Source organism: Apodemus sylvaticus, chromosome 19 (assembly GCF_947179515.1).
Source record: "Apodemus sylvaticus chromosome 19, mApoSyl1.1, whole genome shotgun sequence".
NCBI classification, from domain to species: Eukaryota; Metazoa; Chordata; class Mammalia; order Rodentia; family Muridae; genus Apodemus; species Apodemus sylvaticus.
This window is the reverse complement of record NC_067490.1, coordinates 8,558,766-8,610,473: the sequence shown is the minus strand read 5'-3', so window position 1 is coordinate 8,610,473 and position 51,708 is coordinate 8,558,766. Positions and strand designations below refer to the sequence as shown.

General features: G+C 49.7%; 2 protein-coding genes across 4 annotated transcripts; one reads left to right on the top strand and one right to left on the bottom strand.

The window, feature by feature from the left end:
- Positions 1 to 15,969: 15,969 nt before the first annotated feature.
- On the bottom strand, positions 15,970 to 28,082 carry Ndufv3 (NADH:ubiquinone oxidoreductase subunit V3). Of its 2 annotated transcripts, XM_052163643.1 has the most exons (4): positions 27,909 to 28,082; positions 26,367 to 26,490; positions 18,640 to 19,761; positions 15,970 to 16,185 (listed from the first exon to the last, which is right to left on the bottom strand). In XM_052163643.1, the coding sequence occupies exons 1-4, from the start codon at positions 27,954 to 27,956 to the stop codon at positions 16,043 to 16,045; spliced, it is 1,437 nt and encodes a 478-aa protein (XP_052019603.1). In that variant the 5' UTR covers positions 27,957 to 28,082; the 3' UTR covers positions 15,970 to 16,042. The 2 variants fall into 2 exon arrangements, with proteins under 2 accessions (XP_052019603.1, XP_052019604.1); XM_052163644.1 differs by lacking the exon at positions 18,640 to 19,761 and having other exon boundaries at positions 27,909 to 28,069.
- Positions 28,083 to 35,847: 7,765 nt separating this feature from the next.
- Positions 35,848 to 50,792, top strand: Wdr4 (WD repeat domain 4). Of its 2 annotated transcripts, XM_052163645.1 has the most exons (11): positions 35,848 to 35,995; positions 37,776 to 37,844; positions 38,680 to 38,823; positions 43,856 to 44,012; positions 44,619 to 44,731; positions 46,158 to 46,218; positions 46,693 to 46,791; positions 47,555 to 47,619; positions 48,234 to 48,417; positions 48,839 to 48,908; positions 49,991 to 50,792. In XM_052163645.1, exons 1-11 carry the CDS (start codon positions 35,907 to 35,909, stop codon positions 50,179 to 50,181), a joined length of 1,242 nt encoding a protein of 413 aa, XP_052019605.1. In that variant the 5' UTR covers positions 35,848 to 35,906; the 3' UTR covers positions 50,182 to 50,792. The 2 variants fall into 2 exon arrangements, with proteins under 2 accessions (XP_052019605.1, XP_052019606.1); XM_052163646.1 differs by lacking the exons at positions 35,848 to 35,995; positions 37,776 to 37,844 and having other exon boundaries at positions 38,683 to 38,771.
- Positions 50,793 to 51,708: the final 916 nt, after the last annotated feature.

The following is a 51,708-nucleotide window of genomic DNA, read 5'->3' as shown; positions in this document are numbered from 1 at the left end:
AGTCAGTGCTCTTAACCTCTGAGCCATCTCTCCAGCCTGGGAGATAAGTTCTAATCCAAACCATCCTCTGGTGCTACCAGGCTGCCCTCTGAGAGGAAAGAAGGGCTGCACACTGTGTTGGGTCAGGTGATCCAGTCTTTCTCATTGTGGACAGATCGCCATCAATCAAAACTGCTGGTCACAGATGAGATTCCCAGTGAGTGGCTACATTTTTATAGTGACCTGGTCATTCCATCCTGCTACCACTCTGGACCCACCATAGCATCCTGGAGCCTGGTTTTCTCTCCGTTTGGCTACACAGTACCGAGTCTCAGGCCATTTTCCTTGGGATACTATGGGGTTCCTAAGCTAAGGATGAGCTAGCCCTTTTCCTGACTGGCCACTTTGGCTTTTATCTTAAAGCAGGTGTTTGTTTTATTTTTTGCTTTGTTGTGACAGGGTTTCTCTGTGTAGCCCTGGCTTTCTTGAACTGACTTTGTAGTTTTGTTTTTGAAAAGCTTAGAACCTCCCTCAGAACCAAAGTTGCCCAACCTTCCCTAACAAGCAGAAGCCTTCCCAGGTTCCTTTGTCTACCTGATAGGTTCCCAAGAGAAGTAGGAGGCCTCCTGAAAACTTCAATAGGCAGAAGTGCCTGAGTCCACATCCGGGAAGAAAACCTGAATGAACTCTGTCAACACACCTGGGCAGGCTCTGCTGCCACACACCACTGACTTCTAGTTCAGTCCCAGAGAGAATCATTTACAAACCATTGTCTGTTCTGTGTGACCTCATTTCAGTCAGTGCATGTTCTCCGAACATATTGTATGTCCCTTAACTCACATGCTGTCCCCGTCATAACCCATATCCTTCCCTCCCCGCCTCCATGGAAAAGGGAAATGTGTTCCTGAGGCATGCTGGATCCCATGACTGGCAGTAGGGTCTCAGGGACCCTGGGCAGCCTCATCCTGTTGCCTCAGAGACTGTCTCAAAGTGTAGTGCTGACACACTTCCCTCTGAGTCTCTGCACTTATACTGACAATAATAGTGTGTTCCTGTGGTCCCAGAAAACAGGGGATGACCCCAACTTTCAAACATTATATTTGTGTGTGTGTGTGTGTGTGTGTTGTGATGGTTTGTATTTGCTTGGCCCAGGAGTGGCACTATTTATTTGGAGGTGGGGCCTTGTTGGAGTGGGTGTGGCCTCATTGGAGTAGGTGTGTCACTGTGGGTATGGGCTTTAAGACCCTACTCCTAACTGCCTGGAGGTCAGTCTTCTGCTAGCAGCCTTCAGATGAAGATGTAGAACTCTCAGCTCCTCCTGCACCATGCCTGCCTGGACACTGCCATGCTCCTGCCTTGATGATAATGAAGTGAACCTCTGAACCTGTAAGTCAGCTCCAATGTAAGAGTTGCCTTGGTCATAGTGTCTGTTCACAGCAGTAAAACCCTAAGTAAGGCATAAGTGTGTGTGTGTGTGTGTGTGTGTGTATGTATATATCCCCATATGTCTATATATATACATATATATGTATATATATTCCCACATATATGTGTGTGTATATATCCCCATATATATTTATATACATCCCCACACATACACACATATATATGTACACATACACATACATGTATATGTATATATGGGTAATCCATATATATATACATATATGTTCGTGTATGTGTGTGTGCATGTGTGTCTGGATCATCCATGTGCACTTGTGACAAAGACAGACCCAGACCCTCCCACTTGATGCTCTTCTTCTCATGGACACTTAGTGAGACGCTGTCCCCTGTCAACAGTAGGGGGGACATGCCTGGAGACACATCCATGTAGGAGGCTGAAGCAGGAGATCACATGAATCCAAGAGTTTAAGACCCTGAAACCAAACAAAAACAGACAAAAAGAATTGTCTGTCCCCTTGAAGCTGGTGAGATCTAGAGAAAATTGTTTCTGATTAGCTGACAGGCCCAGCCTCTGACTATAAGACAGTCATGACTCTAAAGTACCCTCTGTCCAGTTCCTCTACCCTATCCAGGCCCAGGCCTACGGGAGTTGCCTCTAAGCCGCTCTAAGGCTTGTAGAGCCTTACCCTGTCGCTAAACTACTGGTAACTGATGGTCTCTATGGCAATTCCTAACAACCACCTGTAATTCCAGCTGCAGGGCGTCTGACATGATAGCCTGTTTTGGCCATATATATATATGTGTGTGTGTGTGTGTGTGTGTGTGTGTGTATGTGTGTGTGTCCAAAACAATATCCTTAGCTAGCATGATGGTGTACATCTTTAATCCCAGAATTCAGGAGGCAGAGGCAGATGAATCTCTTTTATGCTTACACTATATAGAGACTTCCATACTAGCCAGGGCCACATAGAGAGACCCTGTCTCAAACACACCCCTCCCAAAAATAAGGAAGAAAGAAAAAAGCCTTTATCAACAAAACAGCCTGAATTGAGTCAGGTGAGCAGCCTGCAGCTGAGACTCCCCTTTGGAAAGCAGAGTGACACAGCCTTCCTGGCCCGCTGGCCAGCCTTTAGCAGTTTGTCACTGTTGCCTCTGCTGACAGTGAACGATCCTCTCGATGGGAATATCACAAGAACCTCTGTCACTGCCAGACGCCTTTGGTACAAAAGTCCTCTGACTGGAGGCCAGCACCGTTAGCTGAGGAGGAACAGCTGCAAGGGCTACACATCTGTGAGTCATTTGAACATTTTATGACTAACGAAAAGTATCCATTACCCAGACTTATGCATTATATATGAGCCCGGTGCCTCCACTGTTTATAATGCCAACAGGCCCTTTTGTTGTAGGCCCCCCTTTTTCCCCCTAATGACACACTAACTCCAGCAATAAATCCAAAAATCAAAAACTTTTAGTCTCCCGGCAACACTACATAAAATTCCCTATTCCGCTGTGGAATTCTCAACAACCCACAACAGCAACAATAAGGACATAGAGGCATGGAGACCCCTGGAAGGCCAAGAGTTTATGCATTTTACAGAAAATAACTGCAAGATTAATGCAATACAGAGAGTATTGCTCGATGCCAAAAATAAGCCTTAAATACACCGGGGTGGGGGGTGGGGCTGGGTGGGGCATCTCCCTAGGATACCTTCTGCACACAGATGACCCTGGTTTACTAGAGGGTTTCTGGCTAAACAATGAAGATCTTTTAAAGGGTCCAGTACAACAGTGGAAAGGGAGAAAAAGTGGAAACTGAGGCAGGAGTAGCCCGCTACCTGGAGGGTCTGCAGCTGAACAAGGGCTTGCGTGGCAGTCCAGTGTTCCCTGTCTAGTGAGAGCAACTCTGGACAGCTAACCTGCGCAGCCCCTCCCCACCCCCAGGTATCCCAGACAACCTCACATCCCTGGGAGCAGCTTCTCCTCCATCCCTCCCTCCCTCCCCCTACCTTTCCTTTGTCTTTCCCTTCCTTCCCTCCCCACGAACAGTTTAGTTTAAATATCCTCCTCCTGGAAATAGCTTTGATGGCATGAGGCTTTGTTCCAGGTGTGGGAATGAAGTTCTGAAGGTGGTGGCGGTGGTAGAGATGGCAGAGACACTTGGTGCCTTTTAGGGAAGCCGGCACCTTCTCCTTGCTAGCTCGGAGCTAAGGATAGGTGTGGGAAACTCTGGCATTTTGAACTAATGCCCAGGTTGTGGGAAGCCGTATGGCAGAGTGCTGGGGTAATGGGCCCAGCCTTGGCACACACACTTGCACCTTGGGTGCTCGAATACACACACACACACACATACACACACACACACACACACTCATGCACACACTTACGCACAACACCTCTCAAAAACAAACAAAGCAATGAGTCTGATGACAGACTCCTGCAATCCAAGCACTTGGGGAAATCAGCTGGACTGCAGGTTGGAGAGCGAGCTCACAACCTTGGCTACAGAGTGATACATTTAAACTAAAGGGAAATAAAGCTTAGGGCTGGCCCAAAGCTCTGGCGAATAGTCTCAGACATTGCCTGCTCCTCCTGCTGGACTCCCAGTCTTTTGTGTTTCCTGATTTCAAAGCTGAGGCTTGAGACTAGAAGGATAGCAAGTGCAGGATGTGTGTGTCTCAGAGCATCCGACCCACCAGCTGGGACCAGGCTGTCACCATATGGAGGCTGCTCTGAGGCTCCGGGAGGCCACTGCTAGGGATGGCTCCTTATTCTAGTCTTGACCAACCCATAGTGCACTAAGAGAGCCCCAGGTCCAGAGAACTGCTTTCCATGTTGCTCATTTGCATATCGTACAGGACATTTACTTTGGACTCAGTGACACTGGGACATGATTGAGCAGTCAGTTCAAACTTCGGGAATCTGACCCTGAATGCTTTATTTGAGATGTATTTAAGCACAGCATAATTTGGTGAACGTTAACTCTTGTGATGAGTAACTCGATTCCTCATGCCCAACAAAGCATAAATCTTCTTGAGTAACAGGGCAAGCTAAATATAAATCAGACATGACTACACTGAAACTCAAATCCAGCCGGGCAGTGGTGGCACATGCCTTTAATCCCAGCAGTTGGGAGGCAGAGGCAGGTGAATTTTTGAGTTTGAGGCCAGCCGGGTCTACAGAGTGAGTTCCAGGACAGCCGGGGCTACACAGAGAAACCCTGTCTCAAAAAACCCAAATCCAAAAAACCAAAAAAAAAAAAAAAAAAAACCACCATGACCAAAAGCAACTTGCAGGGGTGCAGGGAGTGTTTATTTTTAACTTAGAGGTTAACAGTCCATCACTGAGGGAAGCCCTGGAGGGAACTCAAGGCAGGAAGCTGGAGACAGAAACTAAGATGACGCAGAGGCCAGGGCTCGCATGGCACACAGTGAACTAGGTTCTCCACCAACATTAGCCAAGACAATCCCCTGCCCTTACCTAGGGGCAATCTGAGGAGGCATTTTTCTCACATTAGGTTCCTGCCCCGCCCCCCATTTGACTTATCTAAGATTATACCACCTTGAGAAAAAACAGTCCAGCATACGGGTCAACTTGCTGGTGACCCCACCACTGAGGAGGGAATATGGCCACCCCTCAGCCACCATTAACTGCTGGTAGCTTCACAGGGAGGTGTGGGGCCACACGAGCCCCTCCCCCACCCATGGTCCGGATTTGATTGGCTCAGTCTAGTGTGAGTAAGCACTACTGCTGTGGTGAGCTCACAGGTACAGTCTAGGTGACAGTATTTCACAGCCCTCTTCCCTCTTCACCGCCTGGCTCCCACATCCTTCCCACCCCACCCCTCCCCCTTCTTCCGAGATAATCTGTGAGATCTGGAGGGGATGATATAGCTGTCCCATTTAGAGTTGAGCATCCAACAGTGACTGAACTTCTTCTCTGCACTCTAACCAGTCTGAGTCTCTTCATTAACTGTCATCCACTGGGAAGGGAATCAAGCCAGAGAGTAGCAGCACTGTGTCCGAATCTCACCTGTCCTCTTGTCTGTCCTAATCAGACTTCTTTGTTTGTTTGTTTGTTTTTCGAGACAGGGTTTCTCTGTATAGCCCTGGCTGTCCTGGAACTCACTCACTCTGTACACCAGGCTGGCCTCGAACTCAGAAATCCACCTGCCTCTGCCTCCCAAGTGCTAGGATTAAAGGCGTGTACCACCACTGCTCAGCCTAATCAGACTTGTTATTAAACTGCTTCAATGTGTACCAAATTAACGGAAATGGAAATCAACAAGAATTTTGAGAACTCACCATACTAGCCCAGATAACATCTACGACTCCCTGGACTCAGGCAGCTTGAAGAGAACATACCCATTTTTCAGATTTTTGGCTTCAAATTAGCAGCTTCTCAGGCTGGAGAGGTGGCTCAGTGGTTAAGGGCACCAACTGCTCTTCCAGAGGACCCAGGCTCAATTCCCAGCACCCACAGGGCTGCTCACAATGGTCTGTAACTCCAGTTCCAGAGGATCCGACACCTTCACACAGACATACATGCAGGCATAATGCCAATGTACATGAAATCTTTAAAAAGTTAGATTTAATTTAAAAAGATTAACAACTTCTCACACCCAAGCCCATGTGTGTGGCAATCCCTTGGGGGATGTGAAGCCTTGGGTGAAAAGGAATATATAAATCATATCTCTCCCTTCCCCACTCCTTCTGTGTGTGTGTGTGTGTGTGTGTGTGTGTGTGTGTGTGTGCACGGATCACAGCACACACGTGGAGATCAGAGGACAGCCTACAGGAGATGACTTTCCCCTTCCACTGTGTGGGTCCAGGGGACAGAACTCAGGTTACTGGGCGTGGCAGCTCCTACCCTCTGAGCCGTCTCTCTAGCCCCAAGAGTAAGTCCGTTCTGATCCGAACAGGAAGTATGAGGCTTGGACCATTCTAGCCTTGGAACTAGTCCCTCTGGGCTATCTCAGCCTTCTTGGCAGCTGGCTCGCTGCTCTGAAGGGCTGAAGGACCAGGACCAGCAGCCCCAGGCATGGTTGCCACTGGTGCTGGCTCCCCGGGTCCTCCATCAGGTAGTGATGCACTGGGTCCCCTCAGGGTCCGTTTTCTCATTTTCTCGGGGGAGGTCTGTTGTTTTCTGTGCTCTCTGAAAGACAATGCCAGAGCATCCGTGTGACTCGAACTTACTTGTGCTTTGAGTCATTGCCTTAGGATGGTTTTCCAGATTCTGACCCCAGTCGCGTACTATGAGTTCCACTGCTTTGCCCTGGCTGAATTTTGAAATCAATTTGATGATGGTTTCTATTTTTCTGTCACCAGTACTTGGGCATCTTTTTTAGTTGTTGCTACACCCATGGACTAGAGCAGGTCGTATAAAGTCACCCTAGCCCTTAAAGGGCAGGAGCCTGATGGGCAGTGAGGGTGGTACATGCATGCCTTTAATCCCAGCACTCCAGAGGCAAAGGCATATGGAAATCTGAGTTCAAGGCCAGCCTGGTCTACAAAGTGAGTTCCAGGATAGGCAGGGCTACACAGCCTATTTTTTTAAAATTATTTATTATATGTAAGTACACTGTGGTTGTCTTCAGACACACCAGAAGAGGGCATGAGATCTCATTATGGATGGTTGCGAGCCACCAAGTGGTTGCTGGGATTTGAACTCAGGACCTTCTGAAGAGCAGTCCGTGCTCTTAACTGCTGACATCTTGAAAGCCAGTCCAAGTCATGGTCTTTCCAACCTCATACCCATGCTGACATGGGAGTGCCCGTCCCTCCCATGTGTTGTCTGATGGGCACCTCTGCCCTGGGCGCATCGGGATGAAAGCTCTGCAGCCTGGACCCTGAGGGCAAGCTGCTTGGCTGATTGCTGTGTATCTTAGTTAGGGTCTTACTGCTGTGAACAGACCCCATGACCAAGTCTCATAAGGACAACATTTGATTGCGGCTGGCTTACAGGTTCAGAGGTTCAGTCCATTATCATCAAGGCAGGAGCATGGCAGCATCCAGGCAGGCATGGTGTAGGAGGAGCTGCGAGTTCTACATCTTCATCTGAAGGCTGCTAGCAGAATACTAATACTGGCTTCCAGGCAGTTAGGATGAGGGTCTTATAGCTCACATTTACAGTGACACACCTGCTCCAGCAGGATCACTCCCATGCCAACAGGGCCACACCTACTCCAACAGGGCCAACCTTCTAATAGTGCCACTCCCTGGGCCGAGCATAGACAAACACTATGGTCTCAAATATCATTCTACATGTCCTTTGAGTGAGTGTCTATGGCCTGGTGTCTTGTGACATAGCTCTACATATATGGTCTTTATTTCCCCACCTAGACACACATCAGTTTGTAAACCTTCTTTTCTATTACCGAATCACCGCCTCTGTGCCGGGTACATATCACTTACAGTGAAAGACAGGGTCATCCCCAGAGTCCCCTCACAGATAGAATTTACACCAAACAGTCACAGAAGTCAGGCCATATGGAGCCAAAGACCCGGAGGAGAAGGAGGACAGGATGCCAGGTCAGAGCACCACCCACCTTCCAGAACAGGCGAGTCATGGTCACAACTGGGTACCCAGCACTAAAGGAAATGAGATAAACAGAAGCCAACGGGTGAGGGCCAGCGAGATGACTCAGTGAGCAGAGAGGCACTTGCGGCTAAGCCTGATGATGTGAGTTCAAAGCCAGGGCCCACGTAGGAAAGAACTGACTCCCACACGTTAGCTAGTTACCCTCTTACTTCAATTTGTGTGCCTTGGCATGTACATATCCACACATGTATATACACACCCATGCACATGCATACTAAATAAGCATCACAGAAATAAATAAAGGTGAAAAACAGCTGACTAAGTCACCCCATTTCAACTTTGGGCCTCTACACAGGTGTAAATACCTATACTGACAATTACATATGACACATACCACAAAATACATCAACAAAATCCGGGGGCGGATGGCACTGGGAAAAGGCAGAGCCTTTGGGAGGCTCAGACCATGACAATTCCTAAAGGGAAGCCAGAGAGTTCCCTTCCCTGCCGCTGTGTGGAGACGCAGCCAAGCAGACACCATTTAACCCGGTATTAGATCACTTTGAAATGACTCCAAACACCATTGGCTACCTGAGCGCTCTGTGCTTCGCTGGGACACGAATTTGGAGGAAAGTTCACCTTTCCAGAGAGAATCACGTCATACCAAACACCTGTCTCAACTATTAGATCCCACACCTCAGTCTCAGTTTGATAACAGCCAAGGGCTTGGCTGACACTCAGAGCTCAGTGGGGACAGGAGCTGACCTCTGAGCTGATCTCTAAAGCCTCTTTTTCATAAGCCTCACTGCCCAGTGTAAACAGTCATGTGCCCACTTGGAGTACACTCACACACCCAGCGGGAGGACTCACACACCCAGCAGGAACACTCACACACCCAGTGGGAGCAACTCACACATCCAGCAGGAGCACTCACACATCCAGCGAGAGCATTCCTGTGCCCTGTGTGAGCCAGCACACATTCGCCCAGTGGGAATGCCCACATGCCCACTGGGAGCACTCACGTCCTGTGGGAGCACTCCCATGCCCAGCGTGAGCATTCACATGTCTACAACACCCATCCCAGAGAGCCTCCTGACTTTAGTCAGGCTTGACATCCCTCAGGCTTGACTAGGCAGAGCTACCAGCCGTGTCCAGGGCCAAGGTTTCTCTTCCCTCACACTTCGTTAGGCACTGTGAACAAAAGGAAGTGGCCTTCTCTGTGCTCTGTCAGTCATATGATCCACGAACTCAGGCCTGCATCATTTTCTTAACTTTACAAAACAACCAGGAAAATGGCCCTTGCCGGCTCCCCGGTTTTGGCCTCCCCAGCATTAGAATGGCGGCGAGGAATAAGCCTGCTGTTTCATGGGCCACACCACTAATGGCATTTTGTAGCAGCAGCCCATACGGGCTGACAGAGACAGCTCGGCTCGCTCCCCTTGGCAGGTTCCCAGCCAGCGGCTGCTCCCACACAGCCGAGGGGGAACACGGCAGAGAGCCGAGTGGAAAAGCCGCTCCCATTGTGTGTGTGCTGGAAATGTCTTCTGCACGTTGGACAGCTTGGCTCTGTGAATTTCCTGACTGGGGCCCTGCACCTCCCCCATGGGCTTCTCAGAAGTCCGCCTCTGGCTGGTCCAAGAGCAACAGCAACATCAAGTGCGCTGCTTCCATGGAAAGGCTCAGCCCTTCCTCTCTACATCCGGCCGGGGCATGTGGGATACGGTTAAGGGACAGTGTTGAGGAAAGTGTGTGTGAAAAAAACATGTCCCCCTAGCCTATTATCCCCCTTCCCCTCCTCTCCCATTCCTCCCTCCTGTCCTCCCCTACCTCCCCTCCCCTTCCCCTTTCCTTCTCTCCCTCTCCCCTCTCCCTTCCTCTCCTCCCCCTCCCATCCTGTCCCCTCTCTGCCCCTCCCCCTCCTCTCCTCCCTTCCCCTCCTATTCCTCCCTCCTCTCTTCTCCTCCCCCTCCTCTCCCTTCTTCTCCCCCTCCCACTAGCCCCCTTTGTCCCCTAGACAGTTTGATCCTGTTTTCATCAGTACATACATGCTCTTATGAGTCTGTACAAAATCTAGGATCCACAAATGAGAGAAAACACGGGATTTTTGGTCTTTCTGAGTCCACCTTGATTCACTCAATACAATTCCCTCCAGTTGTGTGAACGTGGCCTCATGCGATCCAGTGCAATGAAATAAGATGCTCCAGTTGTGTGAACGTGGCCTCATGCGATCCAGTGCAATGAAATAAGATGATAAAATAATGAAATAAAGTAAAACGAGAAATGTGGGCATGCAGTGCTCATTTACCTTTGGCAAAATGATAATAATGATGATGGTGATGATGCTGATGATGATAATCAGCAAATCAACGAATAGTCCCTGAGAGTTGGAAAAAAATACAAAGCACTATCACTAACATCTGCTCTTTTGTTGTTGTTTGTTTCTTTGTTTTAAGACAGGGCTTCTCCATGTGGTCCTGGCTGTCCTAGAATTTGGGGTTAGAACTGGGGTTAAAGGTCTGTGCCACCACCACTGTCCAGCCCCTAACATCTGCTTTTTACTTAAAGGTACCACATGGATGAGCAGGAGGTAAGGACACATCTGTTCTTGTCTCCTTAAAACGCTGTGGATTCTGTTATGACAGCCGTTAACAAGCTCCTGTAGCTCCCTCCATAGTCCCCCTCAGCACACCAGCGCTGGCGATTCCAGGTCTACACTAGCCGGTGTCTATGAGCTGTCTGGGCTTTGCCAAGGCTGAATGCAAGGCTGGTGACCTGCATCCACCTGCAGTCTTCAGACTTCCTCTTCCCAACTCAATGGGAAGTGGGCGAGGCACAGATAGATTGGCCACAGTCCTCAATCCCTGCTCCTTTACAGCATGCATTCCTGAAAACATCACACCCCAACACAGGTCGTGTGGGACACCACCACCAGTCACCACAATTGTCCTTAAACATGTATGTAAGGCCAGGAAAACATGGCCACCAGTATTCACTGTGGCTTGGTGAAAGGCTTCATTGTGCTTCAGCCGTGTCCTTGCTGTGTGTTCTAGAAAGTGCCAGGTAAGCTGGACTAGGGAGCTTGTGACAAGGCAGTGGCTAGGACAAAGCACTGACTAGCTGTGCTTTCACATTTTCCAGACTGCCTCCTGTGACTGTGTGCATCCTCCGAAGACACATGTCAGAATCCTGAATTATACAGAACAGCAGTGTTGGGAGATGGTGCCTGGCAGGAGGGTCTTGGGCCAGCAAGAGAGAGTTCCAGAAATGGACTGGTCTATTTGTGCTGGTGATAGATCAGCTAATCAGGGTGTTTAGCCCTCTTTTTCATATATGTATGCGTATGTGTATATGCATGTGTATATGAATATGTATGTATATGTGTGTATATGAATGTGTATGTATATGCATGTATATGCATGCACACATATATGTACATATGTATGTGTGTATATTATATAAATATGAATATGTGTATGTATATATCACCAGTCTTGGGTCTTTTGCCCAGGGGGCAGCAGTGGATTTGCCTTTCAGGGACTGCTGTCCTAGAGAGCTCTGTTGCACAGGATTATCTTCTGAGCCAGACAGATCCCACCTTCATGAGTTCAGCTGTGCCTGCTTGCAAAAGATCATCATCACAGCTAGGCATGTTGACTGGTGACCTTCCCTCATAGGAGGAGGGGGCAGGAGTGTCCAGACATTCCCTGCAACCAGTTGTATGTAATTTTCCATCTACACAGCCACGGGAGTGTTATCATCCGTGCTGGGTACAGACCTTCCCGTGTGGCTACTTTAAGGTCACTCTTACTTTTACTCATGCTCCCCCATCACACAGGTGACAGCGTGACCTATATGCCTGTTGCCAGTGCAACAGCCACCATGTACCCAGAGTCCATTGGGCTCACCTTTACCTGCGACCACATCACCATCTATATATATAGGAGTAGCGCCTCTCTTTCTCTCTCTTCCCCTCTTCTCTTTCCACTACCACCTCTGCCCTTCCCTCAATAAACCCCACGTGGAACTGTTTGGCCTGGTGTGGTCTCTCTGCTGCTGCTGCAGCCGTTTGATGCCCCTGCCGCAGTAGTGCCCTCCCTCCACCTCAGTGGCCTGCCTGTCCTAACAGAGACTCTCCCAGGAAGAAACTTCTCAAAACAAGAACTGAGGACACTTGATCTCTTGTTCTTTTGTTCTTCCCTTCTTGCTCCTGCTCTGTTCCCTCCCCCTTTCCCCCTCTCTCCATGTGCTCATGGCCGGCCTCTCTCTACTCCTCTACTTCTTTACTCTCTCTCTTCCTCTGCCTCTACTACCTTCTTAACTCTTCTCCTCATGCCCCAAATAAACTCTATTCTATACTAAAAAACAAAACAAATCAACCCCCCCACACACACACACAGAACACCTACTGTTGACACAACCTAATACTCTGATTCTGGGACACAAATAGGAAACTGAATACCATCCTCAGTTCCTGTGTGTAGAGGGCAGAGAAATGGATGCCCCGGAAAGTGGATCTCTGGTGTGCCAGTTACCAAGCCAGGGATAGCGATGTGAATCTGCGATCCCAAGACTCAGGAGGCTGGGGAAGGAGTTCCAGGCAAATCTGGGCTTCACAGCAAGACCCTGTCTCAAAAAACAAAACAATATAAAAACTTTATATCAGTCCAGGTGAGGTGGTCTGCACCTTTAATCCCAGCAGTACTTGAGAGGCAGAGGCAGACTGATCTGCTGTGACTTCAAGGTCACCCTAGTTTCTTTCTCTTTTCTTTCTTTTCTTTTTTCTTTCTTTCTTTCTTTCTTTCTTTCTTTCCTTTCTTTCCTTCCCCTCTCTCTTTCTTTCTCTTTCTATCTTTCAAGAATTTATTTTATGTATATGACCATACTGTCTTTGACACACAAGCGAGAAGAGGGTATCAGATTCCATTACAGATGGCTGTGAGACACCTTCGGAAGACTGCCAGTGCTCTTAACTGCTGAGCCATCTCTCCAGCCCCTCCAGCCTGGTTTCATAAGGAGTTCCTTCCTAGCACACCAGAAATACATACATAGTGAGCTGCTGGTTTGTTTGTTTATTTTGTTTAATAAACAAATGAAACCTTTGTATCCAAAGTGGTTGGAATTATCTTGTTTCTAGTCCTGAATCCTGAACCCAGCAATGACTGTAGCCCTGGCTGTCCTGGAACTCACTCTGTAGACCAGGCTGGCCTCAAACTCAGAAATCCGCCTGCCTCTGTCTCCCAAGTGCTGGGATCAAAGGTCTGCGCCACCAACACCCAGCATAAATAAATAAATCTTAAAAAACAAAACAAAACAAAACAGCCAGGCACGGTGGTACACGCCTGTAATCCCAGTGCTCTAGAAGGCAGAAGCAAGCAGATTTCTGAGTTCGAGGCCAGCCTGGTCTACAGAGTGAGTTTCAGGACAGCCAGGGCTACACAGAGAAACCCTGTTGAGAGAAAAAAAAAAGAGATTTATTTATTTAATATATTTTCTGAGTATACTGTAGCTGTCTTCAGACACACATCAGAAGAGAGAATCAGATCCTTTTTTTAAAAATCTCTTTTCATGTATGAGTTTTGTGCTGCATATATACGTGCAGGCCAGAAGAGGGGACCAGACCCTCTTATAGATGGTTGTGAGCCACCATGTGGTTGCTGTGAATTGAACTCATGACCTCTAGAAGAACAGCTAGTGCTCTTAACCACTGAGACATCTCTCCAGCCCAGGGAAGGCATCAGATCCTATTACAGATGGCTGTGAGCTACCATGTGGTAGCCGGGAATTGAACTCAGGACCTCTTGAAGAGCAGTCGCTGCTCTTAATCACTGAGCCATCTCTCTAGCCCCAGTCATGGTGTTTTATCATAGCAATAGTAACTAAGACACCTCTGCACTGGGGAGTAAACTCAACACATGCTCACATCAGAAACTAGTAGCCAGACAGTGGTGGCGCACGCCTATAGTCCCTGTACTTGGGAGGCAAAGGCAGGTGGATTTCTGGTTTCGAGGCCAGCCTGGTCTACAGAGTGAGTTCCAGGACAGCCAGGGCTACACAGAGAAACCCTGTTTGGGTGGGGGTGGGGGTGAAGAAACTCTAGTAGTTAAATGAAGTGGGCCATGCACACAACAAAGACATCCAAGTGGGATGGAGGTAGAGAAGAGGGTCAGTGGGAGTGGGGAGAGGAACAGGAGTGGGTAATGATGTAATCAAAAGTACAGTCATTAAATGTGTATGACTGGAAGGCTGAGTATCACAAAGTGATTGGACGTCTCTTAGTAAGTTGCCAAGCCTCATGGTGTCCACAAACCCAACAGGGGATCACAGTATCATTGGGTGAGTTTTCCACTTGAACCGATGCTGAGAAAGAACCCTGACTGTGGGATCATGGAAGTCAGTGCCGGATGCTCTGACCCGGATGGGTGCCAGCCAGGTCGCTCGGAGGCTAAGCACCAGGACACAAAGCAAACACGTGAAAGGAGACCACGGACACCTTGGCTAACTGTGCTCGTCACCCAGGGCCCCACATGTGGCCTTGAGAGCTGCTCTTGGCCGTCACTGTCCCCACACTGTGCTTAGTGCTGAGAAGCAGGATATGCAATGGCAGCTCTCTGTCCCCGAATGAGTGATGTCCATGAGTGATGCATTTCTCGGCCAACAGAGCTCTAAGCAGTTACAGCAGCTCGGAGTTTGTGTGGCCACCAGGGGCTCTGCTGTTCTGGAGGGCACACAGCTAATCCTCGAGGGCGTGGTAGAACCCAGAAATGGGGAAACTGAGTGGGAGGGTTGGGCACAATTACAGTTAAAATCAGTGTAAATTACACATACTTAATTTTTTTAATGGAGTAGTTCAAATCAGTGTGAAGGACCCTAGTGGCTTTTGCCAGCCTTACGTCCACCTGCCTCAGGTCGAGGCTAGGTGGAGTTCTATTCTCAGCCCACAGAACATTCTTGAGTGAAAAATTCTCAGAATGTACTGACAGTCACCTGACCCTCTGGAAAGTCCTGGGTAGAGTTCAGATGCGTGTCATGCTTGCTAGACAATACATTTTAAAGGTCAATATGCTTAGACAATAAGTTTGAACTGTAACCTTGCTGATGTAACCTGTGCCCCTACAAAGTATAAAAACTGCTTGTAACAGCCATTCGAGGTTGCCTGATTGAGGGTTGACCCCAACACACCGGAAAATAAAACCTCTCACTTTTGCATTGATCTGCATCTTGGTGTCTCACTCAAGGAGCATCTCAAAGTAAGTACCACTGACCGAGGGTTGGGGGTCTTACAAGTGTGCCTCCTATGCTCAGTTTCTCTCTCTCCACTTGTTTTTTTTTAAACAAAATCTCAATTGTTCGATTTTAGAAATAAAGACTCAGGAGCCAGATGCTGGGGTGAAAGACTGCTAGCTCAGAGGCAGAGAAAGCACCCAGCTGTCCTTCCTCCTTGTTCCAGAAGTCATGTCCCTTTCCCACACCAACTCAAAAAACCTTTCACATGGAATGTCCCTCCTTTTGACTTCCTGTGTATCCATCTGACTTTCTGACTCCCTCTTACTCTCTATGGCTTTTTAAATAAATCTCATATTTACTTCCTATCAGCTGGCTGCTTTCTCCACCTACGGTGGACTTAATTTAATCCCGCTTCCAATATTCAAGCAGAAAGCTCTGAGATTAAAGGTGTGTGTGTGTTAAGGCTGAGGCACACCACAACTGAAAACAGGTTTTCCCAGTAAATCTCATGGGCCACAGTGTGATCAAATATCCTACAGCACACACACTAATTTTTGTGTAGTGTAGTAGATCAGTGTAACGCCTTTCCCTGGTTCGCTCGGGCTGTCCCTAAGCATGCTCCACAGTAGATGAGTCCCTCAGGTCTTGTTGGGAATGATGCACTTTAACATCTCAAGGAGCTGCAGATTCTAGTCTGAGAGAATCTGTGAACACTTCCCGTGACCCCCTGGAGTAGGCCACCGAATCACATAGACTCTCCAAGTAATCGGGTGTCACTGACTCATTCTCTGGGGGGGTGCGAGGGGAAGCAACCATAGACTGAGCTTGGTGACTCTCACTTTTATTCTCAGAGGCGAGGATTCATGGGACCGACGTGGGGGTCTGCCTCGAGCTGAGCTCAGTGCCGAGGCGACTCTCGTCCCGAGGACGGCTGTGGCAGCCTGAACTTGGAGAGCTCCAGGTTCAGGTCTAGGAAGGTGTATGGGTTGTAGTTGTGATGCTGCAGGTTCTTGTAGGTGGTGGTGTCGGTCGGCTCCGGCTCTGTGGAGAAAGGCGACAGGACAGCTGTCAGACGTGTGTCTGTCTGGGTGCTTGGGAAGCACAAGTCTCCACACCACCAGCTTATAGCGCATGCGCACTCCAACTAGAAGACAGGAGACCTTGAGAGCCCTGTATCTTCAAGAAAAATCACGAGTCATCTGAAAATTTATGCTGAAGCTTACGGTCTATCTTACCAGCTGAGTGTGATCACAACGCACGTGGAGACAGTGCTGTCACCGTAAAAACTCTAATCTTGCCACAGAAACCTTCCCCGAGATTGCAGCACAGGCCTGCCAGGAGACAGACCACTCTCTGCTTTGTTTTTTGATAATAAAATGGCAGAGTCTAACATCTCCAAGAGGGGGCAGGACAAAGCTGCTTGTTTCTTTACCGGATCACGGCACCTTACCCTTCCTTCGTGTATTTCTAGGCCCTGGGCTCACGCTATGCATTTGGAAGGATCTAGGATTACTGATGAGCTCCTAGGTCACGTAAAAATACACAGGAGTGAAATCACATTCTTTCGGACATCTGTCTGTGATGGAAAGAAACATGCGCAGACATGAGAAAAACCTGAGTGTCACAATAATGGTAAAAATGAGCATGGGAACCCGGAGGGGCTGTAGCTTTGCCATCTTAACCTTTTGAAGAAAATTGTTATCTTCCAAACCATAGGAAACAAAAATACTAATTTCTCCTTTTAACTTAAATGGGAAAAAATTAAATCTGCATACCTAAGTTCTTGGTAATCTTAAAACTCAAAGCGTGGGACTAAAGCAAAAGGAAGGGGCTCTCCCCGGGGCAGCACAAACACAAGGCAGGAGACAGAGCAAAACCGCGGGGCAAGGGCTAGGCCGAGGCTCTGCCGGGCCAAGGCTCTGCCCGGCGCTCTAGTGCCGGTTGAGCTGCCTCCGTTTCTACTCACACTGCACGACATAAAAACAAACACACCACCAACTTAAATACATATTTCTCTATTCTAAATCCAAAAGCTGTTTCTCCTCAATTAATTTGAAGCAAGGAAGGGAGGAAGGGAGGAAGGAAGGAAGGAAGGAAGGAAGGAAGGAAGGAAGGAAGGAAGGAAGGACGGACGGACGGTTGGACAAAAGGATGTCTTATTAGAGCTGGCATCTTCTTTTCCTCAGCGAGCTGAAGATATTCAGTGGAAGGTGGACCTTCAAAGCCACGGATTACGTAGTTAAGGCAGGGCCGGTGAAAACTGATGAGAGCCGGGAGGGTTATAAACTCTATCAGTAACAGCCCACCTGTAAGCAAGGAGCTTTGGGCAAGGACCACTTTGTGAGTCTCAGCTGCCAGGGAAGAGGGCTGGGGGATGGAGGAGAGGCAGGTTTTTGTTTCTGCAGTGCTGGAAACTGAGCCCAACCTTACTGGCTAAGCCCCACGTTAAACTATGTCGGCAGCCCTGTGAGTCACTGTGTTTCCCTGAGAGACAACCTTGAAATCCCCAGTCCCATGTGGCCGCGCTAGGTTTAAGGTACTCCTCTCTAGTTGAGAGCAGGTCTGAAAACTGCAACAGAGTCGGAAAGGCAGGTCCTGAGGTCTTAGAAGTCTGGCGTGCACTGGTACCTGGCGTAAAAGTGAAGGAGGAGAAAAGGAAGAGGAAGAAAACATAAAGGCTGTAAACGTCCTGGAAGAGTGATAGTTAGCACACCGGGGCGATGCAAATTAGGCGAGGAGGGGGCGTGGCTGGGAATGACTCGCAGGTGCAGGAAGGCCCGGGTAGCGATGCTGCCATCTTAAGGAGGACTCGGGAACTGCGGATTTTAAAATCAATTCCTGGTTCTCAGGGAGCTGCCCAGAGGGGTGCCACACATGTGCAAAACCATTCAGTACTGTCACCCTTGAAAAGTCCCTCATTAGAAACTCATTGTATTATATTTTACAGTCTATTGGGCTGGAAAAAGCCCTCAGATGCTGTCCGTGGTTAGCCTGCCTGTTAACACTCGCTTCAGTTCACTAAGGCACCGGTCTAGTTCAGTCCACCTGAGGGCTATCACTGCGGCTCCTGACCTATGAGAGCATCACAGGATTTCCACTCAACAGCGTGTTGGGCAAATTCACGAACTACGTACATGGATACCCTCCAAGATTATTTGTGGTGATGCCAGACTGTCAGGTTCCATAAATTACGCCATCTAAATAGTTATATGAGGCCAAATGGTGAACGAGAGATCCCAGCACCTGGGAGTCAGAGGCAGGGGGATCAGGATCGCAATGCCAGTGTTAGCTACATAGCGAGTTTGAAATCAGCCTGTGCTAGGAGAGACTCTGTGTCAAAAAAACAAGTAAATAAAAATAAATAAAAAAGAAAAAGAAAAAAGAAAGAAAAAAGATACAAGCTATTCCTTTCTAAACACACAGAAACTCAAGAGGGTTCTTTAGGATCTATACATCCTAAAGGACAAGGAGAGTCTGAAGCAAGGCAAGGTGTACCCTGAGTGTCGGCTGGGGCTTCCTGGGGTGGGCCTGCATCAGTGGGCAGGGCTTCACCGACTGCCACCTGGCGCCCCTCCAGCGGTGGTCCCGCGCTCTCTTCAAAGGTTTCTTTCTCCAGAACGGGAACTGTCTTCGAATATCTCACTGGTTTCCGATCTTCCAAGGTCTTCAGGTCCTCCTCGGCCTGGGGGCATCCTTCAGGCGCCCGCATCTCCAGGCTTTCTTTTCTGACCGGGGGAGAAGCGGTCTTCCACCCGGGCTCTGGCACTTTTGGTTCCAGATGTCGAGCTCCCGCCCCGGGGGCAGCGGCTGGAGGATGTTCTGCGCTGGCCTCTGGTGTTTGCGTTGTGGGCACTGGCCCACTAGTGGGCTGTGCGGATACTCTGGCTCTCCTGTGTCCAGGTAAGATTCCTTCAGCTTCAAATGGCTTTGCACTTTCCTTTCCCGTCTTGGCTGGTCTGGGTTTCCCCCCCTGGTGTTCTTCCTTCACCTTTTGCTCCAAAATATCACTAGACTGTGGCCTGGATGTCGTGGGCTTGGACCTGGTTTCTTTGCTGTCTTCTACAGGCTTGGTGACAGTCCCTTTCTTCTTAGGCTGCAGGGACTTCTCTGGGTAGGTGACATCTGTGTGTGACTTTTGGACCTTGGTCTTCTCTTTTGCAGAAACTGCGATTTTAGGGGACCCGTTCTTCAAGGGACGGGAGGCCTCCGGTTTGGAAAACCCTGCCTTGCCTTTGCTTGCTGTGCGGGGACCAATGTCTGAGTCATGTTCCTCCCCATCAGAGTCTGAATCTGAAGAGCTGGATGAGGAAGATGAGGATGAGGAAGATGAGGACGAGGAGTTCGCCACTTTCTGCACATGCCGCCGAGCCTCTGAGTCAGAACCCCGTGCTTGTGGTGGAGGCATAGCTTTCTGAGGGAATGCTACTGAAGTCTTTCTTGACAAATACTTCTGAAGCCCTTCATCTGTGGGCAGCAGGCTGCCACCAGGGCGTGGGCCTGCGACAGCCCCACCTGTGCCCTCCACTGATGGGGAAGAACTGGGTGGAGGTGAGCTTTTGGACAGTGCCGCTGCTGTGTGCGTGGCTAGGAGCTGGCCCCTCTCCTCTGCTCCCACATCTGGGAAACGGCACAAAGAGGAACATTTGTTATTTAAGGAGCAACTCAAAGCTATAGACATTGCATCGCGTACCAGCGTGCTATGTTATAACGTTGTCCAGGTAACTGACATGAAGAAGCAGGTTCCGGGAACCTCCCTACGTGCAGGGGCAGCAGCAGGAGCGAGCAGACTCACCCTCTGAGGGGAACCTTCAAGGAGGGGCTTTCTCACCAACTAGAGCCGCAGACGGACTCCATTTCTGACATGCACTGCTTCCCAGACAAGTATTCTTAAAGGACCCCACTCAGACTTACAACAGGTAAACTCTAATGCAGCTATTTTCCGTAGACAAATGCACGGTTTCTTGAAGCGCTAACACCACTCGAGTATTTGGTGCCTCTAGAATATTAACGAGTTCTAGGGTCTGGCCTTCCTGAACTAAAAAGCAGAGATCTAGACAAGAGTGCTTGGCACATTCCCTGTGAGACAAGTCAGTGGGAGGGAGGGTGTGGCAATAGCCTTTTGTGTAATGCTGCCCTAAAAAGGAAGAAAAGTCCTCAAAATTACACAGGTCACATGGGGACTTCTTCAGCCAAGAAACCAAGTTTAACAAAAACCCAAAAGTCTAAAATAATTTAATATTACACACATCACTGGAAACAGATGTTAAACTGCAGAAAGAAACAACAACAACAACAAAAGCCCAACAGGATAAATTCTAACCAAAAAAAAAAAAAAAAAAAAAAACCCTTACATTTCATAGTCATTTATGAAAGAGTGAAATAAAAAAAATTCACAGTAGAGCTAATATCATTGAGTCTTCTCAGCTGTCAATCTCTCTCTCTCTCTCTCTCTCTCTCTTTCTTTCTTTCTTTCTTTCTTTCTTTCTTTCTTTCTTTCTTTCTTTCTTTCTTTCTTTCTTTCTTTCTTTCTTTCTTTTGTTTTTTTGGATTTGTTTTTTTCGAGACAGGGTTTCTCTGTATAGCCCTGGCTGTCCTGGAACTCACTCTGTAGACCAAGCTGGCCTCGAACTCAGAAATCCGCCTGCCTCTGCCTCCCAGAGTGCTGGGATTACAGGTGTGCGCCACCACCGCCCAGCTGCTGTCAATCTTTCTAACTGTCCAGATCAGAAGGAAAACATGGGATGAGTTGTTAAAACAGTAAATCACCCTCTGGGCCGAAGTGGAGCCAAACATTCTCCAGACGAGCAGATGTACAGAGTCCTTAAGACAGTGATACATGAATCCAAAAATGCCTTCCTCCTCCTCCATGGTAGAATTAGGCCCCTCTATGGGAGGATCAGGCCCCTCTATGGTAGAATCAGGTCTCTCTATGGTAGGTCAGGCCCCTCTACGGTAGAACCAGGCCCTCTATGGGAGGATCAGGCCCCTCTCACCCATCTTAGTATGGTGGTACTCACAAAAACCTATGATTAACTGGTAGAGTAGAAACCAAGAACAGTGAAGTTTCTCAAGTCAGAAAGAGTGACAGGCACTGCGAAGGGAGATGGCGGAGGCAGAGCAGTGGGTGACAGCGGAAACCAGCCCTGGACACCTAGAGTAGGGACTGACATGGTGACTCAGAACACAGCTCCAGGCCACTGCTCGGCAGCAGGGCAGAGAGGGGCAGTGCACGCTTGCTCTCTCTGAGCCGCAACTGCACGGCCCAGAATTCCCAGAATTCCAGCCCCCCAGACAGCTAGCCCACTGTCTACCTCACAGGTATTTTTCTGAGCTTGACTCTTACTTACAGGAGATGGCCTGAGGGCTGGGCTGGGGTTTAGCTGGCACAGCGCTAGCTCAGTATGCACAAGGCCTTCAGCTCCAGCCCAGTACTGCATCAAAGCTGGTGTGGTGGCCCATGAATGGGATCCTAGCTTTCTGGGGGAGGTAGAGGCAGGAGGCTCGTAAATTCAAGGTCACCCTCAGCTACACAGCAAGTCTAAAGCTAGCCTGGGCTATATAAGGCTCTATCTCAAAATTAAATAAATAGAGCTCTCAGATGGCTACTTTGAATATCAAAATGATGGACTACTCTTGCAAGATCTACTGAGGATTTGGGGGTTTGTTCTTGTGGCCATGACTAGACCCAGAGTGTTGGGCATACTAGACGATCTACCACTGAGCACTACCTTAGCCCTTAGGAACTTAGATGGCTGCAGTGAGTTACAAAGCTACGTTATTGGGACTGAGGGGTAGCCGTGCAAGGGTCTTGGTTCAACAGCCTCTCCCCGAGACACACACACACACACACACACACACACACACACGAGAGAGAGAGAGAGAGAGAGAGAGAGAGAGAGAGAGAGTAAGAAAGAGAGAGAGAGAAAGAGAGAGAGAAACTAATATTGCAGGTTATTTACCTATGAATGTAGGTTATTTACCAACAAAAACAGAAAGAACATTCCAGATAGACAGACCAGTTTGACAAGGAGACATCACAGTATTTTGGAATGAGAAGGCCCGACAGTTCATCTTCTTATTGGTCACTGGAAGAATCCCAGGGAAAGGCTAACAGAGGAGGAGCCCATTTTGCTTTTGAAGGAGGAGGCAGGGGTGGCAGTGTCTGTCCTACCCTCATCTTTGAGCCTCAGCTGCCACTACTAACCCGCATTCACAGCAAGCCTGAATCCACCCGCTGGTGGCATAGGTCACAGAAGGTGAATGTGGCCTCCGGGAGGCACACTCGGTGTGGTGACATAGGATGTTACAGCCTCTCAGGGCCTTTTAGCTACAGACTGCCTAACAGGACACCTGCTGCCCACCCGAGACTCCTGCAGCCTCCTCTAAGAGCAGCCTACACACAACTGAGTCTACCGGCGCCAACCGGTTCTCCCTGTGGCCACACCATCTCCTCTCAAGATGCAACTCAAATTTCTGAATCTCTGGCTGAAAGTGGAGAGCACAGTCTTCAAGCTTTCGGTCAGAGAAACAAAGGCTGCTGTGCAGCAATGGGGCAGGAAAGACGGCTCAGTGTGTAAGCGCACGTACTGCTCTCCCAGAGGACCCGGGTTCAGTTCCCTGTGCCCATGCTGGGTGGCTCACAGTAGATTCACTGCTCCCTTCTGCCCTTTTTTCGGTACTGCATTCATGTATGCATAGCTGCACAACGACATAGGCACATATCGAAAGAAAGAAAGAAAGAAAGAAAGAAAGAAAGAAAGAAAGAAAGAAAGAAAGAAAGAATAGAAATGATAAAACAAATTAGCAACCCTAAAAGATTTCTATGTAGTGCCAATGGGTTATAAAACTAACCCAGGAAACAAAACACTCTCATAAAGGTATTTTAAACATGGCTGGAAGAGTGGTATCACTCAGATTTCATAGCCTTGGGATTACACATGTTGTAAAGACTTAAAAAAAAAAAATAACTAAAAAATTTAGGAGATCCAAACTCCCCCCCCCCCCCCCCCCCCGCCAGAAGACAGTAATATTGAAATATTACTACACTACACGGGCCAGACTGTCAAAGTTGAAAGCAAGCCTCTCTGGTGTGACACCTCAGCTCCTCAGAGGTGTGAGAGGTAACGTGTAAGAAGGGTTCACACCACACTCCTTCCTCCCTGCAGCTGTGGTTAATATGTCTAACCTCTAGTTTTAGAAACTACAAACTTTTAAACCTGGGCTGGAACCTAAATGGAGACCCAACTTTGGCTTTATACTCTTTATAAAAACTACACAAAAGCAAGGTGTGATGGCCCACACTTGTAACCACCCTTCCCGACAGCACCCCAGAGGATCGGAGTTCAAGACCAGCCTGTACTACAAGGCAGGATCTGGGGTGGGGGTGTGAGGGGAAACTAAACCAAATCAAACTGATAGAAAGCAATGTGAAAATTGCTCAGCCGGTGTCTTACAGATCTGTGCAATGTGTTCTGGTGACTGCATTCACCAGACAGCAAAGAACACCCAGGCACGTCTCCAAGAAGGGCCTGTGGGGGCATCCTGGAACCAATGTGTATGTAGCAGTGGTTTTCCTGGGGAAGGAAGCACGTACTAAGAGATGGGAGTCTCCAGGGTAGGGCAGAAAATTTTGCACCCCCTTGAGGATGGGCCCTGGCCCGCTCCCAGTGACTGAGGACTAAGAGACGCAGGCAGAGAGCCCCAGGGGCTCCGAAGCCACTCTGGTTCGGGTAGTTTCTAATTCCTGGCACTTGAAGGGAAAACACAGGCCCATATGTGGCTAATTTAGGGGCATGAGTTCCTTTTCTCTTAGAATATGCAAGTGTAATATGCACAGAAGACAATTTATTTCTGAGGATCATATTTCATACTGCCATTCACAAAGCGGGTGAGCATGCATGCACACACCACGCCTTCTACAGCCCCGTGTAGCACCCACGGAGGCGGCAAAGCTGCAGGCTCAGATGGCTGCAGAGGGCCAGGAGCTCCCCGGGACTCCAAGGCCAACTCCCAGGCTAGCTCTCCCTTCCCAAACCGTCCCAGAACGACAGAACTTCTATCCACACAGACGCCTGCTCTTGTATAGAAGGCTCTTGGATCTTAAAACCTATCTAGTCTAAAATCATATACCTAGAAGATAGGATTATGACATAACTTAAAAATCCATCAGAGAGGAGGACACTGTATTGAAATCCATGTCACTCGCCAGTTAAGCAGTCACGAGCAATACAGGCTGTGCAAAGCCCTGGGCTCAACCCAGAGCATGCAATAAACTAAAGCCCATGCAATATGCGGCACACAACTTAATTGGCATTCTTGTTGCAGACATTCCTTAACTGTACTGGGATGATATGTTTTGTTATTGTCGTTTTAAATAGTCCTCGTGTTTAAGATCTCTGATTTTCAATGCACCCAAAAGAAGAAGAGAACTGTATTGTAAAAATCAAGCAGGTTTAGGCAGAACTGAATCATATTTCTCCGGGATTTGGGCCAGGATACCTTTACTGTGGGGCTGATAGAGGTGTGTTCATAGAGCTGGAACGGCTGTGGGAAGGCACTAACAGTGTAAGCATTTAACACTTATTGATGGTCAGTACCCAGGCAGGGAGAAAACAAAGGAATCACTGTAGTTTCACACACTCAAGCAGAGGAAATGCTATTTTACTGAAACTAAGACTAGACTCAATTACCACTCCCCGGTCCCATGTTAGGAAGATCTGCCAAGAGGCAGCTCTGCACACTTGTTCAACAGTAGATCAGGGCTCCATGAGTTAAGAAACTTAAATTCGGGCTAAAGAGATGGGTCAGCGTTTAAGAGCACCAACTGCTCTTCTGAAGGTCCTGATTTCAAATCTGAGCAACCACATGTGGCTCACAACCATCTGTAACGAGATCTGACGCCCCCTTCTGGAGTGTCTGAAGACAGCTACAGTGTACTTACATATAATAATAAATAAATCTTAAAAAAAAAAAAAAAAAAGGCCGGGCAGTGGTGGCGCATGCCTTTAATCCCAGCACTTGAGATGCAGAGGCAGGCAGATTTCTGAGTTCGAGCCCAGCCTGGTCTACAAAGTAAATTCCAGGACAGCCAGGACTATACAGAGAAACCCTGTCTTAAAACAAAACAAAACAAAACAACAAAAAAGCAAAACAAAACAAAACAAAAAAAAGGAAAAGAAAGAAACTTAAATAAAGTCCCGGGGCAGTGGTGGCACATGCTTTTAATCCTAGCACTTGGGAGGCAGAGGCAGGCAGATTTCTGAGTTCAAGACTAGCCTGGTCTACAGAGTAAGTTCCAGGACAGTAAGGGCTATACAGAGAAACCCTGTCTCGAGGGAAAAAAAAGGATTAAAGAAAGAAAGGAAGAAAGAAACAAACAAACTTAAATTCAATGCACCCAATACAGGAACCATAAAAAAGTGAGCAAGGCACAGGAAATAAAATTATGCTCAGAAGAGAAGCATTTAAAATGCACCACATTGGGGGCTGGAGAGATGGCTCAGGGGTTAAGAGCACTGACTACTCTTCCAAAGGTTCTGAGTTCAATTCCCAGCAACCACATGGTGGCTCACAACCATCTGTAATGGGGTCTGGTGCCCTCTTCTGCTGTGTCTGAAGGAAGCAATGATGGTGTACTCATATGTATAAAATAAATAAATCTTTGAAAAAAAAAAGCACCACATTTCAGCTCTCCTGGCCATCCTATACTATTCAGAGAGGGTAACATGTGACAGAAATCACAATGATTTTGAAGAGAGCTAGACACCAACTGGGCCCCAGCTGAGTGTGGCACAGCAGAAGTGCTGGCTAATTCCCTCCCCGAGGTCATGATGTGTCCCCAGATGGTGATGGGACACACGAGGAAAACCTCACTGGAGTCTTGAGGAGTCAGGAAAGGCCAAAAACCAGGGAAGAGAAAGAGTAGGGCGGGGCCTCACTGTTTCATGTGCTCTGGAGGGCCTTGGAAATGCCCGAGCCCTTCTGCTCTCCCTGCTGGGTTGGCCATTGAGAGAGCACTACTCCACATCTAGAGCTAACACATGGTCAAAGCCTTTGCCACCACTGATGCGGTCCAATCTTCCATCCATCTACCTGTGAGCTGGAGTCTCAGGTTATGCGGCTGGTCCACCTCATCCCATGCTATTGACTTTGTATTCTTTGCGCGCGCGCGCGCGCGCGCGCACACACACACACACAGCGTAAGACCATCTTTAAAACCTCACCTTTGAGCGCACTCTGTGTCGTGGGCTGTGGTCCTTTTGCCTTTTCACTCTTTTCTGAGTCTGTAGACAGTGGCACTGTAGAAGCCAGCTCTCCTCGGAACACTCTTGCCTCTAGGAACGCAGCCTGGGGAGAGCAGACAAGCAGAGATATCACCTCGGTAAGTCGTTACAAGGTGACGTTACATGGCACACTTTATTACAGTGTTTGTAACATATGGGAATTCTGAATAGTCTGTAAAGTACCCAAAAAGCTGTAAGAAAAATATACCCCAAGTTCCAGGAAAATCACTGTTAGCATCTGGGTAAATGAAAACCTACAGGGGGCTGGAGAGATGGCTCAGCGGTCAAGAGCACTGACTGCAGCCAGGCGGTGGTGGCGCACGCCTGTAATCCCAGCACTCTAGGAGGCAGAGGCAGGTGGATTTCTGAGTTTGAGGCCAGCCTGGTCTACAGAGTGAGTTCCAGGACAGCCAGGGCTACACAGAGAAACCCTGTCTCGAAAAAACCAAATCCAAAATAAATAAATAAATAAATACTTTGCCAGCTTCTTTATACAAAGCTTCAGGATATCTTGGAGAAGAGCCTGGTCCTGTGTTCTGCAGAAACCTGGGGCTCAAGGGGTAGGAGGTGGCTGGAAGACAGATGCTTCTGAGAAAAGCTCTTGCTGTCTGTCACCTGCCTTGCAAAGCATCAGTTAGACAGGCCTGTGTTAGCATGGGGGAGAGGGAAGGGAGGAAGAAAGTGCTGACCTCTGGACCGCAGCCATCACCTAGATGGCCAGCTGCAACCCTCAAGTCTGGACTCGGGATGTAAGGCCTACTTGGCTCCCAGCCCAAGACTGCTGGGTCTTAGAAAGGGCAGCCAGTTTACTGATTATTTTGTTATTCTACAAGATACTACGTTTCTTTTTGCAAAATTATCTCCTTACACTTAGTAAAGTTGCAGAAACACTATCTACTAGTAAATAGGATGTAGATAATTGCTTCAGAAGTGTTACAATGTGAAGACAAGCTTACTGTAATTCCACCGGCAACCTCTAAGGTGTGTGTAGCTCCTAGGATGCGGAGGATGCTTCGGGCTGGGCCCCAAAAAGAACCAGAAAACTTCTATTTATACTACTTATTCTCCGCGCGTGTACAAATTTTGTGTACCGATACACGCTGAAAAAAAATCGCTGAAACAAGATACTTGATGGAGTAACAAAATGGTGCCCATCTGACGACGGGGGCCCTCTGTCACCTGTATTTTATTTTGCTGTGAGCATTTCCGGCTTTGGGGCCGGTTCAATGACAGCTCTTGACAAGCAAGCGCAGGAGCCTACGTTCCAACCTCCGAACCCAACCCAAACAAAACCCAATACTAGTTTTGCAGAGAAAGACAGGTTTCGTTTTTAAAACAGCCAAGGAGCCTCGGCTTCACTCCTGCAGAGAAAACCCTTCTCTCCGGGTCAGGTGAGCACAGGCCCCGGGACCTCTCTCCGCACCGGGCCCACGGGTGCAGCTAAGGGTCAGGCTAGGGGCCGGGTACGTCTCGCCCGTTTACCTTCAGCGCCCGGATTCGTCCTCCCCGCAGCAGGAGAGAGACCGCCATGGCTCAAATACCAAGAGCCGAGGTCGCACCTAGGTACGTGACCTGTGCGTGCACACGTACCACCCGCTCGGCCCCACGTCCACGTTCGCCAATCGCACACCAGGGTGGGCCCAATCGTTTGCGCGCGCATTCTGGGCGGGCTCCCAGAGGCCACGCCCCCTGACTAAGTCCACCAATCCCGGGTGGGAGGGGAGGGCGTGGGTGCGACCCTGGGCAGATCCTGCTGAAAGTCCCGCCCCTCCTGTTGGGGCCTGCCCACCTTGCCCTGATCTCACCCTTATTTAATTCTAGTCTGCAACCTACCAAAATTGCACAGCTTAGAGTCGTGTCCTTTGCGTTTCTGGTTCGATTTGAGAGTCTTCTGTGTTTGGTGAGATTTTTATGAGTTTGTTGTTTCTTGGAGATACCACTCGGTGGTAGTGCGCTTGCCCAGTAGGGTCGTGGCCTTGAACAAACAAACCAGAAGCTGGGCGTCCTGGTGCCCAGCAGTAGGGCTAGTTCAAAGACAGCCTGTGCTTTGCAGATCAACTGTAAGGATTATAATCAATAGATAAACTCATTAATAAAGGCACAAACACCTCCAACCTCACCGGTTGGAGACCAAGCCTTTAACACATGAGGCTTTTCTGAGAACCATAGCCAAGGCATAGCTGTGGAGTATGTTATTGGTTATCAATTCCTCTTTACACTGATTGATGCCCCTCCCACACGTTGCCCAGTGCACAGTAAATATTTCACTCAGAAGAATATGTCTGTACCTCCAATTTCCACCAATGTCAGTGAAAGGGTTCAGGACCCTGAAATGAATGACTGGGAAGAAAAAAATACTAGAGCTATTAATGCTGTGTACTGGCAGGCAGGTGGGCAGCGGCATGACAGGAGCTCCGAGGAGTGTTTAGGCCCCAGAGACAGAGTGTATGGCCAGGTCTCTGAAGACTGGAGCCAGCCCATGTGGGAGAATCTTATAGCTCTGAGAATGGGAGAGGTTTCTGTGACATGAGATAGCTACAGATACTGTGTGTTGAGAAGCTAGATCTATCAGTACAGCTTTACAGAATCCCTCAGGCTGACTGGAAATGGGCCTCTGAACAACATCTGGAAACTCAGGTGGCCAGACAAACTGGCAGAGTCAGGAGCCCCCTGACCTTGGCAGAGCTCAGGAAGGCAGAAAGAACTGATGCAGGTCTAGACAACAGTGAGGACACAATCCGTTGTCTCTAAAGGAAGAAGACGCAAATAGCATGCTAACAGAATTATCCTTCTTCACCTAATCTTGTCTCTAGGAGACACCTGCTTGCTTTACATGTGAGTACCGAAGGGAACAGGGAACAGGTACCACCTGTCCTTTTCGGGACCGGAGTTGGAGCTGTAAGATCATGGGACTCAAGACCTCCACTTCCCATAGCTCACCAGTTCAGACATTGGAGGAACTGGGAGACGAGAGAACAAACGCAAGGGAAAGACTCCTCAGTGGGCGAGCTGTATGCATTTGCCCCTCTGAGGGCTCATGAGCTGGAAGCTTTTGGTCTCCAGGGTGGTGATGAGCGCCTACAAGCAGTAAGCAGTGGGGGCCCATGGGAAGTAATTAATCATTATGGGTACAGCTCTTTGAAGGGAACCTGATAAGTCTCATAAGAAGGGTGTGATGTTTTGGGGGTGATTAACTTGGTTGATTTGGAAGGTTTTTTTTTTTTTAGACAAGTCTCCCTATGTACGAGGCTGTCCTTGAAGTTACTCTCCTTAAGACTCTGTCCTGCCCTCCCTCCCTCTTTCTTTCTTTCTTTCTTTCTTTCTTTCTTTCTTTCTTTCTTTCTTTCTTTTTTGATTTTTCAAGACATACTTTCCCTGGCTGTCCTGGAACTCTCTGTAGACCAACCATGGCCTCTAACTCAACAGAGATCCACCTGCCTCTGCCTCTCTGTGTTGGGCATAAAGGTGTGTACCACTACCACTTGACCCATTCTTTTCCTCACATGCCACTCGACCACAACTCTTTTTTTTGTTATAGCAGCAGCAAATGGACTAATACACAGCAGAGTGTGGCCATACGCCAGGCTGTTAGAGGAGGGTGACCCAGGAGGTGAGGGGGGACCCAGGAGAGAAAGAGTGTGGAGGGGACATGATTGTAGTGTGGTTGTTTTCACTGGGTTGGACATGTCCATTGCAACTTGGAATCAGAGCAGATGTAAGCTCCCACAGAAGTTCCTCACAAGACTTGAACCGTTAGCATTTCCTTCTCCTAGAAGGAGCATGAGGCTTGCAAGACCTTCCTCAAGGTTATATGAGAAGTGAACAGTTTATTAGGGATGGCAGTCCTGAGTCTGGCAGCTCTTTCTGAATCCTCCGCGGTGGGATGGGAATCCTTGGTGGTATGGCTGGCTGTGAGATGTGCAGATGGCTTCCCTCTAGATGCCTCCAAGTCAGGCTTGCTCCTGTAAACAGCCAAAGAGAAATTCATTGGTTCGCCAAACAACACTTGGATGTGTGAATGAGAATCGCATTGGAAGATGCTGTTGCTGTGTAGACAGAAGCTGATGGACTGGTTCAACTGCAGAGGTCTGTGGAAGTGGGACTGTTGCAGCTCCAGAGCCTTGTTGCAGTTTCCCTGGGGATAGCTTTAGTCTCCTAAATAGCCATTCCTTATACCCCTGTGTGTGTGGCCTAACATACTGACAAATAGGTAAAGACCTCGGAAGGTATTATCTTAACCAGACCTCCTTTCCCACCAATCAAAGGGCTAAGAGCCATCAGATAGCATCTCAGACTACAGTTGAGATTGCTCCTTAGCACCGTCACTGCCATTTAACATTCCCACCAATGTATTTAAGTGGTACCTTGGGTTGTGGGTCCTCTTTGTTCTGTTACTATTAAAGCTTCATGGAGCTGCTTCCACACTGGGCTGTGTAACCTGAATCTGTGCTCTTGGGATGTGGTCATGCAGAATAAACTATGTCATATATATATATATATATATATATATATATATATATATATATATATATATATATATATATATATACACAGGGTTTCTCTGTGTAGCCCTGGCTATCCATTTGCTCTGTACATCAGGCTGGTCTTGAACTCACAGAGATCCACCTGCTTCTGCCTCCTGAGTTTTCCAACTAGAGGTGTTCAACTGCCTGGCTTATTTATGTATTTATTTGTTTATTTGTTTATTTTTGGTTTTTTGAGACAGGGTTTCTCTGTATAGTCCTGGCTGCCCCGGAACTCACTCTGTAGACCAGGCTGGCCTTGAACTCACAGAAATCCACCTGCCTCTGCCTCCTGAGTGCTGGGATTAAAGGCATGCACTACCAATGCTCAGCTTTTTTTTTTTTTTTAATTATTATATTTAAGTACACTGTAGCTGTTTTTTAGACAGCCCAGAAGAGGGCATCAGATCTCATTACGGATGGTTGTGAGCCACCATGTGGTTGCTGGGATTTGAATTCAGGACCTTAGGAAGAGCAGTCAGTGTTCTTACACTCTGAGCCATCTCACCAGCCTGGCTTATTTATTTTTAAGACAAGGTCATGCAACTCTTGGCTGTCCTGGAACTCACTGTGTAGATCAGTCTGGCTTTGAACTCGCAGAGATCTGCCTGTCCATTCATGGATTGAAGGTGTGTGCCACCAACACCTGGTTATGACTTATTTAGTTTTATTTTATGTATATGGATGTGTTGCCTGAATGCATGACTGTACACCATGTGTATGCAGAACCTGCTAAGCTCAAAAGAGGGTGATAGATCTCTTGGAACTGGAGTCTTAAGACAGTTGTGAGCTGCCACCTGGACCCTGGGGTTTGCTCTTGAGTTCTCTGAAAGAGCAGCTAATGCTCTTAAGCCCTGGACTATCTTTCTATCCTTCAAGACTGATTTTTTTTTTGTTTTGTTTTACGAAACAGGGTTTCTCTGTGTAGTCCTGGCTGTCCTGGAACTCACTCTGTAGACCAGGCTGGCCTTGAACTCAGAAATCTGCCTGCCTCTTCCTCCCAAGTGCTGGGATTACAGGCGTGTGCCACCAAGCCTGGCCAAGACTGAATTTTAAGGTGCATTTTAGTAGAGACATTTAAACAGAGAACACCATGACAGAAATGCTAATAGATTCACCAAAGCAGGAAGCCACAATCTCCTTTGTGGTAGAGGCTCCGTGTTACCAAAAAGACAGTGTGGGAAACAGGGACCATCATGGGCTTGTTTATAGTGGCAGGAGCTGTTGGGGAGAACACATTGTCAGTGGATTTGTATCTCTGACAGGGCATTCTGGCTAAACCCATGTGGCATACAGCTGACCTGAAGCCCCAGGGGCGGCCCACAGCGGTCCCTCCCTCTACAAGGGCAGATGGCCACATGCCAGGGATAGCTGGCAGCGGTCGGCTAGCATGTCCCATGAGGTAGTGAGAAATTAGATGAGAATTCATGACAGAATTTGGAAGAAGTGCTGGGTGCAAAAAACAATTTACAAAAACAGAAACTGCACCTCTATAGACGGCAGGCACAATTACAAAACATAATTTTAAAAGATCTCATGATGTTAGCAGAACCCCATAGATTGTGGTAAGGATATATTTAAATATCTTGTCTATGCCCTTAAAGGATAATATAAGATAATACTGAGCTAAGGGAAAAGCTATTAGAAGTAGAGTCAAGTGACTTTTGGCACAGTGTAAACATGCTAATTTTATTCCAAACAGTTTAATACATTCAATTATTTCCTAATCAGTATCACAGCAGAGACCCTGGGGGAGTTGGACAATTGAATTATAACAATTATGTGAAGGGGGGGGGAAGGAATCTGAGTAGTCAGTAGTGAGGGAGGAGGGCGAGAGGAGGGGTAGGAGGAAAAAGAGAGACACAGGAGGGTGGGGACACAGGCAAAGTGTAAATTCTAAAGCTGAATCTACTGCCGGAAGGATTCTTTCAGGGTGGCTCTGTCTCAGGAATTTGATGATTTGACAGCAGCACCTAACAGGATCCAGGGAGGAGGCCACAGCTGCAAGCACTCTTCTTCATTTTATGGTTTAGGGTTTGTTTATTTTTTCTTCAGAGACAAGATTTTTCTGTGTAGCCCTAGCTGTCCTGGAACCCAGAGATCGGCCTGACTCTTCCTCCAGAGTGCTGGGATTAAAGGCATGTGCCATAACCGCCCAGCTGGTTTTGATGTATTTTTAAAATTTGTTTATTTTTAAATTGTGTGTGTGTGTGAATTTGTGCATGTGTATTCATGCTCATGGACGCCAGAAGAGGGCATTGGATGCTCTGTAAAAGGAATTAGAGGATGCTGAGAAGCTATGAGTGTCCTGATGGGGGTGCAGGTGTTCTGGAAATAGCACTCACTCTGGACTGCTGAGCCATCCCTCTACAGCCTTTCTCTCTTTCTTCTTTTTCCTCCTCTTGCTTTTCTTTTTCCTTCTCCATCCTTCCTTCTTCCTCCCTCTCTCCTCCTCCCCTCCTTTCTTCTTGAGGCAAGGTCTCACTATGTAGCCTTGACTAACCTGGAATTTGGTACATAGACCAGGCTGGCCTTAAACTTGGAGCCACCCAGCATGGATCTTTTATTTTTAATATTTGTATATGTCATACATATACAAATAAAATTTGAGAATGTCACACATGTGCCGGGCAGTGGTGGCACACACCTTTAATCCCAATACTTGGGAGGCAGAGGCAGGCAGATTTCTGAGTTCAAGGCCAGCCTGGTCTACAGAGTGAGTTCCAAGACAGCCAGGGCTATACAGAGAAACCCTGTCTGGAAAAAATAACCAAAAAAAGGAAAAAGAAAAAAAAGAAAAAAAGAGAATGTCACACATGCATATAATTTTTGATAAAGTCTACCCTCTATTACTTCTCTGTCCTTGCCACCCCTATTCCTTCCCAATTGTATATTTATGTGTGTGTATGTGTGTACACTTATGTGTGTATGTGTGCATTTGTATGTGTGTGTGTGTTTGTGTGTATTTGTGTGTGTTTGTGTGTGTATTTCTTTTTGTGTTTGTGTGTGTGTGTCTGTGTGTAATTCATTAAGTCCACTTAGGGCTATGAAACCATCTACTAGATCATGGGTCATGTGGCTTCTCAGAGGCCATATCCTTGAAGAAAGCCGATTTTCCCTCTCCTAGAAGCTACTAACTGCCAGAGACTTCTCAGCTCGATTTAAATGAGAGCCCATTTTTTTGGGGGGGAGGGGGTAGTTAATACTCAACAGCCTTCCAGGAAGCTTCAGTAAAGCACCACCAACTGATGCAAGGTAAACTGGGTAGTTGTAGGTAGTTTAACATACACAAAGGTTTCTGGGTTCCAGATATCCTACAGGCAGGAAGTAAGGGGAGAAACCTGCTCAAAGGGCACGTTCTTCAAAGTAGCTAAGAGGGTTCTGGAAAAGGAGAGGCACCTAAGAAGGTAGATTTCAGGCCCAGTCAAGGGGTAACCTGCTTGTGAGTACTGTGAACTCTGCCCAGTGGGCTTCAGACCTGTGACAGACCCAAGGATCCTGTGCTTTGCCTGACGCCACTGTCATGTTAGTGTTTGTCTTTTTTGTTTGTTTGTTTTGCTTTTTGGATTTGTTTTTTTTTTTTTTTTTTTTTTTTTCGAGACAGGGTTTCTCTGTATAGCCCTGGCTGTCCTGGAACTCACTTTGTAGACCAGGCTGGCCTCAAACTCAGAAATCTGCCTGCCTCTGCCTCCCAGAGTGCTGGGATTACAGGTGTGCACCACTACCACCCGGCTAGTGTTTGTCTTGAGTAAGCTGCTGCATATATGGGCGTGTTCATGTCTGACATCATGGCAGTGTGAGTAGGAGGGCCTGATGACAGGTGGGGTCTGTGGTGCCTTAGCATTGGGTTATTGCTTTCTCTCTATAGCCCTGCAAAAGGCTTCTATTTCTCATTGCTATGGTGTTCGACAAATTCAAGACACAGCTTCTCTCATACAATTTTGGTTCACCCATAATTTAGCTTAATTACATTTGTAGATGGTGATTTCATTTGCACAAGTGATTTTTAAAATTGTTTTATTATTTATTTTATTACTTTTATTTATTTAGAGACAGGGTTTCTCTGTCTAGCTCTGGTAATCCTAGAACTCACTCTGTAGATCAGGCTGGCCTCGAACTCAAGAGATCTGCCTGCCTCTGCCTTCCAAGTGCTGGGATTAAAGGCATGTGCTACATCTCCCAGTTTGCACAAGTAATTCTTATCAATCCATGCTGTTAGACAGAGGGCGAGTGTTTACTTGCACAAGTAAAAAGAAGAGTTGGTCTGTCTCAGTTTGAGGTAAAAATGGAGCCAACTGCTGTTTTATAAGATGGACTCAAAGAACCGCGCAGCAATTGTACACAGCATAGTGTGACTTTGAAACAGGACACTGACGGGATCAAGTGGTTTACTTTCACTAGGGTGTGTTGGGTGGGCGGGGCAGATAAACCATTTTTTTTTTTTAGGAGCTGTCTTGGGGGTTCACATCCAACCTATACGAGACCACAGTATTCTGGACGTTGTGAGTCACTGGGATGGATAGAATGAGTCTTTTGGTGATCTGGGCAGGCACGCCGTTCGTCTCGTTTAACAGTTGGGGTCCAAGACATCTTTGTCCTATATGAGAACGGTAAGTAGCACATTTCCAGCGACTCTACGCACACACATTGCGCCTGGACATCCAGAAATGATGCTACGCGGCAGCTTTATTTTTTCTTTAAACTGGCACACCCTGAATACCAGGCTCTGTTCAAGAGAAACCACCTAACCTGACGGGCCGAAAAGTCAATCAATATGAATAGCAAGCCGGGGATCTGTAGCAAAAGCACCTCCGAGGCATCCAGATCAAAAGAGACCACTCCCTGTGCGCATGCTCCTGGCCCATATGCCATTCTTGCGGCGCCAGTGACGTCACTGGCCGGCGCCAGCAGGAAGGGCGCCGCGCGTCGCACGTGTCCGGAGGAGGCGGGCGGGCCCATGGCGAGCTCCGCGGGTCTGGCACTGTGCGCCCAGACACTGGTGGTGCGGGGAGGCAGCCGGTTCCTAGCCTTCTCCACTGCGAGCAGGTAAGAGGCCCGGGTTGAGGGCGGCGGGGCCGGAGCGGTAGTGTTCCGTGTCCTCGGCGCCCCTTCACCCCCGACCCATTGCCCCTTAACTTGCACGGCGGGTCCGGGGCCCTCTCTGTTCAGAGTAGGGGCACTTCCGGACTCTGATGCGGCTGCGCGGCGGTGGGAGTGCTGGGTCACTTGGATGTTGCATTGCCCAGGCTTCTAGGTGTCCTGGCATTCAATCCTGACCCGTTTGGAACCTCCCTGATGAGAGTCATGTATTAGGAACCCCTACAGGTTCTCAGCACAAAACGTGCTCCCTTTCCCTGTTCTGCGTCCAGCATCGCGGCTCTAGGTGCTCTTCAGTGATTTGGGGTTCTTAACCTGACACTTCCCAAACCCAGGATGCTTGCAGATCCTCAAGTGGGCATCTTCCTAAAGGCCCTTCACACGACAAAGTTTTGCTTTATGCTATTTCTGTCTTTATACGTTGTCGGTCAGAGGATTCTTTGAGCAAGTAGTTGACTAACACGAACCTAGAAGGTCAGTGGCAGTCCGCATTGGCTCTTTTTTTCCTCTTTCCCGTTTAGCTTTGGTACTTTGACATTTGAAGATTAGGAATGTTCCACAGTTTGTGCCTTTTGGGGAATGCCATTGGCCAACAAAGTTTCAGATTTGGAAAATGACAGCCACTTTATAGGTTGACAACAGTACCAGATGCTTTAATGTGCCAGGGTACAGGATCAGAGCAAAAGAAGGAAACTTAAGTTCTAATTTGGAAAGTATGTGATTCCCAAATGAGAAAGGGTCTGAGGCTCACGGAAGCAGGTGAGACTTATTTCTGAATTAGGTAAGGACAGCCTCAGGGGTTTTAAATTTGGGAGCAAAGCTAAGTTGAAAACAATATCAGAGGGCTGGAGAGATGTTCTTCCAGAGGTCCTGAGTTCAATTCCCAGCAGCCACATGGTGGCTTATAACTATCACAATGAAATCTGGTGCCCTCTTCTGGTATGCAGGCATACATACAAGCAGAACATTGTATATATAATAAATAAATTAAAAAAAAAAGAGGGCTGGAGAGATGGCTCAGCAGTTAAGAGCACTGACTGCTCTTCCAGAGGTCTTGAGTTCAAATCCCAGCAACCACATGGTGACTCACAACCATCTGTAGTGAGATCCGATGCCCTCTTCTGGTGTGTTTGAAGAAACCTACAGTGTATTAACATATAATAGTAAATAAATCTTCAGGCCAGAGTGAGCTGGGCTGAAGTGAGCAGAGGTCCTGGGTTCAATTCCCAGCAACCATATGAAGGCTCACAATCATCTGTACAGCTACAGTGTATTCATATACCTAAAATAAATAGATAAATCTTGAAAAAAGAGAAAAAGCTGGGCGGTGGTGGTGCACGCCTTTAATCCTAGCACTTGGGAGGCATAGGCAGGTGTATTTCTGAGTTCAAGGCCAGCCTGGTCTACAGAGTGAGTTCCGGTACAGCCAGGGCTACACAGAGAAACCCTGTCTCGAAAAAAACAAAGCAAAACAAAACAGGTTGGTGGCTGGAAGAAGACTACATTGATTCTAGGCTTGCATCGCCATGCCACGCCAAACTGATTTGGAACAGAGCCATGCTGACTGTTCATGATGTATTAGGAGGTTAAGCAATGGCGGTTCTTGGCTCTTCTGTGTCATGGATAAGACCCATGATGTAATGACAATGGAATGTTTTTGTCCCAAGAGTAAGAAGCAGTAATCTTGTATGTGTGTTAATAACTGCTCACTCCTGCCTCTTCCCTTTAGCGACGATGGCTGCATCTTCACATACGACTGCAGTGCTACAGAGAAGAAGTCCGCGCCAGAAGATAAAGGGTGAGATGGCGGGGAAGCACGTTCGCTGTGGTTGTGGGGTGAGCCAGCACAGCTATAGCACACATGCTGAAGTCCGAGTTCCCGCTACGTAGCGGTGGGGCGGGGCCAGGCTCCATTTCAGAAAGAAACATGGAAGTAACTTTAAATGTAGGCGTACAGAATATGTAGGACCTTTCCAGGTACTTTTAGTTTTTTTTTGTTTTGTTTTAATTTTAATTTCTTTAGTACTCATTTTTGTTGTTCCTTAAAGTAACCGTGACCATTTTAAACGAAATGCATTGAGGGCAGGTGTGGGAAATTAACTGAAAGGCACGAAGCAGTTTGTGACTGCGTTGTGTGGTGGCTTGGTCTTGCCACCTAGTTATTTTATCGGTCCCTGCCTGGAGCCTTGAATTAGTCCATGTCTATAGGGCTAGGCCATGTGGTCCCGGAGAGTCCATCCAGCCTGCACTGGGTGTTAGCATGTTGAGTTGGGTCTCACGCTTGGAAAGTTAGAGCTGTTCAGGCGCCCCCTCCCCTTTTTTTTTTTTAAAGATTTATTATTATATGTAAGTACACTGCAGCTGTCACCAGAAGAGGGTGACAGATCTCATGACAGATGGTTGTGAGCCACTCATGTGGGTGTTTGGATTTGAACTCAGGACCTTGGGAAGAGCAGTCAGTGCTCTTAACCACTGAGCCATCTCTCCAGCCCCAAGGTGCCCTGAATCTGTCTTATGCTCTGGTTACACGAACTGCTTGACCAAGCATCTTCTGCCTTACCTGTGTTAGAATGGACAAGCCTGGCAACTCAGGTGAGGCCTAATTGTTTCCCTTTGTTCCCCTGCCCTCTCAGGGAGGACGGACAGCCTGCTGACAGGGGGAGTGACACGATTCTGGCGTCCACCTTCTCCAAGTCTGGCGGCTACTTTGCTTTAACCGATGACAGTAAGCGTCTGATTCTTTTCCGTACAAAACCATGGCAGTGTCTGAGTGTCAGGTATGAAATGCTAACATGGAGTCGTTAAGATGTCCCATGCCCTCCTTGTGCTTGCATGTCAGTAGCTATAGTGACAGTAACCACTGTAATACACAGCTAACATGAAGGACCAGCTATGTGTGAGATGATTTCAGAGCTTTACGCACGTTAACTGACTGGATCCTAACAGCGCGTGGGGGTGGCATGGGCCTGTTCTCTCACGTTGGGTGGTATGGGCTTAAGTCGCCAGTTTCGGGCTATTCAGCTTGGACAGGCAGAGCCAGCCTATGTAGAGGCTCCTCTGGCTGCAGTGCCAGTACTCAGTTCACCGTGCCACTGTGCCTGCCTGCTTACCACGTTGCTGCAGCTTCACTCCCAGCAGGCGTGGAACTGTTGGTTAGCTCACACTCTGAGTGTGGTGGGGCTCTGGGTGGTAGAAGCCGGTGTTGCACTTGTGTAAGCTAGGTGATGAGGTACATCCTTGTGTGTCTGAGGAGAAGATGAAGGGCAGGCTAGGTGTTGGCAGAGACCAGCAACCGGGCAGGAGCACAGGTGGCTCTCCTGGTCCTCTCCTAGGAGTTCCATAAGCATTCTGCATCACTTACTGCTGTTTCTGAAAGCAGTGAGCAGGGCGGGAGATGCGCCCATGATTGCGGGGGAGGAGCATGCAGTTGATGATGTTGAGGAGTAGGAGACTGTGTGAATCTGTGTTTCCTGAGATGTCCCTGTGGTACATAGCGCTGGGGTTCAGACAACTGATACAGATGCTCTGGGTCTCCTGAATCTCTTGATCCTTTGGTTGGCATCAGCACGTGGAGCAGAGTCAGCCAGGCCTCACTTGCCCCCGTCCCCACCCCTACCATTGATTTAACTGAGCTTGAGTTTATCCATCAGTTTTTCTGTTGCTGCTTCAAAATCCCTGACAGAAGCAATTCTAGGGAAGGAGGGTTTATTCTGACTGGTCGCTCAGAGGATGTGCTTTCGGGACAGGCGTGGTGCCAGTAGCGTCAGCATGTGTAGATTGGGAAGGAAAGGTGTGGTCAGAGCTTACAGAGCTGATCGATCATCTACAGGTATGTTAGGATCAGAAAGCAGGAGTGGACAGTGTCTCTCATGGTCCGCCCTAGGGCCTGACTGCCACTAGGCCTTACCTCTTAAAGCCTTCAGAAGCGCGCCGTTGCTGTGCATGAAGTGCCCAGTCAAGCACAGGAGCCTGTGGGACATTACACACTCATCCAGTCAGGGTAGCCAAGAGACTGACATTTGAACTACTGATGCTTAGGAACATCAGCTGAGCCTCTTGGATTTTTAGTTCATACTATTTTCTAAGAGATAAGTTAAAAAACAAAAAATAAAAACCTCTCTGGCTACTGGGTGGTGTGATCAAGAGCACATCCATCCATCTGCTCTCTCTTGGCCAGCTTAGAGACAGAGGCCTTTGCCATGGCCACTGGGCAGGCCCACGGTGTCCTTGTCTGTGTTTACTGAGTGCATGCACGGTACCTGGTGCTTGTCTGTGTATACTGAGTGCATGCACTGTGCCTGATGCTTGTCTCTGTGCACTGAGTATGTACATGGTGCCTGATGAAGCCAAAAGAGGCTGCTGGAGCCCTGGAGCTGGAGTTGATGATCGTGCGCTACCACATGGGGCCTCTGCAGGAGCAGCGAGCCTTTGCAGCTGAGCCATGCTCCAGCTCGTGCACACGTCTCTAGTGTGCTCTCTCATCATGCAGCGTTCTCAGATCTTCATCTCAACTGCCAGTGACTCTGTGGCTTTCTGCACACTGGACAGTTGCTTGAATTTTGTGAACTTATTTTTGTATTTTTCGGGGGTTTTGTTGTTTGATTTTTGTTTTTGTTTTCAGTAAGAGGACTTTCAAACTTTTTACAGAGCTTTTTAAGAGCTCTTTGGAAAAATTGAAATAGAGAAAACAACCCAGCTGGGTGGTGGTGGCGCACGCCTGTAATCCCAGCACTTGGGAGGCAGAGACAGGCTGATCTCTGAGTTTGAGGCCAGCCTGGTCTATAAGTGAGTTCCAGGACAGCCAAGGCTACACAGAGAAACCCTGTCTTGAAAAAACAAACAAAAGAAAACAACAACAACAAAAAAATGCATGAGAAAACAACCCCTGTTGAATTTTGGGTTCATGAAGTTAGTAGAGCAAGGTCCTTTCCTGTCTGCTTGGAAGTCTCGGCGTGTGTGGGATAAGCATGAGGAAGGGGAGAGAGAAGGGAGGTCTGGCCAAGAAGGCAGCAGGACTGTGGGGTGGGGGTTGCTCAGTCCCCTCACACTGGAGGCTGCCGCACTCGGTACTCGGGTGCCGCTGTACGTCGTGGGCACGGATCTCCTTGGAGTCTGAGCCGCTCCCCTGGGTTCCACGCTGCTCTGGGGCTCCCTGGCTGAGGCTGCTGCCTTCAGTCTCTTCTTTCTGCTCTGTCTTCTTTCTCCCCCTCCCTGCCTTCTTCTCCCTCCTTCCCACCTTCCATCTTTTCTCCTTTTCCCTCTTTTCTCCCTCCTCCCTCTTCCCTCCCTACTTCCTTGGTTTTTCAAGACGATTTCTCTGTAGCCCTTGCTGTCCCGGAACTCCTCAGTCAGAAAGGGCTGGGTTTAAAGGCATGGGCTATCCCACCTGGCTTCTCCCCTCAGCCTTACGTGGGAGAGCTGTGGGTGATAGTGCATGGTTCAGAATGGTAGGGCCATAGACACTACCACTTGATGGGCCAGGAACCCCTTATTTGCCTTTTGGGCCAGAGACCAGGGTTGCCAGCTAAAGACAAAGGCACAAAGGGATGGATGAAACCTTTAGTTCTGGTGGGTGTTTTTATGAACAAGAATCTCTTGTGCACAGTTGGACCATTCTAGAAAGGGTTCTGCAGAAGGTAACAGCACACAGGAAGGGGTTGTTCGCTGGCAGAGCTATGGCCAGAGAGCTGTGGCTGGTGTTTTGAGACCCTCGGTGCCTGGCAGGACCTAAGCATTGTGGCTCTGAAGGCTGGCGTGGGCAGCCCTGTACGTAAATGGGAGCTTCAGGGCTCGGCAGCGTGACACACTGGCTGAGACTGCCCTCTCATCCCACTACTGGAGCCCAGCAGAGGGAAAAGTGCTCACTGTCCTGTGGGGTCTTGGCTGTAAACCCTGAGAGCAGAAGATTAGGGACGTGCCTCACACCTGTGTGGCATAGTGTGGGGCTTGGGGGGGGGCGGCTGCCTCAGCTCCCGGAGTGACCTCTGCACACTTCCATCTGGGGATCTGACTTGGGCCCCAGCTCCAGGCTTTACCCACAGCAGGTGCCTTCCTGGAGTTGCCTCTGTGCCGTGGCCTGAGAGATTAGTGGCCTACCATGGCCATTTCTGCCTGGCACTGAGTAGCAGCGGTATGGCATGGGCAGCGAGTCCCGGGGCAGATGGGGTCCTCGTGTGTCACCGCTGGTGTCTTGTATTGACCCGAGTGGACCGTGTGCTTGGCACCGCTGCTCATTAAATCCTTCTACTCGGCGGCTCGGCGGCTCAGGCCGTTTGTTTTGGTTCATTGGCCCCAGAGTCTAATTGTCCTCCTCCTGTTCTCTCTCCATTGGACCCCTCGGGAGCACCTCCTCTGCGGCTGCGCAGACAGAGGAGAGCAGCACTGTGGCCAGCTCCTCCCTTTTCTCTGTCCCCTGTGGAACACTGTTCTCAAGGGTCAGGCTCTGTCTCAGGCACACATGGCCAGCCACTGCTGTGGGCCCGGTTCTGCACCAGCATTAGTTCCTCAGTGATGGCTTCTGCCCTGCTGAGCAGCAAAGGAGAGGGAGGGCAGGGTTGCTGTGGTGAGGGTGTGAGCACTGCAGAGCAGGGCTAGAACAGTGGATGCTGACTTACCAAGGAAGGCGAGCTGGGTGCCATCCCCTGGGACTAATGCCCCTTAACTGGTTCAGCTTGCCGCTAGGACTTACCTGGGCCAAGGAGTGCTGTGAATGGGTTGATGCGACAGATTTAAGTGCTCTCCGACACTGTCCCTGGATCTTGTACTGGGGATTCTGGCTGTCTCATGGCTGCTCTGTGTTGCCTGTGGCTCACACTGCTCTGGGTATGAAGGGCACCGACAGCCACCTAAAGGGCATGCCAGCCTGACTGTAGCTGCGGCCTAGCAGCAGAGACACAGATGGGGTGGGGTGGGGTGAGGTGGGGGTAGGCAGAGCCGTGTGGTCCTGCTGGGTGGGGTGATGAGGGCTGGGGTCCAGAGAGCATCTATGCTTTGTCGCATAGCTAGCACTGGACTCCTTCAGATGAGCAGAAAGGTTCTGGGGTAGCGAACAGCCTCTCCAGCATTTTATCAAGAGCTTTTCAACACACAGCAAAGCTGGAGGCGTTTTATAGCAGATGCTCCTGACACAGGCCTGGAACTGTCTGTCTTCCTTAGCCTATGGGGGGCTGGGATTTCAGGTGTGTGCCTGCCTGTCTTTGCTTTTTGTATTTTAGGTTTTTTTGAGACAGGGTTTCTCTGTGTAACCATTGCTGCCTTGAAACTCGCTGCCCTAAACTCAAGAGATCCACTGCCTCTGCCTTCTGAGTGCTGGGATTAAATGTATGAGCCACCACACCCGGCAATGTCTTCCCGTTTTTGAGGGAATTTTAAAAGTAAAGTAGGTTGAAGGCATTGTCTGTTTTGGCTTATCGTGTTGCTTTATGTTAGGGCACCACCGTCTGCAGTCTAAGGGGCAGAGTCTGCTCCTAACCTGCAGCAGGGCCAGACCCTGTTAGCTCTTCCTAAATCAGAACTGTTCAGTTGAAAACACACTTTAACTACCCAGATCTGTGGAGCATCCCAGCCTAGCAGCACCGTTCAGATGTGATCTGCCTGCAGCTGGGCACAGCTGTGGAGGGCTCCCCCTGCAGGCAGCTGGGCACGGCTGTGTAGGGCTCCCCCTGCTGGCTTTACAGTCACCAACAGGAGCGCTGGGCATCTGCTACCCCTTTGTGGCCATTTTAAATTGGGACCATCTCTGGCTTTAGGGTCTGAGGAGGGCCTGCGCTGACTGGGTGCGTGCCGCAGCTCAGCTCTCTGACTCTGCAGGACAGTGGTACGGAGGTGCACCGCCCTGACCTTCACAGCCTCGGAGGACCGAGTCTTGGTGGCTGACAAGTCTGGAGACGTCTACTCCTTCTCTGTGCTGGAGCCGGATGGATGCGGCAGGCTGGAACTCGGGCACCTCTCCATGCTGCTAGATGTGGTATGCGGGAACACACACGCAGCACTGCCTGCTCCAGCCACCGCTGGAGTGGGACAGCCTGGGCAGGGCCAGGACAGACGGGAGGAGCATGGGGATCCCAGAGAAGGAGACTGTAGTGGCACTGTCGGGCGAGTGGTGCTCATTGTGCACCTTGGGACCACAGTCTGGGCAGTGTGGGGAACTGGTGAGAGCTACTTGGCCTGTGATCTCCCCCCTTTCCCATCCTAGGGTTTAGCCATGACCCTGGCCTCTGGCCTGTAGATCTGGGACAGCCGGGGGTGGGTGGCATCTAGGGCTGTGCACAGTGCTTGGTATGACTCTGGCTGCCGCTGTAAGGTGTAAGGGATGGGAGCGGTGTGTCAGGTGTGGGTGGGTGGCGTTGGAGCTGGTCTTAGTGTATAGAGGGATGGCTCTGGCCTTATTTGAGCTGAGGCATGGGAACTGGGCCCTGAGGCCCCTCCCACAGTAGGGAAGCTCCTCTGTGCCCTGCCAGTGCCCTTTGCTCTTCCAAGCTGCACTTCAGCTCCCTGAAAAGCCTTGCAAGCATTCTGATGGTATCTGCAAGGTCGCCCAGCGAGTGTCTGTCTGTCGCCCCTGGTGGTGTAGGCTGTGAGTCCTGATGAGCAGTTTGTGCTCACTGCAGACCGGGATGAGAAGATCCGGGTCAGCTGGGCTGCCGCTCCACACAGCATCGAGGCTTTCTGCCTGGGACACACGGAGTAAGTGCAACCCTGTCCCCTCCCCAGACGGGGAGGCTGGGTCTAATAGAAGAGGGTGGGTCAGGGTGCTGGTGCTGTTAGTAGACTGGTGGGGGCTCCCTGCTGAGAGCTACTTGGCGGCTCAGTAGGCCGGATCAGGCCCATGGCTCCCCCAGGGGAGAGCTGCAGAAATCCAGAGCTGGGGGCTGTGGGAGCAGCTGCTTGGGCTTCACCTCCTGGGCTCGCGCCTCAGTGCCGTGGGTGTGCACTCCTGCCTGGGATCTGACACGGGGCTGGTTTGTGGGACTGCTGTTTGTGCCACCCCTTTGCTCCTCTTCGCCACTTTCTGCTGGATGCTGCCTGCTCCTTTGGGACTTTACCCCTCTACCTTGGCTTGAATACAGTGACTTGAGAATGAACAAGCCTGTTAGACTGCCTTTGGGATCTCTGCAGTGCCAGGGATGGAACCCTCCTGTGGCCTTCTAGATGGTGGTTCAGTATAGTTCAGCTTTGTGGAGACTGGTTCCCATTCTTAGCTGCTAAGAACTCAGTGAGACTTAGGCCTATGGAATACACACAGGTTATTCCTTTTGGAGAGCCCGTGAGTCCCAACTAGGTCCCCTAACAGATGGCAGCTTCAGGCCAGCCTGGGTCAGGCTGGTGGCTTGGCATTGGTGTAATGGGGATGAAGGAGGCCATATGAATCAGCCTGTGGTAGGAGCCCTGGGTCTTGTGCACGATAACTGAAGTCTCTGTTAAGAGCTAGTAGAAGGGGCTGGAGAGATGGCTCAGCACTTAAGACTGCTGGCTGCTCTTCTAGAGGTCCTGAGTTCAATTCCCAGCAACTACATGGTGGCTCATGATCATCTATAATGGGATCTGATGCCCTCTGCTGGCCTGCAGGCATACATGCAGACAGGGCACTCATACAACATGAAAAAAGGTAGCTTTGTTGCCTGCTCTGGAGATCATGCTCCTGGCCAGGACGATTGCAGGTTGGGTGTGGGGTTCCTGGGGAGCTGGCTTGCTCAGGTGCACATCTGGTGGCAGAGTGGCTGCTGTTGTCCTGTGCGGCTAGAAGCCACCGAGCTAGGCTGGGTTTTGTGGAGGCCTCTTGGGGTCTTCTCTGAGTGTGGAGTAGTATGGCTTTCCTCTTCTCTGTTGTCATGCCCTGAGAGACACACTGACCTGCATGTAGGCATCTGAAATGGAGGCAGGTCTGTGGGGCAGAGTGAGGTAGTGTCCCCATGCAGAGCCACACTCGACAGTGCTCTGGCAGACCTGTGCCCTGCCACCCTTGGCCCACATGTACTGTTGGGGACTCAAACGTGCCCAGCCGTGTTCTCAGTACCTGCTGGGGTGGGTGGGCTCTGCAGCGCCTTCCCTTTCTGAGCAGGGTGGGAGGCTCCCTCCCGTGTTGTGAGTGACTTACCTTTGCTCCCCACAGGTTTGTGAGTCGCATCCTTGTAGTGCCCGGTCATCCTGAGCTGCTGCTTTCTTCCTCTGGGGTAAGTGTTGTGCTTGCTGCTGGGTGGTCACAGCAAAAGAAGGGATCCAGCCTCTGTTGGTTGTGGCCACTAGAGGGAGTGTCTTATCTTCTTGGCTCTTAGAGTGGCCCCTTTGTTCAGGGCTGCGTATATAGTTCATGTGCCCATGTGTGTTGGCCTGCCTGGTCCCAGCACAGCAGGTGCTGTAAGTGCACTTTGCTCAGTGGGGAGTCTGGCCATCTGGGTTCCTTTGCCTGCCGCCGTGGCTGGGTGTCTTGACTTGCCTGTCGTCACGGAGGCTTTCCTAGGTGCTCTGGCACAATTGGTTAGCTTGTGGTTCTCTACAGAGAGAGTTTTCTTCATAAGGGAGCCCTAGCTGTCAGCGGGGCTCTGAATCCAGCCATGTTCAGCGTGCTGTTCCCCTCCCCTCCCCTTCTTTCTTGCTTGTGGGACAGGTCTCTCGAGTCCACATGCTAACCTTCCGTCTGTGTACAGGATGGCACCCTGAGACTCTGGAAGTACAGAAGCGGTTGCCAACTGCAGTGCTGTGACCTGGCCAGCCTACAGGAGCCTGGAGAGCATCCAGGCCACAAGGTACCTTCATGATCACCTTGGGTACCTGAGTGTTTGCCTGCCACCTCCTATTCTGATTATGGGGAAGTCAGCTTTCAGAATGTTTCCTTGTTGCAAGTGTCTGGCTTCTTACAGTTTGGGGGACACACAGGATTCCCAGTTTTGCAGTGCCTGATGGGAAACAATTCACATCGTGCCTTATATATATATATATACACGGGCTGGCTTACAGGAAGGCCTCCGGGCATACTTGAATATTAAGAGATGATGATGGCGGACAGCCTCATGGTGTTTTGTCACTGTTAGGGGCACACCAGCATTCTCTGTGCTTGTGGAGTCCCCCAGCACCTCCTGTGCACCCATGATTCCTCTGCCTAAAATTGGGTGGCATGGTGCCTGCCCTTCCTCAGGCCAGCCGGTGAAAGGCACGTCCCTTTTTATTACACTTCATGAAATTCGGGACTTATAGAAGCTCCTTTACATATCACCTCCTGCCCTGGGAAGCGTGGACAGTTGTGTGTCTGATCATAGCCCCTCTTCCCATGAGTCTCTGCTTTCCCACTGTGGCTTTGGAGGCATACCACAGGCCTGCGGGGACATCTAGGGTCACATGTGAGGACAGGGGCGTTGGCTGCTCCTCTTGGTGATTCCGAGTGTTTCTCTGGACTTTTGCCCTGCGTTGGCATTGAGGGGAGACCCATGGTGCCCGTGTCCTTAGCTCACTGAGAAGGATGCACGGTGGTCTGGCAGCAGAGCCTGGTTAAGCAGCTGCTTGTCCCTGCAGGGCTTGGCGGCATCCAGGATTGCATTCTGGGCACAGGAGAGCTGTGTGGTGCTTCTGTGTGAGTGGTAAGACAGCGGGCCCCACTGTCGGGGCACCCACGGGGCAGATTGAGGGACTCCTGCCACCCCTTCTCAGTGCCAGGGCGGGTCTCTGGTGCTCTGCATTCTCTCCTGTGAGGCTTGGGGTTGCTCTGCTCTCCTTAGACAGGAGTATTACAGGTTTGGAGAGAAGAGAAGCTCCCCGGAACCCGGCCCTCTGTCCACACCAGTGGTTCTCAGCCTTCCTAACACTGAGGCCCATGGGTTCATGTGTGGTGACTCCAACCATAGTTACTTTTGTTGCTACTTCATAACTGCAGTTTTGCTGTTGGTATGAATGTATATAAATATGTGTTTGCTAATCATCTCAGGTGATCCCTGTAAAAGGAGCATTTGACATGATACCTTTAGGGGTTGAGAAACACTGACAAACACTTGGAATGGGAGGCCATTTCACTCCTTGTCCTGTATTAGTTAATTCTTGCTATAAAGCGAGTTGCTCCAGAACTCAGACCACAAACACACACCATCTCCCAGGGTTTGGGTGGTTTGGGGTCTTCAAGGTGGTAGAGGGATGCCCTGTGCAGAACGCCGCTCCGGCGTGCTGCTGTGGTGGTGACCAGTCTCTCTCTCCTGGAAAGCGTTCCTGTGCTCTTCGTCTTCCAGCTTGATGCCAGCAGACAGCAGCTGGTGTTCAGACAGCGGCTGACTTTCCCGCACCGAGTGTGGGATGTTGTATTTGAGGAGACTCAGGGGCTGTGGATTCTACAGGATTGCCGTGATGCGCCCCTGGTGCTCTGGAGGCCCGTGGGCGGTGAGTGGCAGGTGAGAGTTCGTAGCATCTCTGTGGTCTGAGCCTGTTGTGAGGGTGTGGCAGAGTGGAGCTGAGATTTTCTCACAGCCTTGAACCTCTACAGCTTGGTCACATCTAGGTCTGAAGGCTGTAGCCTGAGGCAGCTTGTCCTCCTTGGTTTGGGTACTGGTTCCTATGTACAGGAGGTTAATGTGCTATCAGTGATGGGTCCCAACACCCATCTCATCCCACACTGCTGAAGGCAGCACTAGGCCTGATGTGTTCTTCCTGTGTGCAGGGAGCACTGGGAGACATCCTTGCCAATCCCATAAGGTTTTGGGTGAGGCAGGACAGCACTTGGAGCTCATGGCCAGCTTCAGCTGCCTGCTCCTGAGGCTGCCCCGCCAGGCCTCTGCCTGCTCTTTCTGAGTCCCGGCTTACCTTCACCTGCAGGCTGCTCCAGACGGTGCTGTGTCCCAGAGGCTCTGCAGCCATCTCCGTGAGTGCTGGGCCATGCTGGAAGGTGAGAAAGAACTGTTAGGTGTGCAGTAAGAAGCACCTGAGCATGTGGGGGCCATGTGTCCTGGGGCTGGGGCACTGTGTCCACTGTTGTATTTACTGGCCAGGGAATGCTCATCCAGGCAGGACCACCCAGACCCAGTCTCTGTGAAACAAACCATTACTCAGAAAAGATGTTGCAAAGGAGTTCTTAGAAGTCAGGGTTCCTAGACTTTCAGGGGTGCTCTAGCTGTGGGGCGATTTCTCAGTTGAGGTCCTTTCTTGGAGCGTGACTAGCATGTGGTAGGCAGGGCAGGTGGGGAAGGTGCGTGTCCTCTGTCCCCGGATGCGCGCCCTGTATCCCTGACTGCAGCGCGCGTCAGAGATGACCTCTGCAGAATCTCTGACCACGTGGGCTGAAGTGCGGGCACCTTTCCCTCCTGGGCCATCCGCTGGCCTCTCACTGTACTTCCCCATGCTCTGGCTGCCGGGCCCTCTGCGCCTTGCTCAGTCCGGTTCTGTTGAGGGTTACCTGGTGCACTCAGTTCAAAGCCTGTCTTCACGTCTCAGATGCTCTACACACAGATGGAGCCGTGTGGATAGGGCAGGGCAGGGAGGAGCAGCACACCAGCCTGGGGGCTGCTGGACATCAGGGAACCTAAGGGCACTCTGTAGCATGCAGTGCTGATTGTCCTTGGCATGACGTCAGCAGGTGAGACCGCTGGGCTTACTGCTCGAGGAAGAGTCTACTCCAGTGCGGCAGGCTCTCACCAGAGCCACAGTCTGCTCTGCCGTCCACTGGTGATGGCTGACCCTGGCTGTCTCAGGTGCCCGGTGGGCAGGGGCCATTCCTGCTCAGGAGATGGTGCGTGGAGGATTGAGGCCTCACTTCTGTGCTCCTTCGGTTCAGGACCTGCAGCTGGCTTGTCAGCGAATGAACAGGAAAGCACAGCTAGGATGTCAGCCGGTCCCTTGTCCCTGCTTCCCACCTCTACCCCTTCCACATTCTGTTGGACCAAGTCCCCAGGTCCAGCCCGAGTGGATCCCAAGGGTTGGGCCACATGAGGTTCAAGTCACTTCAGGTGGTATCTCTTGTCCCTGTCATAGGCTCTGTTGGTGCAGATGACGGCTTCCGCAGCCTGTACAAGGCCACCTTTGACAACATGACCTCTTATCTGAAGAAAAAGGAAGAGAGACTGCAGCAGCAGCTGAAGAAAAAGCGGCAAAGGAGCCCCCTTCCGGGGTCCCCAGAACAGACCAAGAGGGCGTGCCCAGGGCAGTCGGCCCTGAGTTGCTGACCTTGGGCTTGGCCGCAGCTCCCATCCCCGAGGCCCCAGGGTAGCTCTCTCCTCCCTTCTGCCTGGTTCATCCCTAAGGAGGGAGATAGTGGCAGCTTAGTCCCCACCAGTAGCTCAACAGTCTGATCTCCAGAGACTGCCTTTGTCACTGAGAGCAGACTCCTGCCCGGCTGCAGGGAAGACAGGTGGTGTTAGCTAATGAGTCTAGCTGTGTGGCAGCACCTTCACATTGAAGGACACACTGACTGTGTCAGTGCCACAGTGATGTTCCTGGGGATCTTCTCTAGGGAGGCCTGCAGGCAGGACCTGCTCTCACATCATTGCCGAGGGCTCTCCAGGTGGAGCTCCTGGCTCATGCAGCTGCTCACTGTTGTGAGGCAGATTTGGTTGGTGCTATTTCTCTGTAGCACTGCACTCCTGTAGCCTCAACTCTGGTCTGCTCAGCCCAGACCCAGCAAGCTTCAGGACTCTGGGGGTGTGACCCTGCCAGGCCAGCCTGTTTTACAGGAAAGGATGGTGATCTTGAGGCTCTGTTGCTCTGAACTGCATACACTGCAGAACAGAAGGGAATGAGCAGAATCCACAGCGTCAATAAAGACAAGCTTTGCATAGCTTTCTGGAATGTTCCGCAGCAGCCTCCAAAGCTGCTCTTAAGACATTCAGCAGCCGGGCGGTGGTGGCACACGCCTGTAATCCCAGCACTCTGAGAGGCAGAGGCAGGCGGATTTCTGAGTTCGAGGCCAGCCTGGTCTACAGAGTGAGTTCCAGGACAGCTGGAGCTACACAGAGAAACCCTGTCTCCAAAAACAAAACAAAAAAAAAAAAAGACATTCAGCGTGTGTCTGCTGTTCAAATGACATGACTCTTAGTGGTTAGAGAGGGGCATCACCCAGCTCTGCCCACTCTTGTGCTATGGCCCATACCAGCTGCAGCAGAACAGTTCTGGGCTGGAGAGACTTGGCGAGTAAGCAATTGCTGAGGAAAACAGCTGAGTTCATGTACCACCCATGCATGCAGAACAAAGGTGAGCCGTAGCCAGCACTCCTGGAACCCTAATCCTGGGGCTGCAGACTAAGGCAGCCAAGCTGAAACAGTGACCTTTAGGCTCAGCGAGATCCTGTCTTCGTGATGAACAGTAGAGGAAGATACCCAGTGTTGTTCCCTAGCCTCCACGTGGACACGCACGTGTGCACACACAGTAGAAACTGACTGTGGCTGCCAGCAGCTATGCTGCCTCCAGCTGTATGCAAAGTTTCTTCCCTCAGTCAAGTGTGTAGTGTACAAGGACCAGGGTACTCCCTCACCTCTGTCTAGGAGCTGTCATGTGTCCTGGACTCTGGAATGTTTGGTCCCTGGAGAAATGGATGTGCAACCTGTGTGTTACTGAGTGGCATCCGAGGTCCCTGGTGTCCGACTTGTGGGCTCTGAAATAGCCACAGAGTCCGCAATGGGGAGTCCTCATGTCAAAGAAGAGAGGAGCTGGTGCCTTCACAGTGGGGCTTATTCCTAAGGTCCTGATGTGTCTGT

Coding starts and splice junctions, on each gene's coding strand:
- Ndufv3 (XM_052163643.1), bottom strand. CDS start 27,956: ATGGCGGTCTCTCTCCTGCTGCGGGGAGGACGAATCCGGGCGCTGAAG. Junction 19,762..26,366: donor GACACAGAGTGCGCTCAAAG/GTGAGGTTTTAA, acceptor GCCGTTTCCCAG/ATGTGGGAGCAGAGGAGAGG. Junction 16,186..18,639: donor AGCCCCAGCCGACACTCAGG/GTACACCTTGCC, acceptor CTTTCTCCACAG/AGCCGGAGCCGACCGACACC.
- Wdr4 (XM_052163645.1), top strand. CDS start 35,907: ATGGCGAGCTCCGCGGGTCTGGCACTGTGCGCCCAGACACTGGTGGTG. Junction 46,219..46,692: donor TGCTGCTTTCTTCCTCTGGG/GTAAGTGTTGTG, acceptor GTCTGTGTACAG/GATGGCACCCTGAGACTCTG. Junction 47,620..48,233: donor GTGGTGCTTCTGTGTGAGTG/GTAAGACAGCGG, acceptor TCTCCTGGAAAG/CGTTCCTGTGCTCTTCGTCT.